This window comes from Rattus norvegicus, chromosome 16 (genome assembly GCF_021556685.1).
Source record: "Rattus norvegicus strain SHRSP/BbbUtx chromosome 16, alternate assembly SHRSP_T2T, whole genome shotgun sequence".
NCBI lineage: Eukaryota > Metazoa > Chordata > Mammalia > Rodentia > Muridae > Rattus > Rattus norvegicus.
The window spans coordinates 23,836,591-23,907,800 of NC_141549.1; the positions used below are offsets into that span (position 1 = coordinate 23,836,591).

At 40.7% G+C, this 71,210-nt stretch overlaps 1 protein-coding gene across 1 annotated transcript; it reads left to right on the top strand.

Annotated features, from left to right (window-relative positions):
- The first annotated feature begins 3,297 nt into the window (after nt 1-3,297).
- Nucleotides 3,298-58,743, top strand: LOC134482360 (mucin-16-like). The gene is made up of 13 exons (XM_087589380.1): nt 3,298-3,584; nt 8,075-8,189; nt 8,918-9,091; nt 10,050-10,156; nt 12,127-12,179; nt 35,181-35,217; nt 37,375-37,436; nt 40,228-40,261; nt 40,719-40,761; nt 42,483-42,611; nt 53,521-57,599; nt 57,702-58,024; nt 58,584-58,743. The coding sequence occupies exons 1-13, from the start codon at nt 3,328-3,330 to the stop codon at nt 58,604-58,606; spliced, it is 5,436 nt and encodes a 1,811-aa protein (XP_087445506.1). The 5' UTR covers nt 3,298-3,327; the 3' UTR covers nt 58,607-58,743.
- Nucleotides 58,744-71,210: the final 12,467 nt, after the last annotated feature.

Genomic DNA, 71,210 nt, shown 5'->3' on the forward strand with positions numbered 1-71,210 from the left:
GGACTCTGCTGCTAGTCCTAGTGACTCATCCTATGAGTGTTGACCTAAACTGTTTGCCTTTTAATTAAGAGTTTCCCATTAAGAATATCCTAGTAAGAGCACCAGTGGAAGGGGAAGCCCTGGGTCCTGCTAAGACTGAACCCCCAGTGAACTAATATTGTTGGGGGGAGGGCAGCAATGGGGGGGAGGATGGGGAGGGGAACACCCATAAAGAAGAGGAGGGGGAAGGATTAGTGGGATGTTTACCCAGAAACCAGGAAAGGGAATAACACTTGAAATGTATATAAGAAATACTCAAGTTAATAAAAAAAAAGAGTTTCCCATTAAAATGTTTTAAGTGAAAGCCACAAGTTTCTATACTCTTTATTACATCAGTAGCATTTTAGTGTATTTTTCAAGTGAAAACCAGTCTTCAACTGGTACCCTTTAAAACTTCAGGAGCTCCTTCCAGTACCTGATGGAATTAGGATGCCCCATTCTGTGTGGGGTGTTTTCAGCAAAGGCCCCTGTATTGGACTCATGACTGCTAGCATTTGTTCCATCCAGAAGACCTAGTTTTACAGGAATGCCCCCAAAATTCACTCTTCCATCCTCTCTGACTCTGCTCAACAGCAGCACTGGAGCCTTGGAGGCTAGGATGCTGGTTGATTTTAAGCAATTCTACAAAATGTGGATATAATCTGGGAAAAGTGAATTACAGTAGAGGTATCTTCTCCATCACATTGTCCTGAGGGCAAGTCTGAAGCTCATTTTATTGTGATTGATGTATAATTGCTCTGCTAAGTGTAAAAGACAAAAGAGAGAACCCCAAATGGTCCAGCATGATGAAGGGGTAAACAGAGTTTATCATATTGATACAATGTCTCTAGAGATGGACAGAGGCATTGACACTATCTTATGATAAAAGAAGCTATTATTTAATGACCAAGAAAGGGGATATTTCTATATTAGATGACTTCATTTATGTTAAATATGCAAAATGACCTGGTCGGTGAGGGCATAGAACTTTATCCCAGCACTCAGGAGGCAGAGGCATGTAGATTTTCACGAGTTTGGGGCCAGCCTGGTCTACAGAGGTAGATTCAGGACAGCCAGAGCTACACACACTCAAACACACACACACACACACAGAGAGAGAGAGAGAGAGAGAGAGAGAGAGAGAGAGAGAGAGAGAGAGAGAGAGAGAGAAGGGGGTGGGCAGAGACAAACTTTCTTGAAAATCAACCAATCACTCACACAAGGAATCAATTAAACAAACAAGAACCTCAAAAAACCAGACACCAAAAAACCAATCAATCTATCAAACAATGTCAGAAGCAACAGCAGCAGCAGCAGCAGCAGCAGCAACAACAACAACAACAACAATGACAACAACAACAACAACGACAACATCTACACCAAAAACCAACCGAATGAGACCAAATGTTAGATTGGATTGCAGCCAGTTTACTCATTAACTCAAAGCATCCGTGAAACCCAGGCACACCATGGGCTATGGTGTGCTCTACACATCCTGATCTTAAGTTCCTATACTTAAAGAAACACTTCTGTCATTAAAGAGGGATAGGCTGAGCTGGTGCCTAACAAGTTGATAGGGGGTAGGATCTGGAGGAATAAAGAGTACCTTCTAATGGCCACAGAGTTTTCTCAAACTTAAAATATTTTTAAAACCAATAGTATAAGGGATGCATAATTTTAATGACATAGTAAGAGTGCACTCCTAGATTATATACTTGAAAAAGATGAATTTGCTGCATAAGTGTATTACATACCTGTAAACATGTTATTATTGAAAGATTATGCTTCTTTCACATGTATGAATGTTTTGCCTACGTGTCTGTGTGCGCACTATATGTATGTCTGGGCCTGTGAAGATATGAGGGTTCTAGATCGCCTATAATTAGATTTGAAGATGCCTTTGAGCTTCTTTGTAGGTGTTACTGTAGGTTTCAGGGTTTGAAGCTGACTGATATTGAGGATTACCTTTGCCCTCCAGTAGCAGACAGGTTACCTTCCAGTATTATGTACTCTGGTTAGTAGTGTGAAGAGTCTAGTTAGACCCCGGCTCAACCTATCCCCCCCTGTGATGACAGAAATGTTATCTTCAGAAGTCAGTCCTGAACATCAGATTGTATAGAGCAACCAATATTCTTGGCACTGGCTTGTGATGGTCAAGGTTTTCTATAGGACCCTTTGGGTAATGACTCAACAGGTTGCCACCCATTCCTGTTGCTGGATTTGTAACTTGGTGGCACAACATGTCTAGGTGGAGCCTCGTATCATGTTAGTTTTTGGCTCCATATGTATTCCATACATATAGGAAGCTAATAGAGTAGCAGATTTCCATTTAATTTTTTCAAAGGGACTTTAGTGTTTGTTGTCCCTCCCCTTATTTCCTACTTTACCTAGGCTTGCATGCCAGGGCAGTGGGTGCTTGGTTAAGAAAAAGAAACTGACCCTCTTCCTTATCAAGTATGAATCTGTGTGCCCATTCCAACATGCAGCCTGCAGGTGACCTGGATACACTGGAGAGAGTGATCAACTCCAGTCAACATCATGTTGATGAATATGAAAGGAGGGTAATGGGGCTTGAAAAATGCGAGGGAGGTAGAAGTGTGTACCCTTTGCCTCTACCCATTTCTCCCGGTTCCCTCTCATTAACCCCTCCTATTCTAGCTTTTCTTTATCTCTTCCCAACACTATACACTCCTTCCTCTTCCTGGGCAGATATTCTTCTGCCCCCTAGTTCCCTAGTAGATAGTCAGGAATCCTGTGTGGTTATCCAGATTGTAGTTCTCATATCAGATACTTAAAACCTAACATCCTTAACAGCAGACACATGAAATGTTTGTTGTTTTGGGTCTGGGTTTGCTAAATCAGGATGATTTTTTTAGGTCCATCAGGCCAGTCTTAGGGTTACAGATTGCAATGGCTGCCCTAACTGCCCTCAGTACTCCCTTTGAAGGCCATGCAATTAGATCTACTTCAGCGTCAACATTGACAGAGCTTTGAACAAGCACTGAGGGGGCTGGGCTCCTAACAGTGGAGTCTGAGGGGGGCACACATGGAGCATAAGCATAGGGTACAGTCCGTAAGCCAGCTCCATTGTGAGCTCAGAGCATGTCACTATGGTGGTGCCAGTGCAGCTGTGTTACTAGGTGATGAAGTATAGTTCAGTTAACCCTGAACGAGCAGGTCTTGCCTACACTTCTTTGGCAAGAATTGGTGATTTTAGCAAACTCTTATCGTATAATTTGGGAGGTGGAGATTAGCTAAATGGGAGGGAATAGAGGGTAAGAAGGTCCTGGGCGGCCCTAGAGCTCCATAATGGAGGAAGATTTTGAATATGATGCTCTGGCATTGAAGTTCCCCAGAAGGGGACGCTGGTACACCCGTCTGTGGCGCTCCTGTCCTGGTTTTGGATGCCTGCGTCAAAAGAAAACGACGAAATTTCCCCTCTATCTGATCGGGTATGATCCCGTGGGTCGATTACAAAGAGCGGCCTGTGTTGGGGACGTGGAGAAAATTGAAAGTATGATCCATGAGTGCCATCATCATGTGGATGAATCTGATTGGAGGGGCAGGTAATGGGGCTTCAAATTGATGAGGGGAGTAAAAGGAGGAGGGTAGGAACTGTTAGGGACACTCAGGGCTAAGGAGGAAGACAAATCAACTTCCAGGGCTACAATCTGAGGGTAGAGAGTGGTCATACATAGGCTCATTTTCACTGGGGACCCCTGGGTTTTATACCTGCTAAATGCTCTTAGTCGTATGAGACCTCCACACTGTGGAACAGCAGCTCCTAGGCCTTAATGAAACTACATAATTTTATTCTTATGTTAACTCTTACATTTTGTAAACATACAAAAAGACACACACACTCACACACATAAATACCGTTGTTTTGCCTCTGTGTATTTTCTGTGTACCATTGTGATAGAACCTGGTGCAGGATCCCCTGGAACTGCAGCTATAGACAGTTGTGAGCTGCCCTGTGTGTCTTAGCAATCAAACTGAGTTCTCTACTAAACAAAACTAGAGCTGTTATTGCCAAGACCCCTATCTAGATTTTCTTTCTTCTTTGTTGTTGTTGTTGTTTTCTGTTTTTTCATTTTTATTAGATAGTTCATACATTTACATTTCAATGTTATGTCCTGTCCTGCCTCTTCCACCCGACTTCCCACTCCCCCTGATTCTATGACGACTTTCTTAATACATAATATGATGTAATATAATAATGTATAATATAATATAATGTATATGATACAATATAATAATATAGTATAAAATAATAATGGATCAAAGACATTTAGAACTGGAACTGTGACCATGCTCCCATGTAATCACCTTCTGTACTGTTGTTTTTACATCGATACACATGTGAAGGACAGAGATTGTCCTCATCTCACTTCCTGTGCCCCACACGTGTGGAGCTTAGGGTGTGGTGGTCAGAGACAATGTCGACTGCTAGTTATGTTGTACCACCATGGGGTTCTAAGGCCTGAGCTCAGGCAAGCAGGCCTCCCTGTGGGTTCCAGCCCATCGTCCCTCTGTTCTGGAGACTCCACTCAAGCAAGTCCATGGTGTGCTTTATTTACTGTCTTGGAGCACACTGATCCTCACACTTGTAGGCAAGTGAGCTTTGCGGATCCCCTTATCCCAAGATCAGCAGTCAGGTTTTCAGGACAAATGCTTTACCAATTGAGTTTTAACAACTACCCCAGCCCCTCATTCCTTTTTCTCTGTGTGTGTGTGGGTTCTTACCATGAACCCCCTTGCTCATCGTCCCTCCTCCTCTTATATGAGGGTTCACCCCCACCCGTTTGCCCACTCCTTCCGGATTCCCTGCCTTAGCATTCCGTTCCACTGGGGCTAGAGCCTTGGCAGGACCACGGGCTTCTCCTCTTATTGGTGCCCAACAAGGCCATCCTCTGCTACATATGCAGTTGAAGCCAGGGGTCTTTCCATGTGAACTCTTTAGATGAACGGACATCTGGGTTCTCTCCAGCTCCTGGCTATTGTAAATAAGGCTGTTGTGAATGTAATGGAATATGTTTCTTTGTTTTATGTTGGAGCCCTTTTTGTGTATATGCACAGGAGTGTGTAAAGCTGGGTCCTCCAAACAGATTTCCAGAGTTGTCCCAGCTTGCTCTCCCACCTACAAAGGAGGAGTGTTCCTCCTTCTCCAAATCCTCGCCTACCTCTGTTGCCTGAGTTTTGATCTTAGCCACTGTGACTGGTGTGGCGTTGAATCACAGGGTGGTACTGATTTGCATTTTCTCTGATGACTAAAGATGTTGACCAGTCCTTTAGGTTCTTTTTGGCCATTTGATATTCCTCAATTGAGAATTCTTTGTTTAGCTCTGCTCCCCTTTTTGTAATAAAGTAATTTGATTCTCTGGAGTCCAACTACTTGAATTCTATGTGTATATTGGATGTAAGCCTTCTATCAGATGTAGGATTCATAAAAATCTTTTCCAATCTGTTAGTAGCCATTGTTTTCTAATGACAGTACTCTTTGCCTTACAGAAGCTTTGCAATTTGATGAGGTCCCATTTGTTGATTCTTGATCTTGGAGAATAAACTATTGCTGTTCTGTTCAGGAAATTTTCCCAAGTATTCCAGGCTCATGTATTCTAGGCTCTTCCCCATGTTTTCTTCTTTTAAGTTGAGTATATCTGGTTTTATGTGGAGATCCTTGATTTGCTTGGATTTTAACTGTGTACAGGGTGATAAGAAAGGTTTGATTTGCAGTCTACATGCTGAGTGCCAGTTGATTCAGCACCAGTTGTTGAAAAAGCTATCTTTTACCCACTAGATGGTTTTAGTTCTTTTGTTAAAAATCAAATGACCATAGGTAGGTGTATGGGTTCATTTCTGGGTCTCCTATTCTATTCCATTGATCTACTTGCCTATCGCTGTACCAGTATCATAACATTTTTATCACTATTGCTCTGTAATACAGCTTAAGGTTAGGGAGGGTGATTCCCCCAGAATTTTTTTTTTCTTGTTGAGTATAGTTCTCAGGATCCTGTTTTTTTGTTAATGCAAGTGAATTTCCAAATCGCTCTTTCTACCTCCATGGGGAATGGAGTTAGAATTTTGATGGAGATTGCGTCGAATCAGTAGATTGCTTTTGGACAGATGGCCAATTTTATAATGTTAATCCTGCCAATCTGTGAGAATGGGAGATCTTTCCATCTTATGAGATCTTCTATTCTTTCTTCAGAGACTTGAAGTTCTTACCGAACAGGATTTTCACTTGCTTGGTTAGAGTCACACTGGGTTATTTTATTTTATTTGTGATTATTCTGAAGGTGTTGTTTCCCTAATTCCTTTCTTAGCCTATTCATCCTTTGAATAGAGAAAGGCTACTGATTTGTTTGAGTTAATTTTGTATCCAGCCACTTTGCTGAATTTGTTTAAGGGGGCATCCTTGACTACTCCCTGATTTTAGTGGTATTCCTTCAACTTTCTCTCAATTTAGTTTGATGTAGGCTATTGGTTTGCTGTATATTGCTTTTCCTATGTTTATAGTAAGCTTTGAATTCCTGATTTTTCCAAGACTTTTAAAGGTTAGCACCTCATTCTTATATCCTGTCTTTATGGTTGAAGGGGAATCGATGACACACCAGCATATTTTCCCTAGTTCACATGCTTCTTGATCATTTTGTTATTCTAAGATGTTAATTAGTCTTTAAGGTGGAGCTTCATATAAAGAATACAAGAATGAAGTTTAGTTTTAAAATATTCTTCTGTTCATTGAATATTTTCTTTAAAAACACTGAATTGTCCAATGGTAATTTTTCATTCTGTCAGTCCATTTATTCCCCACATGTAACTTAGATATCCCCTGTGTAGAATACACGTTCTAATATCTCTCAAGATCTTCCCATTTGTAAAACTTCATTTCTCTGCCCAGTCAAGCTTCCTTACATTCTATAAATTTAAATATAACATGAAATGAACATTACTCTTTGGAACCCTCCTTTCATTTTACTGAAACTCTATGAATCTCAAGCAAGGCAGCTATGCCACGATAGGTTATTACCTTGTAGCAATATTTACCTGATTTTGGTGTGAGTCCATGGGCACATTGATCAATATACGGCAAAGCATGAGGTCCTGGTTTCTATACCGAGTATAGAAGTGTTACATATGGGCATAAAAAATGAAATGTGAAAATAAAAATAAAAGAAAGTATTGAGGACTGAGGGCTTACATTTTTGTTCACTGTTAAAAATGTACATAGATGCAAGTGACCGGTAAAATTGCCACTTACCTGTTGATTGTGACATATTTTGTTTAATGTAGGCCACAATGGGTTGCATGATAATTACCTTTAATTTTGTAAAGTGCTAAAAGTATTGCTAATTATAGTTGTAAAATAATAAAAAGGATAAATGACCTTCCATTCTTAGAGAGGGTAAAATGTGAATGAAAATGAAGGTAACCACAATGGATAAGATAGGAGGATTAAGAAATGTAAACTTCTTTTATATGAATTTTTTTATGTGTACTGCTGATAAAATCCTGTTTTTCTCTCACAGAATAGTTCTGTTTGTTATCACTAGGAAGAGAAATCATTACCATGATCAGGAAATGCTGAGCTCTCAGGAGCTGGAAATGCTTGTAGTGTTGTAGCAGATTTCTTCCCCATTCGAACTGAAACATCAGAGTAGCCCCTATTAATATATGTTTAATGTTCATCCCTTGGATGGGGACATGGAGTCATGGAGCTCCTGAAAATACCGAGGAGTAACTAGTAAGTTCCAGATATTAGAGTATGATTTAAATTCAAGCTGAGATCAATTTGGGAACTTTTCTAGGATTCAGACAGGCTGCTTTGAGCAGCGAAGAAGGTCAGGATAGAACACCTGCCTTAAATAGGAAGAGTCATGTACCATATCCCTAGCACAGTAAATGAACATTCGAGTAGACCTCAATAAATAAGAACATTGTAGTTACTTTCTTCCATCAGATAGAAATCACCTTCATATTATGTAGTACTTACAGGTGATGATAGTCTTACTGGGAATTCAGAGATGTTGCTAAATGTGTTTTCAATTTGCAGGACATCGCTGCATTATGCGAGTGCCCACAACCATCCAGATGTAGTGACACTGTTATTAGAAAATAAGTCCAACATTAACATCCAGGATGATGAAGGCTGCACACCGTTGATTAAGGTAGCTACAGGCCAACTGTTTTGGTATGAAATGGATTAGAGGTGTCCTTGTTTGGTTTCTGTTGTTGTGAGAAAACACAGACCAAAACTTACTCAGGAGAGGAAAAAGTTATTTAGCTTACATTTATTCATCCCAGTTGATCCTCATGGGAAACCTGGTCAGGAACTCAAATCAGGAACTGGGGGGAAGAACTAAACTAGAGATCAGGGGAGAATGCAGCTTTCCATGGCTTTTACCCAGGTTTGCTCAGCTTTTTTTTATACAACTTTGAACTCAGGCATGCCCCTACCACAAGACCTTGGGCTTTCCTACTTCTGTCTAAATAAAAAAAAAATAGTTCCACACAGTGCCCCAGAGGCCAGTCCAATTCCTCAAGTGAGGATCTTTCCAGGTGTATTAAGCATGTATCACATTGGCAAAAAGAACAAAATCTAAGCAAACAAGCAATCTCTGCATTGTGACAGCCAACCAGCACAGACCTGAGTGCTTAGGACATCTAGGTGGGTTGGTAGAACCCCTTAATTCTACCACTTGGAAAAAGATGTGGTGGGGAGATCATTAAATGAGTCAAGCCTGGAGTATTTAAGAAGACCTTGTGTCAAAATGGAGGGAAAATATGAATAACTAAAACTCTGTCTGATTTCAGAGAAACTATTCAGTGCCATTGTAGAAATGTCTCCCTTGGCTTCCTTGAAGTGAAGATGTATTTCTTTGTACAATTTCCACAGGCTGCGCAGCGGGACAACACACATTGTGTTTGTGTATTGCTCAGGCACAATGCTAATCCAAATTTGATGGATTACAGTGGGAATACAGCCTTTCACCATGCCATTTCCAGGGGCAGCATAGCAATTGTAAAGATGCTCCTGGAGTACAACGTAGATATTGAAGCCAAAACAGAGGTAAAGGTCATTCAACTTCATTCCCAATGCACTTCTAGCTACTTCTAGCTGGGACACTCAGACCTATTTTCTACATGCAGAACCTCAAGCATTCTCACTGAATGTGTTCAGAGGAACGCTTTTTCTCTTTAAATATGTGTGTGTGTGTGTGTGTGTGTGTGTGTGTGTGTATTTATAATTAGTGCCAAAAAACCCACAGAATAGCATATTTTGTCTCAGCGTTGACTTTAAGTTTGAAATTCAAGATTATAGGCTTTAGGATTACACACAGACACACACAGACACACACAGACACACACACACACATACACACACACATCACATCACATCTACACCAACAAGAAAAAGAAATACATTTCAAGTTTAATGATTATAGAATATATAGAACTGGGTTGCTGCTAAGAAGGTATTGATGTGTGTTTGGCTCAGGGATGAGGGCAGACTGGGAAAGGAGAGAGGTGTCAGGCAAATTAGAAAATCTGATCATTGAGAAAATATACAAAACATTTTTATGATTTTCAAAAGTTTTGGTATTCATAGAAGATGCTATTGCCCTTGGGAGATAATTTTTAGTTTAGAAAAGAAATATATTTGGAGTGCAGATTGAGAAACTCTGCTCCAGATACCTCTTGAGCACACTCCTTCAACAGGGGCATACCAAACTTTATATTTTGGGGTTGTGTCCATGGAGGTCCTAGTCTTTGGAGCTAAGAAAATTGGAACCATTGAGTGTTTGGGGAAAATTCTGGAAGGGATTGGTGTTCATATGCAGTGTTGTGTAGACAAAAGATGTGTCAAAGGGAAGAAGAGAGCTGTGTGTGGAAAGCACAGCAGGTGTTGTAGGAAAAATGATGCCTTGTGACTCAGTACAGTGTGTGTTTATGTTCACAAAATCTGTGATGAACTTTCAGTTGAGAAACAAGTTGTTTTATAAAATGTAATATTGTTTTCTTTACAGTATGGCTTGACACCACTGCAACTTGCAACATATGAAAATCAGACTGAAATGATAAACTTCTTAGAATCAATGAGTACAGATGCACAGGCCGTGCAAGTGTCAAACAGGTACAGTTTCTTCTCTTCTACAGTCTTAGTGTTGTTCTTGATGGTGAGAATTGCTTAAGTCAGGAATATTAATATGATATTAAATGATTTGAAAAACTCAGAGAAATATTTAGAAAGCTTATTACACACGAAATATGAGCTAGAAAAGAGACTGTTCCAACACAACAAAAGAACAGCAGTACCAGGAGTGCTACATAGCTCAGTAGTTCAGTTCGTGAGTCATGAACCAAGACAAAGAATAAGCTAGATCAGCTGTTGGTCCACTTCAGTATTTTTTATTTTGACACAGTTTGCCACTGAATTAAAGGTCATGTGTGTCATTGGCAAATGTTCTACCATGAATAAACACCCCCAGTCCCTGAGTCTGAAATTTTATAATTTCTGACCTTAAAAATGACAGTATAAGCCATATCTTTAGAATTATATGTTACATAATCACAGGTAATAAATAGTGTTTCCTAATGATCTGTTTGAAATGTCCAATGCAGTAGAAAACTACCTTTTGCTAGGAGGTGTTCGGTAAACTTTCATCCCGTAATTAACTAGCAATGTTGGTGATATTGCAGTCCAAGACATTTTTGTGTCACATTTCAGATGGAGCTTTTAATGTGGATATATAAATAGTTCATTTCCTTCCACATATTCTGGTATTTTAGAATTATAAATCTTCTCCTAGATTTTGTGAATGTTTAGCTCTAAAAAAATTGATCTTACAAAGCTATATTCCCTTCCATATGAAATAAAATTATTATGCTGAAAATCCCTGTTTAGTACACATGTTTACCTAATGTTTATGTTGAGCCATTATTTCCAGACAACAGATCTGTGCTTTAAGGTGAGCCTTTCTAGAGAGAGCTCACTCTCCTTTCAAAACTTAATGCTCTTTGAAATATTTAATTTTATTTTTTCTTATTCATTTTACATCAAACTCACTGACCCTGTCTCAGTCTCCCTATTCCACAGTCCTTTCCGGTTCCCCTTCCCCTTCACCTCCGAGCAGTCATGGATCCCCTATGTATCCCCACACCCTGGCACTTCAAGTCTCTGCAAGGGTAGACACTTCCTCTCTCTCCAAGGTCAGACAATGCAACTCAGCTAGAAGGAGGTATCCCATGTATAAGCAACAGCTTTTTGATAGGCCCCATCCCAGTTGACTGGGACCCATATGAAAACCTAGCTGCTCTTCTGCTACATATGAGTGGGAAGGTGTGAGTCCAGCCCGTGTATGTTCTGTGGTTGGTGGTTCAGCCTCTGAGAGCCCCAGGCGTCCAGGTTATTTCACTTTGTTGTTTGTCCTCTGGGGTTCTTATCTCCTTGCAGACCTGGAATCTTTCCTCCTAGTGTTCCCTAAGAGTCTACTGCCATACATCCCTGAGCAAGGCAAATATTCTCTTTAGAGTTTTTAAGAGGGAGGGAGGAGAGAGAGAGAGAGAGAGAGAGAGAGAGAGAGACAGAGACAGAGACAGAGACAGAGACAGAGAGACAGAGAGAGAGACAGAAAGAGAGAGACAGAGAGAGAGAGAGACAGAGAGAGAGAGAGTCAGAGAGAGAAAGATTGATTGATTGATTGTTTGTATGCATGCTTGAGCCTTTTAGTTTGTGTTCTATTTAAAAGCTAACCATGCCTCATGTTTTCTCTTGAGAAAGTCGCAAGGATACCAGTCAACAGTCATAGTGAATTGCTGAAAAATAAATTCAAAATTGTTTGACTAGACCTGTAGTTCCATGAATTACATCCCAGACTGTGGGAGGTAGGAGACCCACAGACCTTTGTGAGTTAAGTACAACATGGTCTATGGCGTGGGTTTCAGACCAGCATGGCTACATAGTGAGATCCGGTTTCAAAAAACATTGTTTGTGAACATCTAAACTAAGATACTGGGGACTGAAATATAAAGGTCTTCAAATGCTCGCTAAATGTTTTTCCTATGAATAGTACAATAACCATAACTTATAAATCTACGCCACAGTGCAAGAAAACCAGCACATAAAAAGGAAGTGAAGCATGTAAGATTTTTGGAAGGTAAGATTTTTTATATCATATATAAATTTACTATATTGTAGCTGGTCTTATTCACCCTAGATAAAATAGTGCGGACATTTTAGCTCCTCTCCTACTGTGACCACACAAGGCAGCCCAGCTAGCAGAAAGGAATCCAAATGCAGGCAACAGAATGAGAACCTGCCCTCACTTCAGTAAACCAGGAGTCCACATGAAGAGCACGTGAAACTGCACGTCTGCTACCTCTGAATATGGGGTCTATGTGCAGCCCTGACGTGCTCTTTGATAGGTGGTTCAGTCCCTGTGAGCCCTCATGGGCCCCTGTTGGTTAATCTGTAGGTTTTCTTGTTGTGTTTCTGAACCTTCAATGGCACTGTCCTCCTTTGAATTCAATATCCTTCCCCCAACTCTTTCACAAGACGCCCCAACCCCCACCTGATATTTATTTGGCTGTGGGTGTGTACATCTGTTTCTATCCAGGGCTTGATGAAGACTCTCAGAAGAATTATCCAAAGCTTCTGTCTGCAAGCATAGCAAAATATCATTAATGGAGTCAAAGACTGGCTCTCTCCCACAGGGTGGGTCTCAAGTTGGTCCAGTTATTGGTTTGGTATCTCCTTAATGTCCGTTCCATTTTAACCTGCATATCTTGGTGGTAGGATAAATTTTGGGTTGATGTTTTTCTGAGTGCTTTGGTGTTCTCCTCCTTCTCCTGGAAGTCTCCCCTGTGTACAGAAGATGACCACTGAAAGCTGCATATCACCTGCTGCTAGTAGGCTCTGCAAGTCTCAGCTCCACAGATAGACTGCTAAGAGCCCCCATGGTTCCTGGTCTTTGTTTCACCACAGAGATGCCTCTCCACTGGTATCTTCTGTCCCAGCTCCCACACCACACCTGCTCTGCACCTTAGTTCCCCTCCCCATCCTACAAATTTCCCTCCCTCAATCGAATCCTGATATCTATTTCATTTTCCCTCCTGAGTGAGATTCACGCATCTTCCCTTGGGCCCTCATTACTTAGCTTCTTTAGGTCTGTGCCCTGTGGCCTGGTTATTCTGTAATTTATGGCTGCTAAGGTCCTCACCTTTAAGTGAGTACATACCATGCCTGTCCTTCTCGGTTTCAGTTACCTCATCCAATATGATGTTTGCCAATCCCATTCATTTGCCTGCAATTTTCTCAAATTCCATGTTTTTCATAGCCGAGTATTATTTCATTGTGCAAATATACCACATTTCCTTAATCAGTTTTTCAGTTGTCTCCTGTCCATGGCTATTACAAGGAGAGGTTTTATGAACATAGTTAAGCAAGTGTGCTTGGGTGGTATGGTGGAGCAAGTTTGGGGTATATGCCCATGATTGACATAGTTGTGTCTTAAGGTAAAAACTATTTCAAAATTTTTGAAAAAAAAAAAAAACCCGCCAAATTGCTTTTCAAAAGGGATTTTAGGGGTTGGAGATTTAGCTCAGCGGTAGAGCACTTGCCTAGCAAGCGCAAGGCCCTGGGTTCGGTCCCCAGCTCTGAAAAAAAGAAAAAGAAAAAAAAAAGAAAAGGGATTTTAATGTCTCTCCCACCAACAATGGAGGAATGTTCCCTTTGCTCAATATCCTTGTCAGCATGGCTGTCACTTGAGGTTTTGATTCTGGCTGCTCTGACTGGTGTAGGATGGACTCAGGGTCCTTCTGATCTGCATTCAGTGATGACTGAAGATGAGCATTTGATGTCTCTCGGCCTCCTGAGCATCCTCGGCTGGGAATGCTTCGTTTACCACTGTACACCATATTCAGATTGGTTTATTGCTGTCTAACTTTTTGGGCTTTTTATATATTTTAACCATTATTTCTCTGGAAGTGTAAGACTGATGACGATCTTTTCCCAAAATGTAGGCTTCTCTTTTGTCCTTTTGATGGTGTCCTTTGCTTTACAGAGGTTTTTAAGTTTTGTGAGTCCCCATTTATCAATCATTGATCTCAGAGGCTGGGACAGTGGTGTGCTGTTCAGGAAATTGTCTACTGTACCGATGTCCTCAGTATATTGAAGTTTCTGCTTCAATGTCAAGGTCTTTCATCCACATGAACTTGAGTTTTGTGCAGGTTGAGAAATACAGATCTATTTGCATTCTTCTTCATGCAGACATACAGTTACACCTGCACCATTTGTTGAAGAAACTTTCCTATTTTCCCCATTGTGTGGTTTTGCCTTTGTCAAAATCATGTGTTGGTAGGTATGTGTGTTTTTTCTTTGATTTGATTCCATCGGTCAACTTTTTGTTTCTATACTAATTCTATACAGCTTTTGTTATGATTGCTCTGTGATATGTCTTGATATCAGGGATGATGATACCTCCAAAAATTATTTAATTATTCAAGATATCTATCTATCTATCATCTATCTATCTATCTATCTATCTATCTATGTATCTATCATCTATCTATCTATCATCTATGTATCTATCAGCTATCATGGGTTTTTTGTTTTTTAAAGAATTGCTCTTTCAAGGTCTGTAAATAATGGTCTTGCAATTTTGAAGAGAAATGCATTGACTGTGAAGATGCTTTTTGTAAGATGGCCATTTTCACCTTGTTAATCCTATCCATCTGTAGTATAGGAGACCTTTCCATCTTCAGATGTCCTGTTAATTCCTTTTTCAGAGACATAAAGTTTTTGACAGGCAGGTCTTTAAGTAGCTTGATTAGAGTTGTACTGGGCTATTTAATGTTATCTGTGGTTACTGTAAAGGGTTTTGCTTGACTAAATTTTTCTTATCCCTTTTAACTGTTGCATGAGGAAGGGCTGCTGGTTTTTTGAGTTAATCTTGTATTCAGACACTTTTCTGTAAAGGTTTATCACCTTTGGTGTAGGTGTACTTTGGTAGATTTTGTGAGGTCTCTTTTGTATGTGGGCAGCTTTGCTTACTCTCTGGTTTTAAGTTTCTCTGCATATAAGTTGTTAGTGTTTATTGGCTGGTTCAGGTATGCAAATTTGATCACTGAGGTCTCTAAGACTTTTAACATGAAGGGGTGCTTGATTTTATCAACAGCTTTATCAGCATCTAATGTGATGACCAAGTGAATTTTTTTGACCTCTCCACCCCTGCCAGCTGCAGCTATCCATTCATTTTCATGGCTGTCAAGCCATCTCCCCTGTATCTCCCCAGACCCGATCCTGAAACACTCAGTTGTCTCAAAACTACCCACTCCCACCTAGTTCCTTCCTTCCTCTGCCTCCTCTGAGTATTTTCCGGTATGTTCTCAGTTAGATTCAAAATCCTCTCTTGGTCCTTTCTTCTTCATCTTCTTTTGGTCCTGAGTATAGTATTGATATCCTGTACTTTATTGCTAATATCCACTTAGAAGTGAGTATACGCCATCCATGTCTTTTGGGTCTGGGTTATGTCACTCAGGAAGATATTCTCAAGTTCTATTCATTTACCTGCAAAGGTCATTATGTCTTTGTCTTTAGTAGGTGAATAGTATCCCACATTGTCTCTTTTCATTAAAAAAAAAACTTCACCCTTGTCAGTTGCAGATTTCCATTCACTTTCAGGACCATCCATCCATCTCTCCTCTTCCTTACCCACACCTGATTCCGAACCCATCCCATAGCCCTCTGTATCTCTTCTCTATTCAGTTCACTCCCTCTGTCTTCCTCTTAGGACTGCTTTATGCACTCCTTTAAGTGAGATTCAGGCATCCTCACTTGTGCATTCCTTCTTGTGTAGCTTTTCTGAGTCTGTGGATAATAGCATGGTGTCTGTATTTTTGGCCAATAACCATCTATAAGTGAGTACATAACACACATGTCCTGTTTGGACTCTGGAGGATATTCTCAAGTTCCATTGATTTACCTCCAAAATTCATTCTGCCTTTGTTTGTAATAGTGGGATAATATGCCATTTTGAAAGTATACATCAGGCCTGATCAGGTGGGCACTCCTGAGGCTGCAGAGCAGAGGAGACCACCAACACTGCCCACCCCTGCCCACATCCCTGGCCCAAGAGGCAACTGTATAAGGCCTCTGGGTTCCCATAGGGGAGGGCCCAGGAGCGGCAGGACCCCTGCGCCTGAGACACCGCCGGAACCTGAAGGAAACAGACCGGATAAACAGTTCTCTGCACCCAAATCCCGTGGGAGGGAGAGCTAAACCTTCAGAGAGGCGGACACGCCTGGGAAACCAGAAGAGACTGCACTCTGCGCACATCCAGACGCCAGAGGAAAACACCAAACGCCATCTGGAACCCTGGTGCACGGAGGCTCCCTGAAAGAGCGGCGCAGATGTTCCCGGTTGCTGCCGCCTCAGAGAGGACTTAGGCAGTACCCCACGAGCAAACTTGAGCCTTGGAACCGCAGGTAGGACCAACTTTTCCCCTGCAAGAAACCTGCCTGGTGAACTCAAGACACAGGCCCACAGGAACAGCTGAAGACCTGTAGAGAGGAAAAACTACACGCCCGAAAGCAGAACACTCTGTCCCCATAACTGGCTGAAAGAAAACAGGAAAACAGGTCTACAGCACTCCTGACACACAGGCTTATAGGACAGTCTAGCCACGGTCAGAAATAGCAGAACAAAGTAACACTAGAGATAATCTGATGGCGAGAGGCAAGCGCAGGAACCCAAGCAACAGAAACCAAGACTACATGGCATCATCGGAGCCCAATTCTCCCACCAAAGCAAACACGGAATATCCAAACACACCAGAAAAGCAAGATCTAGTTTCAAAATCATATTTGATCATGATGCTGGAGGACTTCAAGAAAGACATAAAGAACTCCCTTAGAGAACAAGTAGAAGCCTACAGAGAGGAATCGCAAAAATCCCTGAATGCATTCCAGGAAAACACAATCAAACAGTTGAAAGAATTAAAAATGGAAATAGAAGCAATCAAGAAAGAACACATGGAAACAACCCTGGACATAGAAAATCAAAAGAAAAGACAAGGAGCTGTAGATACAAGCTTCACCAACAGAATACAAGAGATGGAAGAGAGAATCTCGGGAGCAGAAGATTCCATAGAAATCATTGACTCAACTGTCAAAGATAATGTAAAGCGGAAATAGCTACTGGTCCAAAACATACAGGAAATCCAGGACTCAATGAGAAGATCAAACCTAAGGATAATAGGTATAGAAGAGAGTGAAGACTCCCAGCTCAAAGGACCAGTCAATATCTTCAAAAAATCATAGAAGAAAACTTCCCTAACCTAAAAAAAGAGATACCCATAGACATACAAGAAGCCTACAGAACTCCAAATAGATTGGACCAGAAAAGAAACACCTCCCGTCACATAATTGTCAAAACACCAAACGCACAAAATAAAGAAAGAATATTAAAAGCAGTAAGGGAAAAAGGTCAAGTAACATATAAAGGCAGACCTATCAGAATCACACCAGACTTTTCGCCAGAAACTATGAAGGCCAGAAGATCCTGGACAGATGTCATACAGACCCTAAGAGAACACCAATGCCAGCCCAGGTTACTGTATCCTCCAAAACTCTCAATTAACATAGATGGAGAAACCAAGATATTCCATGACAAAACCAAAATTACACAATATCTTTCTACAAATCCAGCAATACAAAGGATAATAAAGGGTAAAGCCCAACATAAGGAGGCAAGCTATACCCTAGAGAAGCAAGAAACTAATCGTCTTGGCAACAAAACAAAGAGAATGAAAGCACACAAACATAACCTCACATCCAAATATGAATATAACAGGAAGCAATAATCACTATTCCTGAATATCTCTCAACATCAATGGCCTCAACTCCCCAATAAAAAGACATAGATTAACAAACTGGATACGCAATGAGGACCCTGCATTCTGCTGCCTACAGGAAACACACCTCAGAGACAAAGACAGACACTACCTCAGAGTGAAAGGCTGGAAAACAACTTTCCAAGCAAATGGTCAGGAGAAGCAAGCTGGAGTAGCCATTCTAATATCAAATAAAATCAATTTTCAATTAAAAGTCATCAAAAAAGATAAGGAAGGACACTTCATATTCATCAAAGGAAAAATCCACCAAGATGAACTCTCAATCCTCATCTTCGATTGGTTTATATACAAGTGTGCAATTTCTAGGCTTGAAAGTAAAATGATGCTATCTGGTGCTGCATAGAGGAGCCTTATTTTTTATTATGGCAGCTTGCTATTTTTGTAACATGGTGATTTGGTTGAACACAATAAATTACAGTAGTAACTGATCTCCCCCTCTTCCTGGATGAGTGAGGAGATGATTAAATGTTGATGTCAGCATCCATGAGCATATTCAGATGAGCTTCTGCTTCTGTTGAAAAGGATGCTGTGTTTGATTGTGGTCCGAAGCTTTGAAGCACTACTTGGCATCTCCTTCCTTGGAGGTCTCACTGTTTAAACATAACAGATTTGATAGCTTGTTGGTAAGGTGAGGTCCAGCTTGTCTCCACTAGGTCATCTTCATGTGAATCCGGTGGTTATACGGTTTTGTTCTAGGGATATTTCATTTTTTTAATAATGGTTTTAGCTGACATTCATGGAGAGAATGAATCCTTAGAAGTGTGCCACTAGTGAAAGGAAATCCTGTCTAGAGTATGTTTCTTTACAAAGCTGTGTCACACCATCCTTTGGGCCCTCTGCTGAAAAAGTAGAATCAAGTCTCAAATAATGCCTTTTAAATTGTATCCTCTAGTATTATAGATGTAGGACAGTACTGTATCATACCTCTGTGGATGTAAAATAGCTTGTACCTGCTTTATGATACGTAGTAGTGACCGTGCTTTATCAGACCTGTTTTTAATGATGTTGCTCAGAATGTTTTCTTTCCAGATGATGATTGAGAAGCTAATTTAAAAAAAATGGTGCCAGGTACCACAAAAGTAACAGAACTGTGCTGTTTTCTCGGTTTTTTTTTTTTTTACTTTTTTTTTTTTAATGGAGTGTGCTGGATGTCTCTACAGTTTTGTTCAGATGACTGCAGAACCTGGAAAAGCTGTTGCTGCTGTTGATGCATAACACACTGCTATTATTGGTCTTTTCATATAAATATAAATATATATATATACAGATATATAATTTGAATTTTTTGAAACTTTACCTGTGCTGTCAACTTTCGAAAAAAGTATCCCCGTTTACTGTGTTGAGTTGGCACTGTACAGAAATTAACAGCCATATTGGTCTAGAAATGTTGAACTTAAGTTTTTTCCATTTGTACAGGGGTAACACACTATTAAATATGTAAGGTCTTATATACGTGGGTTTGATTAAAAAAACTAATAAAGTATTTTCTAAATTAAACAAAAAAAAAAGGCATCTGCCACCATGAAAAAAAAAATGACCATCGATGCCATTTTATAACATCACCAGAGGTTAAACTATTAAATTTCCCAAAGAATGATGACTTTTTCTATTTAACCTAGACTATAAGTAGCTTGCAATTCCAAAAAAAAAAAAAAAAAAAACTTTGAAAGTGTTTGTCTGCACTTCCTACTTAATCAGGAAATATTTCTACTTAGTTGTCTTTTGGGGTTGAATACAAGATAATCATAGTCTCAATAAAAGCTTAAGTTGGTATTTTTAAGAAGATTTATTAGACCTATAAAGATGGTGTTAGGTTGTTAATGCAAGTTAGGATAAAATGTGATTTAGATCCAGAACTCTGAACTCACCAGGATAGGATAGATAATAGGACATTTTTTTTAAATTACCACATACTATGGACTTGACATTGTAAATATATATCACACCTTATAACTATTATAATTTTTATAATTTTATTCAATTTATATTTGAAAAAGAGACATTTATTGTACTTCAAAGGGGGATTATTGAGAGATTATCTAATATCGATATGACTATGGCACTTTTTAATAATAAATCTGATGGCTTATTATTTAGGTGGTAAATAAGAAGTGGAAAATCTGGGAGAAATCATAATTCTGAGATAGAATGCGGCAGGAGATTCACCTTGGAAGACGTGAGGAGAGAGACACATAGTACCTGAACATGGTTAAGTGGGCATGTTACAGAATGTAGGTTAAAATAGTCAGTTATTCTAAATTGTGATCTAGTTAGAGAAGAGCCTCACTATATACTCAAGGTATTTGTAAATATATCTTGAGTCTGAGTCTTAGTTCTCGGAGCATGGCGCTGTGTGGAAGAACTGGATCAAACTGCTGCTACATTATATTGTTCATGAGTTTTAAGCCAAGCTAAGTTTACAGGGGATATTGTCTAAGCACATACTCAAATAATAAATTATAGATGCCATAAGTTGTTAAAAGTTATGATTTTTGTAGTAGAATCATCCCTCATATTTGAGTTGAGGTCTTGCAGTTGATTTGGTAAACTAACCTGAAATTGATTAAATGAATGTATTTTAATTTAATTGATAAATTATTGATATTTATGTCCATGGAAATGGTTGAAGGGATAACTTTGTATGGTAAACTGTAGAAAAACACAGAATACATGTCATTACAGTGGATTTAAACTTTTTTTCCCAGATTTCAAGTTTTATTAAAAAGCTTACATTAATAAAAAAAAGCATATTATTGAAATAATAGACACATTGGTCAATGTATAGAATTGAAAAAAAAAAGAGAGTATACATCACTTTCTTTTTTTATTAACTTATGTATTTCTTATTTACATTTCAAGTGTTATTCCATTTCCCAGTTTCCAGGCCAAAATCCCCCTAACCCCTCCCACTCCCCTTCTTTATGGGTGTTCCCCTCCCCATCCTCCCCCATTGCCGCCCTCCCCCCAACAATCACTTTCACTGGGGATTCAGTCTTGGAAGGACCCAGGACTTGCCCTTCCACTGGTGCTCTTACTAGCCTATTCATTGCTACCTATGAGGTCAGAGTCCAGGGTCAGTCCATGTATAGTCTTTAGGTAGTGGCTTAGTACCTGGAAGCTCTGGTTGCTTGGCATTGTTGTTCATATGGGGTCTCGAGCCCCTTCAACCTCTTCCAGTCCTTTCTCTGATTCCTTCAATGGGGGTCCTATTCTCAATTCAGTGCTGGCATTCACCTATGCATTTGCTGGATTCTGGCTGTGTCTCTCAGGAGAGATCTACATCCGGCTCCAGTCTGCCTACACTTCTTTGCTCCTCCATCTTGTCTAATTGGGTGGCTGTATATGTATAGGCCACATGTGGGGCAGGCTCTGAATGGGTGTTCCTTCAGTCTCTGTTTTAATCCTTGCCTCTCTATTCCCTGCCAAGGGTATTCTTGTTCCCCTTTTAAAGAAGGAGTGAAATATTCACATTTTGATCATCCATCTTGAGTTTCATGTGTTCTATGCATCTAGGGTAATTCAAGCATTTGGGCTAATATCCACTTATCAATGAGTGCATACCATATGTGTTTTTCTGTGATTGGGCTAGCTCACTCAAGATGATATTTTCCAGTTCCAACCATTGCCTATGAATTTCACAAAGGTATTGTTTTTGATAGCTGAGTAATATTCCATTGTGTAGATGTACCACATTTTCTGTATCCATTCCTCTGTTGAAGGGCATCTGGGTTCTTTCCAGCTTCTGGCTATTATAAATAAGGCTGCTATGAACATAGTGGAGCACATGTCTTTTTTATATGTTGGGGCATCTTTTGGGTATATGCCCAAGAGAGGTATAGCTGGATCCTCGGGCAGTTCAATGTCCAATTTTCTGAGGATTCTCCAGACTGATTTCCAGAATGGTTGTACCAGTTTGCAATCCCACCAACAATGGAGGAGTGTTCCTCTCTCTCCACATCCTCGCCAGCATTTGCTGTCACCTGAGTTTTTGATCTTAGCCGCTCTTACTGGTATGAGGTGAAATCTGAGGGTTGTTTTGATTTGCATTTCCCTTATGATTAAAGATGTTGAACATTTCTTTAGGTGTTTCTCAGCCGTTCGACATTCCTCAGCTGTGAATTCTTTGTTTAGCTCTGAACCCCATTTTTTAATAGGGTTATTGGTCTCCCTGCAGTCTAACATTTGCGTTCTTTGTATATTTTGAATATAAGAACTCTATCTGTTGTAGGATTGGTAAAGATCTTTTCCCACTCTGTTGGTTGCCGTTTTGTCCTAACCACAGTGTCCTTTGCCTTACAGAAGGTTTGCAGTTTTATGAGATCCCATTTGTCGATTCTTGATCTTAGAGCATAAGCCATTGGTGTTTTGTTCAGGAAATTTTTTCCAGTGCCCACGTGTTCCAGATGCTGCCCTAGTTTTTCTTCTATTAGTTTGAGTGTATCTGGTTTGATGTGTAGGTCCTTGATCCACTTGGACTTAAGCTTTGTACAGGGTGATAAGCATGGATTGATCTGCATTCCTCTACATGTTGACCTCCAGTTGAACCAGCACCATTTGCTGAAAATGCTATCTTTTTTCCATTTGATGGTTTTGGCTCCTTTGTCAAAAATCAAGTGCCCATAGGTGTGTGGGTTCATTTCTGGGTCTTCAGTTCTGTTCCATTGGTCTATCTGTCTGTCTCTGTACCAATACCATGCAGTTTTTATCACTATTGCTCTGTAATACTGCTTGAGTTCAGGGATAGTGATTCCCCCTGAAGTCCTTTTATTGTTGAGGATAGTTTTAGCTATCCTGGGTTTTTGGTTATTCCAGATGAATTTTCAAATTGTTCTGTCTAACTCTTTGAAGAATTGGATTGGTATTTTGATGGGGATTGCATTGAATCTCTAGATCGCTTTTGGTAAGATGATCATTTTTACTATATTAATCCTGCCAATCCATGAGCATGGGAGATCTTTCCATCTTCTGAGGTCTTCTTCAATTTCTTTCTTCAGAGTCTTGAAGTTCTTCTTGTACAGATCTTTTACTTGCTTGGTTAAAGTCACGCCGAGGTACTTTATATTATTTGGGTCTATTATGAAGGGTGTCGTTTCCCTAATTTCTTTCTCGGCTTGTTTCTCTTTTGTGTAGAGGAAGGCTACTGATTTATTTGAGTTAATTTTATACCCAGGCACTTTACTGAAGTTGTTTATCAGCTTTAGTAGTTCTCTGGTGGAACTTTTGGGATCACTTAAATGTACTATCATATCATCTGCAAATAGTGATATTTTGACTTCTTCTATTCCAATCTGTATCCCCTTGACCTCCTTTTGTTGTCTGATTGCTCTGGCTAGAACTTCAAGAACTGTATTGAATAAGTAGGGAGAGAGTGGGCAGCCTTGTCTAGTCCCTGATTTTAGTGGGATTGCTTCAAGTTTCTCTCCACTTAGTTTAATGTTAGCAATTGGTTTGCTGTATATGGCTTTTACTATGTTTAGGTATATGGGCCTTGAATTCCTATTCTTTCCCGGACTTTTATCATGAAGGGGTGTTGAATTTTGTCAAATGCTTTCTCAGCGTCTGATGAAATGATCTTGTGGTTTTCTTCTTTCAGTTTGTTTATATAATGGATCACGTTGATGGTTTTCCGTATATTAAACCATCCCTGCATGCCTGGGATGAAGCCTACTTGATCATGGTGGATGATTGTTTTGATGTGCTCTTGGATTCGGTTTGCCAGAATTTTATTGAGTATTTTTGCGTGTATATTCATAAGGGAAATTGGTCTAAGTTCTCTTTCTGTGTTGGGTCTGTGTGTGGTTTGAGTAATTGTGGCTTCATAGAAGGAATTTTCTAGTGATCCATCTGTCTTAATTTTGTGGAATAGTTTGGATAGTATTGGTATGAGGTCTTCTATGAAGGTCTGATAGAATTCTGCACTGAACCCGTCTGGACCTGGGCTCTTTTTGGTTGGGAGACCTTTAATGACTGCTACTATTTCCTTAGGAGTTATGGGGTTGTTTAACTGGTTTATCTGTTCCTGATTTAACTTCGGTACCTGGTATCTGTCTATGAAATTGTCCATTTCCTGTAGATTTTCAAGTTTTGTTGAACATAGGCTTTTATAGTAAGATCTGATGATTTTTTTAATTTTGTCTGAATCTGTAGTTATGTCTCCCTTTTCATTTCCGATTTTGGTAATTTGGAAACACTCTCTGTGTCCTCTAGTTAGTCTGGCTAAGGGTTTATCTATCTTATTGATTGTCTCAAAGAACCATCTTTTGGTTTTTTGATTCTTTCTAGTGTCCATTTGTTTCTACTTGGCTGATTTCAGCTCTGAGTTTGATTATTTCCTGCCGTCTACTCCTCCTGGGTGTATTTACTTCTTTTTGTTCTAGAGCTTTTAGGTGTGCTGTCAAGCTGGTGACATATGCTGTTTCCTGTTTCTTTCTGCAGGCACTCAGAGCTATGGGTTTTCCTCTTAGCACAGCTTTCATTGTGTCCCATAAGTTTGGGTATGTTGTACCTTCGATTTCATTAAATCTAAGAAGTCTTTAATTTCTTTCTTTATTTCTTCTTTGACCAGGTTATCATTGAGTAGAGCATTGTTCAACTTCCACGTATAAGTAGGCATTCTTCCATTATTGTTATTGAAGACCAGATTTAGGCCGTGGTGGTCTGATAGCACCCATGGGATTATTTCTATCTTTCTGTACCTATTGAGGCCTGTTTTTTGACCAATTATATGGTCAATTTTGGAGAAAGTACCATGAGGACCTGAGAAGAAGGTATATCCTTTTGCTTTAGGATAGAATGTTCTATAAATATCTGTTAAGTCTATTTGGTTCATGATTTCTGTTAGTCTGTCTACGTCTCTGTTTAATTAGTGTTTCCATGATCTGTCCATTGATGAGAGTGGGGTGTTGAAATCTCCTACTATTATTGTGTGAGGTGCAATGTGTGTTTTGAGCTTTAGTAAGGTTTCTTTTATGTATGTAGATGCCATTGTATTTGGGGCATAGATATTTAGGATTGAGAGTTCATCTTGGTGGATTTTTCCTTTCATGAATATGAAGTGTCCTTCCTTATCTTTTTTGATGACGTTTAGTTGGAAATTGATTTTATTTGATATTAGAATGGCTACTCCAGCTTGCTTCTTCAGACCATTTGCTTGGAAAGTTGATTTCCAGCCTTTTACTCTGAGGTAGAGTCTGTCTTTGTCTCTGAGGTGTGTTTCCTGTAGGGAATGCAGGGTCCTCATTGCATATCCAGTGTGTTAATCTATGTCTTTTTATTGGGGAGTTGAGGCCATTGATGTTGAGAGATATTCAGGAATAGTGATTATTGCTTCCTGTTATGTTCATATTTGGATGTGAGGTTATGTTTGTGTGCTTTTCTTCTCTTTGTTTTGTTGCCAAGACGATTTGTTTCTTGCTTCTTCTAGGGTGTAGCTTGCCTCCTTATGTTGGGCTTTACCATTTATTATCCTTTGTATTGCTGGATTTGTAGAAAGATATTGTGTAAATTTGGTTTTGTCCTGGAATATCTTGGTTTCTCCATCTATGTCAATTGAGAGTTTTGCAGGATAAAGTAACCTGGGCTGGCATTTCTGTTCTCTTAAGGTCTGTAGGCCATCTGTCCAGGATCTTTTGGCTTTCACAGTTTCTGGTGTGATTCTGATAGGTCTGCCTTTATGTTACTTGATCTTTTTCCCTTACTGCTTTTAATATTCTTTATTTTGTGCGTTTGGTGTTTTGACTATTATGTGACGGGAGCTGTTTCTTTTCTGGTCCAATCTATTTGGAGTTCTGTAGGCTTCGTGTATGCTTATGGGTATCTCTTCCTTTAGGTTAGGGACGTTTTCTTCTATGATTTTGTTGAAGATATTTACTGGTCCTTTGATCTAGGAGTCTTCACTCTCTTCTATAGCTATATCCTTAGGTTTGATCTTCTCATTGAGTCCTGAATTTCCTGTATGTTTTGGACCAGTAGCTTTTTCTGCTTTACATTATCTTTCACAGTTGAGTCGATAGTTTTCTATAGAATCTTCTGCTCCCGAGATTCTCTCTTCTATCTCTTGTATTCTGTTGGTGAAGCTCGTATCTACAGCTCCTTGTCTCTTCTTTTGGTTTTCTATATTCAGGGTTGTTTCCATGTGTTCTTTCTTGATTGCTTCTATTTCCATTTTTAATTCCTTCAAGTGTTTGTGTTTTCCTGGAATCCTTTCAGGGATTTTTGTGATTCCTCTCTGTAGGCTTCTACTTGTTTATTTATGTTTTCCTGCATTTCTCTAAGAGAGTTCTTCATGTCTTTCTTGAAGTCCTCCAGTATCGATCAAATATGATATTGAAAATAGATCTTGCTTTTCTGGTGTGTTTGGATATTCTGTGTTTGCTTTGGTTGGAGAATTGGGATCCGATGATGTCATGTAGTCTTGGTTTCTGTTGCTAGGGTTACTGTGCTTGCCTCTTGCCATCAGATTATCTCTAGTGTTTCTTTCTTCTGCTATTTCTGACAGTGGCTAGACTGTCCTATAAGCCTGTGTGTCAGGAGTGCTGTAGACCTGTTTTCCTGTTTTCTTTCAGCCAGTTATGGGAACAGAGTGTTCTGCTTTGGGGCGTGTAGTTTTTCCTCTCTACAGGTCTTCAGCTGTTCCTGTGGGCCTGTGCCCTGAATTCACCAGGCAGGTCACTTGGAGCAGAAAAGTTGGTCTTATCTGTGGTCCCGAGGCTCAAGATTGCTCGTGGGGTGTTGCTCATGATCTCTCCTCAGGGGCAGCAACCAGGAGGACCTGCGCCGCCCTTTCTGGGAGCCCCCCGTGCACCAGAGTCCCAGATGGCGTTTGGTGTTTTCCTCTGGAGTCAGAGATGTGGGCAGAGTGTAGACTTTTCTGGTCTTCCAGGCATGTCTGCCTCTCTGACGGTTTAGCTCTCCCTCTCCCAGGATTTGGGTGCAGAGAACCGTTTATCTGGCTGGTCTCTTCAGGTTCCTGCGGTGTCTCAGATGCAGCGGACCTGCTGCTCCTGTGCCCTTATCTACGGGAACCCAGAGACCGTTCCTCTTGGGCCAGGTATATGGGCAGGGGTGGACAGTGTTGGTGGTCTCTTCTGCTCTGCAGTCTCAGGAGTGCCCACCTGTCCGGGCGGTGAGCTCTCTCTCCCACGGGGTTTGGGAGCAGTGAACTGGAGGCAGGGAGCACGAGATTCGGACTCCCGCTAAAAACCGGAAGTGTCCGGTCCTTCCACGGGGTTTGGGAGCCATACATCACTTTCTTTATTCATTGTTCAGTAGAGGGACATCCAGGTTGTTTCCAGATTCTGGTTAGTATGAACAAAGCTACTATGAACATAGTTTGACAAGTGTTTCTTTGGTACAGTGTGACATCTTTATGACTACACACCCAGGAGCGTTATAGCTGGCCCTTGAGGTAGAACAGTTTTTTTCTCTCAGTTTTGTGAGAAACCACCCAATTGATTTCCAAAGTTGTTGTTCAAAGTTTCACGTCCATCAGTGATGGATTAGTGTTCCCTTTGCTCCACAACCTGCCAGCATTCACTCTCACTTGAGTTTTTCATCTTTGCTTTTGTGATGGGTTTCAAATGACATGTCAGAGTGGTTTTGAGTAAGCAGCTCTTGGTTTTGTTCATTCTTTGTATTGTTTCCCATGTTTCTATGTTTAATTTTCATACCATCTTCTCTTGAGCGTGTATGCTTCTGTTTTTATTTTTAATATTGCATATGTGCTGATTAGCTGCTATTATGAAATCTCTCCATTTCTTTTGAAGGGACATAGTGTTATGAACTTTCCTTTTGCACTGCTTTTATTGTGTTCCCTAAGTTTGTATGATTTGTGCCTTCACTTTCATTGAATTGTAGAAAGACTTTGATTTCTTCTTTCAACAGTGGTCACTTAGCATAGAGTTGTTCAGTTTCCATGAGATTGTAGGCTTTCCATTGTTTTTGTTGTTGACATAGTCCAACTTTAGTCCATGGTGACCTTATCAGACACAAAAGCATTTTGGTGTTCTTTTGTTGTTGTTGTTGTTGTTTTTGTATTTTCTTGTATCTGTTGTAGATCTGTATCTGTACATGTTCAATTTTGGAGAAGGTTCCATGAGGTGCTGAGAAGATACATATTTTTTTATTTGAGTGACAGCTTCTATAGATATCTGTTGTTGTAAAAATATTAAAATAACACCCGCGGATCCCGGCCCTCAGCAGCTCTCTGCTCCCAAACCCCGTGGGAGAGAGACCTCACCGCCTGATCAGGTGGGCACTCCTGAGGCTGCAGAGCGGAGGAGACCACCAACACTGCCCACCCCTGCCCACATCCCTGGCCCAAGAGGCAAAAGTATAAGGCCTCTGGGTTCCCGTAGGGGAGGGCCCAGGAGCAGCAGGATCCCTGCGCCTGAGACACCGCCAGAACCTGAAGGAAACAGACCGGATAAACAGTTCTCTGCACCCAAATCCCGTGGGAGGGAGAGCTAAACCTTCAGAGAGGCGGACACGCCTGGGAAACCAGAAGAGACTGCACTCTGTGCACATCCAGACGCCAGAGGAAAACACCAAACGCCATCTGGAACCCTGGTGCACGGAGGCTCCCGGAAAGAGCGGCGCAGATCTTCCCGGTTGCTGCCTCCGCGGAGAGGACTTAGGCAGTACCCCACGAGCAAACTTGAGCCTTGGAAACGCAGGTAGGACCAACTTTTCCCCTGCAAGAAACCTGCCTGGTGAACTCAGGACACACAGAGGCAAAATTCCTCTAGGACCGGGCACTTCCTGTGTTTACTGGAAGTCCCACACCCGCGGATCCCGGCCCGCAGCAGCTCTCTGCTCCCAAACCCCGTGGGAGAGAGACCTCACCGCCTGATCAGTTGGGCACTCCTGAGGCTGCAGAGCGGAGGAGACCACCAACACTGCCCACCCCTGCCCACATCCCTGGCCCAAGAGGCAACTGTATAAGGCCTCTGGGTTCCCGTAGGGGAGGGCCCAGGAGCGGCAGGATCCCTGCGCCTGAGACACCGCCAGAACCTGAAGGAAACAGACCGGATAAACAGTTCTCTGCACCCAAATCCCGTGGGAGGGAGAGCTAAACCTTCAGAGAGGCGGACACGCCTGGGAAACCAGAAGAGACTGCACTCTGTGCACATCCAGACGCCAGAGGAAAACACCAAACGCCATCTGGAAACCTGGTGCACGGAGGCTCCCTGAAAGAGCGGCGCAGATCTTCCCGGTTGCTGCCGCCTCAGAGAGGACTTAGGCAGTACCCCACGAGCAAACTTGAGCCTTGGAACCACAGGTAGGACCAACTTTTCCCCTGCAAGAAACCAGCCTGGTGAACTCAAGACACAGGCCCACAGGAACAGCTGAAGACCTGTAGAGAGGAAAAACTACACGCCTGAAAGCAGAACACTCTGTCCCCATAACTGGCTGAAAGAAAACAGGAAAACAGGTCTACAGCACTCCTGACACACAGGCTTATAGGACAGTCTAGCCACTGTCAGAAATAGCAGAACAAAGTAACACTAGAGATAATCTGATGGCGAGAGGCAAGCGCAGGAACCCAAGCAACAGAAACCAAGACTACATGGCATCATCGGAGCCCAATTCTCCCACCAAAGCAAACACTGAATATCCAAACACACCAGAAAAGCAAGATCTAGTTTCAAAATCATATTTGATCATGATGCTGGAGGACTTCAAGAAAGACATAAAGAACTCCCTTAGAGAACAAGTAGAAGCCTACAGAGAGGAATCGCAAAAATCCCTGAAAGAATTCCAGGAAAACACAACCAAACAGTTGAAGGAATTAAAAATGGAAATAGAAGCAATCAAGAAAGAACACATGGAAATAACCCTGGACATAGAAAATCAAAAGGAAAGACAAGGAGCTGTAGATACAAGCTTCACCAACAGAATACAAGAGATGGAAGAGAGAATCTCGGGAGCAGAAGATTCCATAGAAATCATTGACTCAACTGTCAAAGATAATGTAAAGCGGAAAAAGCTACTGGTCCAAAACATACAGGAAATCCAGGACTCAATGAGAAGATCAAACCTAAGGATAATAGGTATAGAAGAGAGTGAAGACTCCCAGCTCAAAGGACCAGTAAATATCTTCAACAAAATCATAGAAGAAAACTTCCCTTACCTAAAACAAGAGATACCCATAGGCATACAAGAAGCCTACAGAACTCCAAATAGATTGGACCAGAAAAGAATCACCTCCCGTCACATAATTGTCAAAACACCAAACGCACAAAATAAAGAAAGAATATTAAAAGCAGTAAGGGAAAAAGGTCAAGTTACATATAAAGGCAGACCTATCAGAATCACACCAGACTTTTCGCCAGAAACTATGAAGGCCAGAAGATCCTGGACAGATGTCATACAGACCCTAAGAGAACACAAATGCCAGCCAAGGTTACTGTATCCTGCAAAACTCTCAATTAACATAGATGGAGAAACCAAGATATTCCATGACAAAACCAAATTTACACAATATCTTTCTACAAATCCAGCACTACAAAGGATAATAAAGGGTAAAGCCCAACATAAGGAGGCAAGCTATACCCTAGAAGAAGCAAGAAACTAATCGTCTTGGCAACAAAACAAGGAGAATGAAAGCACACAAACATAACCTCACATCCAAATATGAATATAACAGGAAGCAATAATCACTATTCCTTAATATCTCTCAATATCAATGGCCTCAACTCCCTAATAAAAAGACATAGATTAACAAACTGGATACGCAATGAGGACCCTGCATTCTGCTGCCTACAGGAAACACACCTCAGAGACAAAGACAGACACTACCTCAGAGTGAAAGGCTGGAAAACAACTTTCCAAGCAAATGGTCAGGAGAAGCAAGCTGGAGTAGCCATTCTAATATCAAATAAAATCAATTTTCAATTAAAAGTCATCAAAAAAGATAAGGAAGGACACTTCATATTCATCAAAGGAAAAATCCACCAAGATGAACTCTCAATCCTCATCTTCGGTTGGTTTATATACAAGTGTGCAATTTCTAGGCTTGAAAGTAAAATGATGCTATCTGGTGCTGGATAGAGGAGCCTTATTTTTTATTATGGCAGCTTGCTATTTTTGTAATATGGTGATTTGGTTGAACACATTAAAGTGCAGTAGTAACTGATCTCCCCCTCTTCCTGGATGAGTGAGGAGATGATTAAATGTTGATGTCAGCATCCATGAGCATATTCAGATGAGCTTCTGCTTTTGTTGAAAAGGATGCTGTGTTTGATTGTGGTCCGAAGCTTTGAAGCACTACTTGGCATCTCCTTCCTTGGAGGTCTCACTGTTTAAACATAACAGATTTGATAGCTTGTTGGTAAGGTGAGGTCCAGCTTGTCTCCACTAGGTCATCTTCATGTGAATCCAGTGGTTATACGGTTTTGTTCTAGGGATATTTCATTTTTTTAATAATGGTTTTAGCTGACATTCATGGAGAGAATGAATCCTTAGAAGTGTGCCACTAGTGAAAGGAAATCCTGTCTAGAGTATGTTTCTTTACAAAGCTGTGTCACACCATCATTTGGGCCCTCTGCTGGAAAAGTAGAATCAAGTCTCAAATAATGCCTTTTAAATTGTATCCTCTAGTATTATAGATGTAGGACAGTACTGTATCATACCTCTGTGGATGTAAAATAGCTTGTACCTGCTTTATGATACGTAGTAGTGACCGTGCTTTATCAGAGCTGTTTTTAATGATGTTGCTCAGAATCTTTTCTTTCCAGATGATGATTGAGAAGCTAATTTTAAAAAAAATGGTGCCAGGTACCACAAGAGTAACAGAACTGTGCTGTTTTCTCGGGTTTTGTTTTTTTACTTTTTTTTTTAATGGAGTGTGCTGGATGTCTCTACAGTTTTGTTCAGATGACTGCAGAACCTGGAAAAGCTGTTGCTGCTGTTGATGCATAACACACTGCTATTATTGGTCTTTTTATATAAATATAAATATATATATATACAGATATATAATTTGAATTTTTTGAAACTTTACCTGTGCTGTCAACTTTCGAAAAAAGTATCCCCGTTTACTGTGTTGAGTTGGCACTGTACAGAAATTAACAGCCATATTGGTCTAGAAATGTTGAACTTAAGTTTTTTCCATTTGTACAGGGGTAACACACTGTATTAAATATGTAAGGTCTTATATACGTGGGTTTGATTACAAAAACTAATAAAGTATTCTCTAAATAAAAAAAAATGAAAAAGAAAAAAATATTAAAATAAAAAAGTAAAAGTTGTCTTTTACCCCGCTAGGTCCGCACCTTGGTGCCCCAAGATATCTGCTAGATATCTTGGCGGAAACACAGCCCAGCCGCACATTTTCCTACACTCAAACCCTCACATAAAAGAACACACAACACAATAATCTTTGATCCAATTGGTAAGGTATAGTTGCCAGTTAAACATACAAGGCCTGGTACCATCCATCCCTTAGGAAGATTGATAACAACCTGTAAATACACAGAGCAGAATCTTAACATCACCTGCCATGGCTCCTCCCCCCTCTCTCTCCTCTTCTCTGTGTTAATCCCCTTCTCTTCCTTCAAGCTTCTCTCCTGCCCATCCTTGCTTCTCCTCCAATGTCAGGTCTCCTACTATCCTGTACCTGCCCCTCACCTGTATTTTACAAATTCAATGGGGAGGTGGTTCTGGTGAAGTCATCTGAGTTCTGAGTCTGTGACTAGGCAGCTGTCCTTTGGGCAGTGGAATTAGCATCAAAATACAGAAACTTCAGGGCAAACCACCACAGATATCTGTTAGGTCCATTTGATTCATGCCATCTACTAGTTGCATTACATTTCAGTTTAGTTTCTCTTTTGGTGACATGCCTGTTGGTCATTAACGTGATAATATGTAGGTGATGTCCCCTACTATTAATGTGTGGAATTGGAGGTGTGGTTTAAGCTTTAACAAAATTAGTAAATGTTTCTTTTGTAAAGGAGGATGCACTTGTATCGCAAGCATTGATGTTTAGAATTGAAGCATCATCTTGTTGGATTTTCCTTTGATTTATATGCAGTGTCCTTTCCCATCTCTTTTAATTATTTCTCATTGAAAGTCTATTTTACCAGATATTAGATTGGCTGCTGCAGCTTGACTCTTGGGTCCATTTGCTTTACAGACCTTTTGTCCAGTCCTTTATTCTGTGGCAGTGTTTATCTTTGTGGCTGAGTTGCATTTCTATATGCAACAGAAGTATAGATTCGGTTTATGCATCTACTCTCTTAGACTATGTCTTTTTATTTGGTAAGTGAATCTGTTCCTGTTCAGAGATATTAATAATTAATGATTGCTTTTACTTGGTATTTTGATTTTGGTTTGCATGTGTTTCTCTTGGTTGGTTTTACTATGCGATTATTAGTTTCTCGTGTTTCATTGAGTTCAGTTACTCTCCTTGTCTTGGAGTTTTGCTTGTAGCATCCTGATTAGTGATGGGTTAGTAGAAAGATATAGTTTGCGTTTGGTTTTGTCACAGAATAGCTTTTTACTCCATCTTGAGTAAAATTGATTGAAAATTTTGCTAAGTATTGTAGTCTGGGCTGACAGCTATAGTCTCTTAGGGTCTGTAAGACATCTCTCTGGCTCTTCTGGCTTTTAATTCTCTGTTGAGAAGTTTGGTATAATTCTGATTGTTCTGTCTTTATATGTAATATGTTACTTGCCTCTTTCTCCTTGTGGCTTTTTAATTTTCTCTCTTTGCTTTGGGGATTTAATGTTTTGGTTATTATGTAGCTGGAGGATTTATTTTCTGACACAGTAAACTCTTATTTGTAGTGTAAGCTTCTTGTGTGTATGTAGGCATCTTTTTCTTGAGGTTTGCGATGTTTTCTTCTATGATGTTGTTGAAGATATTTTCTGGGCCTTTAATCTGGGAATCTTCTTCTCCTGTTCCTATTTTTCTTAAGTTTGGCCCTGATTCCACATCCAGCCTATCAGGCTGTGCCTTTTTAATGGGGAAGATGAGTTCACTGATATTGAGAGATATTAACAACAAATGAGTGTTAATTCCTGCCATTCTCATTTTGTGAATGAGTGATTATTATTTATTTTTGTTAACACCAATCAATTTGGTGTTCTGTAAGGTTCCTCTAAGTTTATAGGCATTCTTCCTTTATGTTGTATAAATTTCCTTCTATGATTTTGTTGAACATATGTTCTCATCTTTGGAGCTGGTACTCTCTTCACTTTTGAACAATTCCTATTATCCTTAGTACAAAATTTCACAGTGTCTCAGACTACCTGAATATTTTGAGTCAGTAACTTTTTAGGTGATATTTTCTTTGGTTGATGTATTAATTTCTTTGAGTATATCATGTATGCCTGAGATCATCTCTTCCAATTCTTTTATTGTGTTGGCTGTGCTTCTGTTCTTGTTCTCTTTTGGAGTATTTCTGTCTCCAAGGTTCCATCATTTTGGGTTTCCTTTATTGCTTCTTTAATCATTTGCAGGTGTTGACATATTTTATTCATTTTGCTCACCTGTTTGATTGTATTTTCCTGTATATTTTAAGGGATTTGATAATTTCTCCTTTAAATTCCTCTATCATATTCATAAGATTGGATTCAATGTCATTTTATTGTGTTTTGATTTTGTTAGCATATCCAGGTCTTGATGTAGTAGGATAGCTGGGCTCTAGGTGTGTTATATTGTTTTGTTCTTGTTGAGTGTATTCTCATGCTGGCCTTTAGCCAACTCTTTATCCATGGGTGTTTACTGGTGCAAGAGTCATGAAGTGGGCTCTGGGTTTTTCTCTTTTTAGGGGTTAGGTTAAGATATGGTCTCACTAAATTGTAGCTCTCTTTGTCTAAGGAATCACAGTGATCCATATGCTTTTGCTTCCTCAGTGTTGGGATTCATGTTGTGCGCCACCAGACCCAATCTGTTATTCTTTCAAGAATCATTAGCCCAGAGTAAAAGGAATCACAGTTGATTGTTTTTATACTGGTAGGGATGGGGTTTTCTGTCATTCTGAGAGAGTTCAGTTAGGATCATCACAATTGTTCACGGGTATTTATTTCTAGACATTGATGTTTGATAAATTACTGCCATCTTTGATTTGCAATATACAGGGAATGGATTGGTTCTAAGTGACGTAATTGGCTACAAATGAATATTTACTCTAGAGTACTCAATAGATTGTTCTCATAGACATTGATACTAAAAATGAGTTTCATAATTTTATTTGTAATATTCTTCTATACTTGTAATAATACACATTTTGTTTTTATTTTCAGAAGTCTTGTTTTTTAAAGATGAAAGGCCTTTGTCCTGGTAAGGCTTAACAGTACATTAGTAGTAGAGGAGTGCAAAGATAAAAAGCAAATTCTTTTTGGGTATACTTTGAGACTTGTGTCTTACAGGTCCCACAGTATTCTGAATATAATTTTAGCCTAAAATTTGTTCAGTGTACTTTATATGAATGTGAAAAGTATGCTCACAAGTATGCCATTTCCAAGAAAAAACTATGCAGTTTTTAAAAAGAGCCTGCTAGGATTAACTCTGCAAGTTAATGTCCACTTAAGATTCTTCAGCTTTTCAAAGCCTTACTAAATTGTATTTGTGGACTAAGACCCACACTCATAGTTATCATTTCAGGCATTCATCTCTCTGACACGGTACATAATGTGGGAAGATTCTCAGTTGTCAGTCATTACTACAAGATGGCAACCATTTCTTTCCTCCTTTGACACCAGCTATGAAGGCAAAGGAACTTTTTGTCAGGTGTAGCATATATCATATATCTTAGAAGAAACCCATGAGTTGCAGTCCATCCAATGAAAGGCTGAGATTCCATGAAGGTGGATATTAACATTTCTCACTTTACATTTATAGGTTGTTATGGCTATTCTTAAGGGATGGATATGTACTGGTTTGTGTGTGTCTAGATGAACTAACTATATCTTACCTAAGTGGGTGGTTTATGTCCTTATCAATTGGTTGTAAGTTGATTGTGCAAATGTATTGTTCATTAAGTAATTAACATATGACTCTGGGTTACAGTTGCTGGGTTACAGTTTGTTGAGTCATGACTTCACTGGATTGTTGGGAGTGTGAGAAGAGTCTGTGACAGGAAGCGGTGCTAGGCTATGGAATGCTTGGGGCTAGCTTGGCATGTGGCCACACTAGCATGGCCCACAGAACAACCCGCTATGGAGACAGTGTGTGAAAATGGATGACAGAGAAACATCTAGAGCATGTGATTGCACCTGGCATGGGAACTCATGGGAACCAGTCATTCACCTTTTAATTATTCCACAAGACCCATGTCTTCCTGAAAGCTCCACCCATCAAATATCCATTCATATGATCAGTTTTCCACAGTAATGGATCCTTTGAATCTCAATAGATTAGCTGAATGTATAGAACTAAGGGACCATGTGACTATTATTTATCTCTCTATAAAGGAGGTTTTTGCCTTCCATATCAGTTGGACATGAACATACAGGTGAAGGCCCATCCATTCCTGTCCAGGATGCTAGGTTAGACACTGGTTTGGTAGAAAATTAAAAGGTGTATTTCAAGCTCATTCTGTGCTCATTAGGATTACTTACCTCCACAAGAGAGGACAATTATGTTGTTCTCTTTATTTGGGCTCTGCATCAGGAAATCATTTTATAAATACTATCACATGACTTATTCCCTCCATGTTTAAGATTCCCTAAATCATACAAGCTAATGTCAAAATCAAGATTCAAACTTTTCCATACTAAAACTGTTCAAAGACTCCTTGCAAAATACGCATGTTAACTTATACTTGGAAGTGCAAACAGTTTCACAGTCTCAATGCAATTAGTCTTATTGTTCTTTGTTTCTGTTATTACCTTATTATGTTCATAAAAATGGATAAATGGCACAGAAACAGGCAGATTGTGACTTCGGGATTCATTCATGCGTGTGTTAAGAAGGAGCAGCTTGAACATTACAAATGCAGTGGTGGGTTTTGAAGAGCTCTAGCAGCAACAGAAATCTATTTGATGTTCGACAAGCAAACCACTTGGGTGGTACCATCATAGATAGTGAAATATTCACAAAGTATCATGGGAATAGGTGCCTTACTGCATCAGGGGCAAAGACTGTTATGATTAATGTAGTCAGGGGATTAATTCCATTGCATCTATAGATTAAAAATATCACTCGGTATAGCTATGAGAGCAAAAGCTAGAGAGGTGGTTGTGTGTATATATGTATCTGTATAATGGTTTCATTGGGCTGATTTTTGGGCCTAAATTCCTTCCCTTTCTTCTACATGGGGAAAAGTTGGAAGTAAAGTATTCCCAGACATACTCAACTGGTTAAAGAACAAATGAATAGCTTTTTAAAACAATTTATAATGTAATATAAGTTAGAAAATCAAGCAAGAACTAATCCAATGCATTGGATTAATGTTTAGTATGAATATTAACATAACATTCTTAAAATACACCACAGTGGAGTAAGACCACCAGGACAGCTAAAATCCATTTTGAAAAACTCTAACCGGCATAATTCAGGTAAGATTAAGTGTAAGTCCTCTACTGATTCTACCCTAACTATAGAAAGAACTTTGTTTGTGCTAGGAAAGTAAGGAAATCAAATATGAATATATTTATATCCATTCTTCACTTCCTGGCAACCATTTTTAGAATTCAGATTTACTTAAGATATTGTTTCTAAGAAATTTCTTTTTTTCCTTTAAAGTTGTTTTATGTATTTGCATTCTTTTTATTGAATTACATTTTATTTCTTTACACAACTTTTCCATAGGCATTCTAGACATCAATCCAGTGGTTGGCTGTCTCTGCGTCTGTCTTAGTCAGCTTCTGGTAGAGCCTCTTAGCGGACAGCCATGCTAGGCTCCTGTTTGCCAGCACAACATGGCATCAGTAATAGTGTCAGGGTTTGGTGCCTATGCATGGGATAGATCCCAAGTTGGGCCGGTCACTGGACAGCCTTTCCTTTCCTCTCTGCTCCATTTTTTACCCTGTATTTCTTTTTTTTTTCTTTTTTTTCCTTTTTTCTTTTATGGGATTTTTAAAAATTTATACAACCACCAAACTAGATAAGATGGATGAAGCAAAGAAGTGCAGGCCGACAGGAACCGGATGTAGATCTCTCCTGAGAGGCAAAGCCAGACTACAGCAAATACATAGGCAAATGCCATCATTAAACCACTGAACTGAGGACGGGACCCCCGTTGAAGGAATCAGAGAAAGGACTGAAGGAGCTTGAAGGGGCTTGAGACCCCATATGAACAACAATGCCAACCAACCAGAGCTTCTAAGAAATTTCAAATTCAAATTATATCATCTGCAATGCTACTATATTCAAATCGAACTATTGATGCATGTAGTGAACTTTGATAAAAAAAAAAAAAACTATTCCATGATTTGTGTCCTCTCTAGACACATAGCAGCAAGTTGACTTTGATATAAAATACATTTTTATTTCAGGTTTTAGCATATATACTATATATATGATTATTGCTACATGTCATAGGTGTCAGTGTGTGAAAATATGATCATATTAAAAAGCAAACCAAAAACAGTATTCAATTAATTTCATTATGTTTTGGAGACTAAATATCATTAGCATATTCTGGAATTTTTCCCTCCATAATATTTCAATCATACTTATTTTATAATTCACAGATTATCTTATAGTTATTTTTAGTTGTCTTCCATTTAATGTGAATATCTTGATATTATAAATATCTGGCTCACTCAGGAACCTTTGGAGAAGTGAATGGTGTGTGAGATTTGTAGGTAGTGCTGGGGAATGAAAACTGATATTCTTAGCATTCAATGAAAGCAGCCTCCATATGGGCTACTCTGACAGCACCTTTTCCCTGTAGTTCTATTAATTAGCAAAAGATATAGTGATACTTGATTTATATGCTGCAAGACATAATTTCCAGTAAAAAAAAACATTGGCACAGTAGATGGAAGGTTGAAAAACCACATCATTCTCCAGTACACAGCACTGAATGATCCATTGAGTGAGTCTGAATAAAATTAGATTCCAACAGTGGGAGAAGCACCACAGAATTTATCCTTTCAGCAACCTACACCACAGCATCTCTCATACCTACTGTGCCTTTGGAGAGAGCCAGCCAGAGAATAGTGTAGAGGAACCTAAATGACCCTCTTCACATAACCCTGAGGGAAACAGAATTATCATAATGTGGGTGTCTTTTTTAAAAATGTATTTCAGCACTGGAGTTTTGTTTGTGTTGTCGAGGACTGAAAGAGGCCCCACACATGCTGAGCATATGGTCCACCATAGAGACATTTTCTCAGCCCATTTGTTGATAGGACAAAAACTTGCTCTGGTCATGGGCAATGCCAAGGGGTGTGCAGTGGAGTTTTACATACTGTAAAGGAAATGAACTAGGGTTGTTCATTCTCTGAAGCATGTTTCAAGGACAGGCTTTATCCAGAGAGTGAAACTTGAGACACTCTACGGTTTATATATGGAAATATATTTTTAAAATGTTTTATGTGAGATTGCTGCTCTATCTGCAAGTTTCTTTCATGCTTCTCTCTGGAGTAATAATTCATGTTGCATAACTACTAAGGAAGTCTTTCCAGTTGCTCTTGCCATGGCCGGCAATGGAAGTTGATGTTGAACTTCTTTTTGCTGGAAATGAGCTAGGGGTCAATGCTAGATCTGAGGGCCCTTAACATCTTCTTCAGAAGATCTCGACTACAGTAACACACTGATCTCTCAAGAGCTTTGTCACACTTGCAGCTGGAAATACTTTGTAAAGGTCTTTGGGTCTCCTATATTTGACTATGCTGCAACGACTGTCACCAGAGACTGTGCTTCCCGGTGGTAGCAATGAATGTTCCCCTACAGTGAAGGAAGTTCAAGTCGACCTTTGTAGCAGCCCCTTTCACTACTGTACGAGATGAGCATGCTCACCTAGAGCGCTGCAAACATCCCTAGTCCAGAGGCAAAAAGCAGCAGTGGCAACATGACGCTGTCCTTTTAACCCTTCACTATGGGACAACAGTTCAGGCTAAGATGGTAATTTCTGTGTCTGATAGTGATCAGGATCATAGGTAATTTGCACAACAATTTTTATAAGTAGTAACTTTTGATGAAATTTTCTCTTTGTCTTTAAAATATACTAGGAAATGGGAAGAAAGGTTTTTGCATATATTTATTATTTACCAATAATTATTCACTTTAAAGGCTTTTCATAAATGGTGCCAAAGGATATAGGGTCACAAATATTAGCCTTTGTACTTATTGTCATGTTTCCTATAGTTGTTTTGTGACAAATTTTGCTTCCCTCTTTAGAAGCTGGTAAGAGACTTACAGGAACATCACCATGGTAAGAATGTGTGCATTTTACAATAAATTAATCTGTAAAAAGTATAATGTTCAGAACCTGACATTCTCTTTGCCTCTGTGTACTCTGATTTCAGCTTCTTTATTTCTTCTATAATCACAAGCTGAACAATTATCTCCCACACAGCATGAGTTATGGACAAACATCCTTAGGAAGGGAGATGATTCAGTGGATAAAGTGCTTGCCATGAGTCTGTGAGAATGGAAGTTTGGATTCTCAGAATCCACATGAGGTCTTGAGGATCTCATGTGCATCTGAATCCTGGGGCACTTATGGTGAGGCAGGAGGTGGTGAGAGAGAATCCCCTGAAGTTTACTGGCTAGTTTGCCTGGGTTTCTTATTCATGAAGAAGGGATTGAGCCACAAAACCAAGGTTGGAAGAATGTTGCATGCTGTTATTCTAAAGGCTCCCTGACAAGCCCTCCTTTCTTGTTCCTAGGTGTGTGAATGTGGATAATGTCAGCTCTACCTCCTCTGTGAAGGTAAAATTCTTCTTTGTGAGTTTAATTTTCTTATGAATTTTGTTACAATTCAGCAATAGTGTAACTATCCCAGTTTTATATGGAAAGATTGCTCAAGGGAGTCCACATTGTAGATGTGGAGATTTCTACAAACTGCAAGTGAGCAGTAAGTCCTTGTGGGTAGTGGTGGCCAATAAGAGAATGGACTCAAAAGACATAGTGAGTGGAAGACTGAGCACAGTCCTCGTACAATAGAAGATGTCTGACGTTTGACAAGTATTGTTTGCAGAAATGAGTACATGTTCGACTGATTTTAAAATGTGACTGTTACTAGACCATAATATTTCTTTTTTAAAAAATTTTTATTAGATATATTTCTTTACTTACTTTTCCAATGTTTTTCCCCTTCCTGGTTTCCAGTCTATGAGCCCCCATCCCTTCCCCCTCACCCTCTCCCATATCGGTTTTCCTGGGCTGGAGAGATGGCTCAGTGGTTAAAAGCACTGACTGAAAGAACCAAAAAAAAAAAAAACAAAAAACAAAAAAACAAAAAAACAAAAAAAAAGAGCACTGACTGCTCTTCCAGAGGTCTTGATGAATCCAATTCCCAGCAACCACATGTTGACTGACGACCATCTATAATGAGATCTGATGATCTCTCCTGGTGTGTCTGAAGATAGCTACTGTATACTTATATATAATAAGTACTTCTTAGTAAGTCCAGACATTTCTATAATCCATGAATCTCCTAAGTGACTTTACCCTCAGGAAAATGCATGCAATTTTTATCTACCTTTGGACACTGCTATTTTAGGATTCTGTATGAGAGCATCTCCTTGGTCTCTCTATTTCATGTGTATTTACACTAAGGAGAAATTGTGGCTATGTAGCAGTTTGTAATATGTTCATCAAATTTGTCTTATGAGAATAGAGCATTTTCTATTTGATTCTATGAGGGTATGTTGAAAGCTCTTCATCTAGAAAAACAACAAGTGTTTTTCCCAATTATCCAGCATTTTTAGATGCAGGGAGTCAATTACTGTATATTTCCATTTAAGTTCTTCTTTATGGATTTTAAAATAATATAAACTTATATTCTTTGTGCCACATTCAAACAGTTAAAATATTGTAGTGCTTTACTTAGATATTTCCATATTCAGTCTGAGGCTGCTTTATCACTGTGAGCTGCTCAAGGTTAAGAAACCTGTTTCTATATAACCTATAGCCCTATAGTGAGGGGCTGTGTGAATGATTTTTGAATGTGACTCAGTGGACCAATTTGTTTCTATAAAGCAGTTTCACCGGTTCTATGGTATGGACAGTGCTAGCAATTAAATTGCCATTTATTTGTAAATGAAAACTGTGCATTTTGTGATTCCCCACAATGGAAGAGTAAGACTGTTAGAAGGGGCCTCATTAATATTAATAATCATCTTAAACTAGAAGCAGAATAATTGACTGATAATGAATTAAGCTTAGTCTCAACAAGAACAAGGTCAAGTTTGTCAGTTAATGATTTTCTCTTAATCTAGGCTAGCATAAATATTTTAACTTCTTGATGGTATCCTATTAAGTTGTAAATAGGCATATAAGAAGATATTTTATATTTAATAATTTTGATTTTCATGTGTCAATATCCTGTAATTCCTAAAGAACATTGTTGATTTGAAAGCATGCATCCTAAAAGAATAGAGTTAATTTCGAGACCAAATAAAAAGTAAACTCTCTTCTCTGCATTGCAGGGAGAATCGGGAAGAAAATTCCATATAATACCTAAGAAGATCCAGAACATTTTTAGAAAATCTGGAGTTTATGTGTGTTCTCGAGGAGAGCCAGTACCTGATGTATGGAAAGCAAAAAAATCCATAATGGTAATTCCCCTCATTTGAGAAGTAACCTATTTCCTTTTCTGAAGGGGAGTGATGGGTGTTTGTGCCTATGCCTTTCTAGTGCAAGTAGTGAACGAGTAGAGAAAGATCAGCCTTGAGCATTCCCTTCACACTCTCCATATCCTCACTCCTTGCCAGTCACTGCATTAGGCAGTGCTTCTCAACCTTCCTAATGCTGTGACCTTTAATACAGTTCCTCATGCTGTGGTGATTCCCAACCATACAACTGTTTTGTTGCTACTGCATCAGTGTCAGATTGATAATATCATCAACTGTAATGTCGTATTGGTATTTTCAGAAGGTCTTTGCCAACCTGTGTGAGACTGTTCTATGCCCTCCTCCAATAGGGTATGACAGACAGGTTGAGAAGCACTGTCATAAAATGTAATAATAGTAAATTAGACTATGGAAACAGAAGAAAAAACAGAAAATGAGCATGTTTTTAACTCACTGAGGAGAACTCATAAAAATACAGAAACCAAATAGTACATGCTCCTGGAAATAGGTACAGTAAACTTGAAAGCGACCACCATAGTTGTGCTTCATTTACTTTGGATTGACTGACTTTATGTGTGTGAATGTTTTGCGTGTATTCTGTCTGTATACCATGTGCGTGTGCTTCCCACAAAAATCAGAAGAGGTCATTTCATCCTTTGTTCTTGTTGTTCCAGAACTTTGTCAGCCAATATTATGTGTTTTACAAAGCAAAGCCAGGTGTCCTGGAGGAGCAATGAATGTTTTAAACTCCTCAGCCCCTTTTCCAGCACACAGATTTAATATGTTTGATAGGCAAAAAGATTAAAATTATCATCAGGGGAAATAAGAAGTCAGTCTTCTGATATTTCTTAACTTCCTGGACAGGACCTCAGCATTCTGGTTTTACCCATTGAAGTCCAAAGTACTTATAGGCAGGGTGCCCACAACAGGTGGCTGGGTATGTTGGTGTACACAGTTAATTCACGAACTCATAAAGCAGGCAGGGTGGTCTCTGTCAGTTCAAGGACGTCCTGTTCTTAATTTATTTGGGGAGTAGGAGAATGTAAGTTGAATTGTGGGTATCAAAAGATAACTTGTATGAATCAATCTTTCCCTTCCTCTGTTTCCAGTCTCAGGTATCAAATTCAAGTTATCAGTCAGGCTGCCAAGTAGGTTTATCACATTGGTAGTATGATTTACACTTTGGTTAGCATTAACAGACAAACAGTAGATAAACTCTGCATGTGTGTGTGTGTGTGGGGGGGGTTATTTAACATTAACACAAATGCTAAGCAGTGCATGGGAGGATCAGACAAAGAGATGGGAGTTCATGTGATTGAACACTTGGCCACTGATGGGAGATTGTTTAACTTTTGGGGTCTGGCCTTGCTAGCAGAAGGTTTTCAGTGGTAGATTTTAATGGCTATGACTACTTGTGGTACCAGTACTGTGTTATCTGCTTCCCGGTCTACCAGCATGTGAGAACCAACAATGTACTGCCAAAAGTCAGGCCTCCCTGTTCCTTCCTTGAAATAAGTGACTGGTTTTCCCCATCAGATATTTTGTCACAGAAAGTACAGAAACAAATTCAAAAGTAACAGCCATCTTTCCTGTTTAAATCCCCTTTCAGAAGTTACAAAGCAAGCAGAAGGGTGTGTCTGCTGATCTTACACACACTACTTACTCCTTACTCCACTGCATACTGTCAACACGTAGCTAACTACCTTCCTCTAGACCTCTAATTTCATCATTAGGAAAGAGGAAGTTCAGATATAATTATTACACATAATGGAATCATTAGAAACTGTAATTTACAGAAACCAAACTCAAATGCTCTTCGTTTATGCCTAGATCAATTTGGTTTCCAATTAACTACTACAGGTGATGAACCTGAGTAATTTTTATTCTAGGAAGACCTTAGCAAAGACATAGAACTCAGGTACTTTAATAAACAGAAATTCACTCGGCAATCACCTTCTATTGCAGTGAAAAGTCATTAGAATTTTCTAAAGTAAAATTTCTAATGCAAACACATTTTGTCCTAACTAGAATTTTATGATGCTATGGAATGTACAAATAATGGTGATAAATATAGTAACTAAATTTTATATGCCCATGATTAGAATACAATCCACAATATCATTACAGCAGTGGGATCTTACAGAGACAACTAAGACAAAGGTAGTTTCCATTCTTCCAAGGAATAAATGTCACTGAAGTAAAACTAAACATCATTTCTGATGTTAAATTTGAATAAAACCAAACGAACACAAGACTTCCCACAAGACTACATGGCAAATGCGGTGTAATGAGTATAAAATAAAAAAATGAAAGACCTTAGCTAGTTAATACCAGTTCTCTACCCCATGCTAGCGGAATACCAGGTATAAGTCATTATAAACAAGTACAGCCAGCAGGATTTACAATGACACAGGCACATTTCAAAGGTGATGCCTAGTTTGGCTGAAAGAAAAAGATCACATGAATGAGAAATTCACACTTACTACATTTCATTTTTATTCTAAACGGCTATACACCAATCTCTCTCCTTTTATTTTAAAAGCAGTAAATATATATATATATACATATATACATATACTTGCATATATATGCATGTATACACATCTTCTCACGTACACATATGTAGTTAGAAATACATACATGCGTATAAGTGCACACACATGTGTATATGCATATTTGCCAGCCAGATGGTTCAATGGGGTAGTGATAAGTAGTCTGGTAACACATTGCATATGAAAACATGACTATGTGTGTAACATACCCCATGGTTTGCTATATTCAAGTCTGTCTTTCTCAGGAAATCCAAGGAACTTAAATTCTCTCATGATCCATTTTAATAGTGTGAACACTAAGAGGAAATGCATGCTTCTTCAACATTATTCTTTGATCAACAGTCCTCCTTCACCTGTTCTGTTGAATCTTCTCTGTGATATATTGCTTGTTGATGCAGAGAATGTTTGACGTGTCAGTTTTGCAAGTAAGAAACGTAAATCATCCTCAAACCTGGCACTGAAAGTCAAAAGTAGACTGCCATGTTATGGGTTTCCCTGAGGTGTAAGGAAGAACAAACATGTGAAGATCTTATTTCTTATGCAGTATGAGTCAATGAGGCTTCCCATTTACAATGCAGCATCAAACCCATTCACAAGCCCAACTTCCTGAATTTATCTATTTAAATCAACGAGTGTTCCGGGCATCCTATCTAAGCTAGCTTTATGGAATTTGATAACACATTTTGTGACCAAATCCCCTGGGTAACACCACTTCACAGCTTTGAATGAATCCTTCAGAGTCTGTTAAATACACTCTTATTGTAACTAGCTGATGCTTATGTTAGTCACTTTCTATAGTTGTAAAAAATATCATGGGAAAGAAAATGTTTAGAAGAAAGAGATAGTGTGAAGTGGGTCTCTTGGTTAAATTGGATACAGAAATCACCATCATGATTCAGGCAGACAAGCATGACGATGAAGCAGCAGCTGAGAGATCACATCTTGACCTACACAGGAAAGAGAGAACTTAGTGGAAATGACACCAGTCTATTGAAATCTTTTTTTTTTATTAACTTGAGTATTTCTTATTTACATTTCGAGTGTTATTCCCTTTCCTGGTTTCTAGGCCAACATCCCCCTAATCCCTCCCCCTCCCCTTCTTTATGGGTGTTCCCCTCCCCATCCTCCCCCCATTGCTGCCCTCCCCCCAACAATCACGTTCACTGGGGGTTCAGTCTTAGCAGCACCAAGGGCTTCCCCTTCCACTGGTGATCTTACTAGAATATTTATTGCTACCTATGAGGTCAGAGTCCAGAGTCCAGGGTCAGTCCATGTATAGTCTTTAGGTAGTGGCTTAGTCCCTGGAAGCTCTGGTTGCTTGGCATTGTTGTTCATATGGGGTCTCGAGCTCCTTCGAGCTCTTCGAGTTCTTTCTCTGATTCCTTCAACGGGGGTCCCGTTCTCAGTTCAGTGGTTTGCTGCTGGCATTTGGCTATGTATTTGCTGTATTCTGGCTGTGTCTCTCAGGAGAGATCTACATCCGTATCCTGACGGCATGCACTTCATCGCTTTATCCATATTGTCTAATTGGGTGGCTGTATATGTATGGGCCACATGTGGGGCAGGCTCTGAATGGGTGTTCCTTCTGTGTCTGTTTTAATCTTTGCCTCTCTATTCCCTGCCAAGGGTATTCTTGTTCCCCATTTAAAGAAGGAGTGAAGCATTCACATTTTGATCATCCGTCTTGAGTTTCATTTGTTCTATGCATCTAGGGTAATTCAAGCATTTGGGCTAATAGCCACTTATCAATGAGTGCATACCATGTGTGTTTTTCTGTGATTGGGTTGCCTCACTCAGGATGATATTTTCCAGTTCCAACCATTTGCCTATTAATTTCATAAAGTCATTGTTTTTGATAGCTGAGTAATATTCCATTGTGTAGATGTACCACATTTTCTGTATCCATTCCTCTGTTGAAGGGCATCTGGGTTCTTTCCAGCTTCTGGCTATTATAAATAAGGCTGCTATGAACATAGTGGAGCACATGTCTTTTTTATATGTCGGGGCAACTTTTGGGTATGTGCCCAAGAGAGGTATAGCTGGATCCTCAGGCAGTTCAATGTCCAATTTTCTGAGGAACCTCCAGACTGATTTCCAGAATGGTTGCACCAGTCTGCTTTCCCACCAACAATGGAGGAGTGTTCCTCTTTCTCCACATCCTCGCCAGCATTTGTGGTCACCTGAGTTTTTGATCTTACCCATTCTCACTGGTGTGAGGTGAAATCTCAGGGTTGTTTTGATTTGCATTTCCATTATGACTAACGATGTTGAACATTACTTTAGGTGTTTCTCAGCCATTTCGCCTTCCTCAGCTGTGAATTCTTTGTTTAGCTCAGAACCTAATTTTTTAATAGGGTTATTTGTCTTGCTGCGGTCTAACTTCTTCAGTTCTTTGTATATTTTGGATGTAAGGCCTCTATCTGTTGTAGGATTGGTAAAGATCTTTTCCCAATCGGTTGTTGGCCGTTTTGTCCTACCCTCAGTGTCCTTTGCCTTACAGAAGCTTTGCAATTTTATGAGATCCCATTTGTCGATTCTTGATCTTAGAGCATAAGCCATTGGTGTTTTGTTCAGGAAATTTTTTCCAGTGCCCATGTGTTCCAGATGCTTCCCTAGTTTTTCTTCTATTAGTTTGAGTGTATCTGGTTTGATGTGGAGGTCCTTTATACACTTGGACTTAAGCTTTGTACAGGGTGATAAGCATGGATCGATCTGCATTCTTCTACATGTTGACCTCCAGTTGAACCAGCACCATTTGCTGAAAATGCTATCTTTTTTCCATTGGATGGTTTTGGCTCCTTTGTCAAAAATCAAGTGACCATAGGTGTGTGGGTTCATTTCTGGGTCTTCAATTCTGTTTCATTGGACTATCTGTCTGTCTCTGTTCCAATACCATGCAGTTTTTATCATTATTGCTCTGTAATACTGCTTGAGTTCAGGGATAGTGATTCCCCCTGAAGTCCTTTTATTGTTGAGGATAGTTTTAGCTATCTTGGGCTTTTTGTTGATGAATTTGCAGATTGTTCTTTCTAACTCTTTGAAGAACTGGATTGGTATTTTGATGGGGATTGCATTGAATCTGTAGATCGCTTTTGGTAAGATGGCCATTTTTACTATATTAATCCTGCCAATCCATGAGCATGGAAGATCTTTCCATCTTCTGAGGTCTTCTTCAATTTCTTTCTTCAGAGTCTTGAAGTTCTTATTGTACAGATCTTTTACTTGCTTGGATAAAGTCACACCGAGGTACTTTATATTATTTGGATCTATTATGAAGGGTGTTATTTCCCTAATTTCTTTCACAGCTTTTTCTCTTTTGTGTAGAGGAAGGCTACTGATTTATTTGAGTTAATTTTATACCCAGCCACTTTGCTGAAGTTGTTGATCAGCTTTAGTAGTTCTCTGGTGGAACTTTTGGGATCACTTAAATGTACTATCATATCATCTGCAAATAGTGATATTTTGACTTCTTCTTTTCCAATCTGTATCCTCTTGACCTCCATTTGTTGTCTGATTGCTCTGGCTAGAACTTCAAGAACTATATTGAATAAGTAGGGAGAGAGTGGGCAGCCTTGTCTAGTCCCTGATTTTAGTGGGATTGCTTCAAGTTTCTCTCCATATAGTTTAATGTTAGCAACTGGTTTGCTGTATATGGCTTTTACTATGTTTAGGTATGGGCCTTGAATTCCTATTCTTTCCAGGACTTTTATCATGAAGGGGTGTTGAATTTTGTCAAATGCTTTCTCAGCATCTAATGAAATGATCATGTGGTTTTGTTCTTTCAGTTTGTTTATATAATGGATCACGTTGATGGTTTTCCGTATATAAACCATCCCTGCATGCCTGGGATGAAGCCTACTTGATCATGGTGGATGATTGTTTTGATGTGCTCTTGGATTTGGTTTGCCAGATATTTATTGAGTATTCTTGCGTCGATATTCATAAGGGAAATTGTTCTGAGGTTCTCTTTCTTTGTTGGGTCTTTGTGTGGTTAAGGTGTAAGAGTAATTGTGGCTTCATAGAAGGAATTCGGTAGTGCTCCATTTGTTTCATTTTTGTGGAATAGTTTGGAGAATATTGGTATGAGGTCTTCTATGAAGGTCTGATAGAATTCTGCACTGAATCCGTCTGGACCTGGGCCCTTTTTGGTTGGGAGACCTTTAATGACTGCTTCTATTTCCTTAGGAGTTATGGGGTTGTTTATCTGGTTTATCTGTTCCTGATTTAACTTTGGTACCTGGTATCTCTCTAGGAAATTGTCCATTTCCTGCAGATTTTCAAGTTTTGTTGAATACAGGCTTTTATACTAAGATCTGATGATTTTTTGAATTTCGTCTGAATCTGTAGTTATGTCTCCCTTTTCATTTCTGATTTTGTTAATTTGGACACACTCTCTGTGTCCTCTGGTTAGTCTGGCTAAGGGTTTATCTATCTTGTTGATTTTCTCAAAGAACCAACTTTTGGTTCTGTTGATTCTTTCTATGTTCCTTTTTGTTTCCACTTGGTTGATTTCAGCTCTGAGTTTGATTATTTCCTGCCTTCTACTCCTCCTGGGTGTGTTTGCTTCTTTTTGTTCTAGAGCGTTTAGGTGTGTTGTCAAGCTGCTGACATATGCTGTTTCCTGTTTCTTTCTGCAGGCACTCAGCATTATGAGTTTTCCTCATATCACAGCTTTCATTGTTTCCCATAAGTTTGGGTATGTTGTACCTTCGTTTTCATTAAATTCTAAGCAGTCTTTAATTTCTTTCTTTATTTCTTCCTTGACCTGGTTATCATTGAATAGAGCATTGTTTAATTTCCACGTATATGTGGACATTTTTCCATTATTGTTATTGAAGACCAACTTTAGGCCATGGTGGTCTGATAAGATGCATGGGATTATTTCTATCTTTCTGTACCTGTTGAGGCCCGTTTTTGACCAATTATATGGTCAGTTTTGGAGAAAGTACCATGAGGAGCTGAGAAGAAGGTATATCCTTTTGCTTTAGGATAGAATGTTCTATAAATATCCGTTAAGTCCATTTGGCTCATGACTTCTCTTAATCTGTCTAGGTCTCTGTTTAATTTCTTTTTCCATGATCTGTCCATTGATGAGAGTGGGGTGTTGAAATCTCCTACTATTATTGTGTGAGGTGCAATGTGTGTTTTGAGCTTTTGTAAGGTTTCTTTTATGTGTGAAGGTGCCCTTGTATTCGGGGCATAGATATTTAGGATTGAGAGTTCATCTTGGTGGATTTTTCCTTTGATGAATATAAAGTGTCCTTCCTTATGTTTTTTGATGACTTTTGGTTGATAATTGATTTTATTTGACATTAGAATGGCTACTCCAGCTTCCTTCTTCTGACCATTTGCTTGGAAAGTTGTTTTCCAGCCTTTCACTCTGAGGTAGTGTCTCTCTTTGTCTCTGAGGTGTGTTTCCTGTAGGCAGCAGAATGCAGGGTCCTCGTTGCGTATCCAGTTTGTTAATCTATGTCTTTTCATTGGGGAGTTGAGGCCATTGATGTTGAGAGATATTAAGGAATAGTGATTATTGCTTCCTTTTATATTCATATTTGGATATGAGGTTATGTTTGTGTGCTTTTCTTCTCTTTGTTTATTGCCAAGACGATTAGTTTCTTGCTTCTTCTAGGGTATCTCTTGCCTCCTTATGTTGGGCTTTACCATTTATTATCCTTTGTAGTGCTGGATTTGTAGAAAGATATTGTGTAAATTTGGTTTTGTCCTGGAATATCTTGGTTTCTTCATCTATGTTAATTGAGAGTTTTGCAGGATACAGTAACCTGGGCTGGCATTTGTGTTCTCTTAGGTTTTGTATGACATCTGTCCAGGATCTTCTGGATTTTATAGTTTCTGGCGAAAAGTCTGTGTGATTCTGATAGGTCTGCCTTTATGTTACTTGATCTTTTTCCCTTACTGCTTTTAATATTCTTTCTTTATTTTGTGCGTTTGGTGTTTTGACTATTATGTGACGGGAGGTGTTTCTTTTCTGGTCCAATCTATTTCGAGTTCTGTAGGCTTTTTGTATGCTTATGGGTATCTCTTTCTTTAGGTTAGGGAAGATTTCTTCTATGATTTTGTTGAAGATATTTACTGGTCCTTTGACCTTGGAGTCTTCACTCTCTTCTATACCTATTATCCTTAGGTTTGATCTTCTCATTGAGTCCTGGATTTCCTGTATGTTTTGGACCAGTATCTTTTTCCGCTTTACATTATCTTTGACTGTTGAGTCGATGATTTCTATGGAATCTTCTGCTCCTGAGATTCTCTCTTCCATATCTTGTATTCTGTTGGTGAAGCTCGTATCTACAGCTCCTTGTCTCTTCTTTAGGTTTTCTATATCCAGGGTTGTTTCCATGTGTTCTTTCTTGATTGCTTCTATTTCCATTTTCAATTCCTTCAACTGTTTGATTGTGTTTTCCTGGAATTCTTTCAGGGATTTTTGTGACTCCTCTCTATGGGCTTCTACTTGTTTATTTATGTTTTCCTGGAATTCTTTTAGGGATTATTGCGATTCCTCTCTGTCGGCCTCTACTTGTTCTCTAAGGGAGTTATTCACGTCTTTCTGGAAGTTCTCCAGCATCATGATCAAATATGATTTTGAAACTAGATCTTGCTTTTCTGGTGTGTTTGGATATTCCGTGTTTGCTTTGGTGGGAGAATTGGGTTCCGATGATGCCATGTAGTCTTGGTTTCTGTTGCTTGGGTTCCTGTGCTTGCCTCTCGCCATCAGATTATCTCTAGTGTTACTTTGTTCTGCTATTTCTGACAGTGGCTAGACTGTCCTATATGCCTGTTTTTCAGGAGTGCTGTAGACCTGTTTTCCTGTTTTCTTTCAGCCAGTTATGGGAACAGAGTGTTCTGCTTTGGGGCGTGTAGTTTTTCCTTTCTACAGGTCTTCAGCTGTTCCTGTGGGCCTGTGCCCTGAATTGACCAGGCAGGTCACTTGGAGCAGAAAAGTTGGTCTTACCTGTGATCCGGAGGCTCAAGGTTGCTCATGGGGTATTGCTTATGAGCTCTCCGCGGCGGCAGCCACCAGGAAGTTCTGAGCCACCCTTTCCGGGAGCTTCTGTGCACCAGGGTTCCAGATGGCATTTGGTTTTCCTCTGGAGTCAGTAATGTGTGCAGAGTGCAGTCTCTTCTGGTTTCCCAGGCATGTCTGCCTCTCTGAAGGTTTAGCTCTCCCTCCCACGGGATTTGGGTGCAGAGAACTGTTTATATGGTCGGTCCCTTCAGGTTCCGGCGGTGTCTCAGATGCCAAAAGAAAGCACTGTTGTTCTACTCTGTTTCCAGCTCTGTCTCTCTATTGAAATCTTAAACCTCATCCTGGCAACAGTTTTACTACAAAACAGCCCCACCACCTACTCCTTTTGAAAATAATTCAGCGCTCTCCACAGCAAGCATAATGTGAGCCTATGGGGCTGTTGACATTCAAGCCACCACAGAGGTGCTGGATGAGGTCTTAATATACATCCTGTAAGTGTAGCAATAGTCATGATGTTACAGAATAGTTGACGATACTGTGCCCTCCTCCCAGATTGCGTTGTTTACTTATAAACAAATTTCTACTAATTGCTGTGGTTCAGCCTTTGCACAGACCTTTAATCTCTCAAACTGGAATGTAGACATTTCCTTAGTACCCACCCTTAATGCTAAGTAATCAATGTAACCTTAGTTTATAGAATGAAGCACCTCGTTTAAAAGTGATGCTTAATTGCATGAAAGAGAAGGTGATTATCCAGAGAAAGATTTGGTATAAAGAATATTCCCAACTCTCTCACGAAGGAATAAGAAAAGTGGCTACTTGAGGGGTAGTGCAGCAGAAAGTACAAAAAGACAGAGAGAGAGAGAGAGAGAGAGAGAGAGAGAGAGAGAGGAGGGAGGGAGGGGCAGAGGGAGGGAGGTGGCCTTTTTACTTGGAGAGTTTCAGAGAGAAATAGTGCAGAATGAACCATAGAATATGAAGGAAAGAGAATATTACAAAATCATTATTTAGAGGAAGAGTAGAGCAAAACATCAGAGGCCAAGAGTCACATTTTGTCCTTTCTATTTATATATTTCCATCTTACAAGGAAAAATGACTTTAGGTAGCAAAGAGCAGAAGAAATCTAAGTATAAACCTAAAGAGATCCACAGTAAAGACTTTGAAAAACTCTGGGCCAATTACTCAAGCAGACAGGAAGCAGACTTCACTGAATGTCACTGAATGTAGTGCTAAATTTCGACAGAATACACAAATAGTTTGGGGACTATGAATCCAGGTTCTGACATTATCAGAAGGGTGATAGAATGAATAAAATCAGTAAATTTTCAATCAAAAGTATCACTGCTAATTTTCGTTTTAGGATGAAAAATATAAAACAGATAATTTCTATGCTGTGTCTTCTGAGCATAGAAATTCTATTCCTAAGGCTACTGTTGATCGTGAAGCTTCCACCTCTACTGCTGACAGCCTGGATGCTGCCGAGCCTGACCCGACAAATTCTACAAATGCTACTGACTGTCTGGCTGCTCTTGAGCGTGAGCTGACTAATTCCAACAACACTGCTGACTGTCTGGCTGACCTTGAGCCTGATCCGACGATTTCTACCAATGCCGCTGACTTTCAGGCTGCTGTTGCACCAGAGCCAACTAGGTCCACCCACCCTGCTGACTGTCTGCCTGATGTGGAACCAGAGCCAACTATGTCCACCCACCCTGCTGACACTCTGGCTGCTCTTGAGCCTGAGCTGACTAATTTCAACAACACTGCTGACTGTCTGGCTGACCTTGAGCCTGAGCCAAACATGTCCACCCACCCTGCTGACAGTCTGCCTGATGTGGAACCAGAGCCAACTATGTCCAATCACCCTGCTGACACTCTGGCTGCTCTTGAGCCTGAACTGACTAATTCCAACAACACTGCTGACTGTCTGGCTGACCTTGAGCCTGAGCCAAACATGTCCACCCACCCTGCTGACAGTCTTCCTGATGTGGAACCAGAGCCAACTATGTCCACCCACCCTGCTGACACTCTGGCTGCTCTTGAGCCTGAGCTGACCAATTTCAACAACACTGCTGACTGTCTGGCTGATCTTGAGCCTGATCCGACTATTTCTACCAATGCCGCTGACTTTCAGGCTGCTGTTGCACCAGAGCCAACTAGGTCCACCCACCCTGCTGACTGTCTGCCTGATGTGGAACCAGAGCCAACTATGTCCACCCACCATGCTGACACTCTGGCTGCTCTTGAGCCTGAGCTGACTAATTTCAACAACACTGCTGACTGTCTGGCTGACCTTGAGCCTGATCCGACTATTTCTACCAATGCCGCTGACTTTCAGGCTGCTGTTGCACCAGAGCCAACTAGGTCCACCCACCCTGCTGACTGTCTGCCTGATGTGGAACCAGAGCCAACTATGTCCACCCACCCTGCTGACACTCTGGCTGCTCTTGAGCCTGAACTGACTAATTCCAACAACACTGCTGACTGTCTGGCTGACCTTGAGCCTGATCCGACTATTTCTACCAATGCCGCTGACTGTCGGGCTGCTGTTGCACCAGAGCCCGCTATGTCCACCAACCCTGCTGACAGTATGGCAGCTGTTGAGCCTGAGCCGACTATGTCCACCCACCCTGCTGACATTCTGACTGCTGACGAGCCTGAACATAATACTTCTACCAAAGCTGCTGACTGTCTGGCTGACCTTGAGCCTGAGCCAAACATGTCCACCCACCCTGCTGACAGTCTGCCTGATATGGAACCAGAGCCAACTATGTCCAATCACCGTGCTGACACACTGGCTGCTCTTGAGCCTGAGTCGACTAAATCCTCCAATGCTGCTGACTGTCTGGCCTATGTTGAGCCAGAGCCAGCTATGTCCACCCACCGTGCCGACAGTCTGGCTGCTCTTGAGCATGAGCTGTCTCATGCCAACAAAGATGCTGACTGTCTGGCTTCTCTCAAGGCTGAGCTGATTAATTCCACCAATGCTACTGATTGTCTGGCTTCTGTTGGGACCGAGACAACCATGTCCACCCAGCCTACTGACAATTTGGCAGCTGTTGAGCCTGAACATAATAATTCCACCAATACTGCTGACGGTCTGGACTCTGTTGAACAAGAGCCAGCTAAGCCCACTTACCGTGCCGACAGTCTGGCTGCTCTTGAGCATGAGCTGACTAATTCCAACAACACTGCTGACTGTCTGGCTTCTCAGAAGGCTGAGTCAATTGATTCTACCAATGCTACTGATTGTTTGGCTTCTGTTGGGACTGAGACAACTATGTCCACCCACCCTGCTGACAATATGGCTACTGATGAGCTTGAGCCTACACATTCCACCAATGCTGCTTACTTTCTGGCCGCTCTTGAGCCCCAGTCGACTAATTCCTCCAATGCTGCTGATATTCTGGCTTCTGTTGGGTCTGAGACAACCATGTCTACCCACCTTGCTGATATTCCTATTGCTCATGAGCCTGACTATAATGATTCTACCAATGCTGCTGACAGTCTGGACTCCGTTGAGCCAGAGCCAGCTATGTCCACCCACCGTGCCGACAGTCTGGCTGCTCTTGAGCATGAGCTGTCTCATGCCAACAAAGCTGCTGACTGTCTGGCTTCTCTCAAGGCTGAGCCAACCATGTCCACCCAGCCTGCTGACAGTTCGGCAGCTGTTGAGCCTGAGCCTACAATTTCCACCAGAGCTGCTGATTGTCTGGCTACTGTTCTGCCGGAGCTAATTAGGTCAATCCACCCTGCTGACTGTCTGGACTCTGTTCAGCCTGAGTCATCTATGTCCACACACCCAGCTGATAATATGGCTACTGATGAGCTTGAGCCTAAAAATTCGACCAACGCTGTTTACTGTCTGGCTGCTCTTGAGACTGAGTCGACTAAATCCTCCAATGCTGCTGACTGTCTGGCCTATGTTGAGCCAGAGCCAGAGCCAGGCATGTCCACCCACCGTGCCGACAGTCTGGCTTCTCTTGAGCATGAGCTGACTAATTCCAACAACACTGCTGACTGTCTGGCTTCTCAGAAGGCAGAGTCAATTGATTCTACCAATGCTACTGATTGTTTGGCTTCTGTTGGGACTGAGACAACTATGTCCACCCACCCTGCTGACAATATGGCTACTGATGAGCTTGAGCCTACACATTCCACCAATGCTGCTTACTGTCTGGCTGCTCTTGAGCCTGAGTCGACTAAATCCTCCAGTGCTGCTGACTGCCTGGCCTATGTTGAGCCAGAGCCAGCTATGTCCACCCACCGTGCCGACAGTCTGGCTGCTCTTGAGCATGAGCTGTCTCATGCCAACAAAGATGCTGGCTGTCTGGCTTCTCTCAAGGCTGAGCTGATTAATTCCACCAATGCTACTGATTGTCTGGCTTCTGTTGGGACTGAGACAACCATGTCCACCCAGCCTGCTGACAGTTTGGCAGCTGTTGAGCCTGAACATAATAATTCCACCAATGCTGCTGACGGTCTGGACTCTATTGAACAAGAGCCAGCTATGCCCACCCACCGTTCTGACAGTCTGGCTGCTCTTGAGCATGAGCTGTCTCATGCCAATAAAGCTGCTGACTGTCTGGCTTCTCTCAAGGCTGAGCCAACCATGTCCACCCAGCCTGCTGACACTTTGGCATCTGTTGAGCCTGAGCCTACTTTTTCCACCAAAGCTGCTGATTGTCTGGCTACTGTTCAGCCTGAGCTAACTAGGTCAAACCACCCTGCTGACTGTCTGGATTCTGTTCAGCCTGAGTCATCTATGTCCCCACACCCTGCTGACAGTTTGGTAGCTATTGAGCCTGAACTGACTAATTCCACCAAAGCTGCTGACTTTCTGGGTGCTGTTGATCCCGAGTCAACCAAATCCACCCACCCTGCTGACAGTATGGCAGTTGATGAGCCTGAGCTGCCTAATTCCAACATTGCTGCTGACTGTCTGGACGACCTTGAGCCTGATACGACTATTTCTACCAATGCCGCTGACTGTCAGGCTGCTGTTGGGTCTGAGACAACCATGTCCACCCAGCCTGCTGACAGTTTGGCAGCTGTTGAGCCTGAGCCGACTAATTCCACCAAAGCTGCTGACTGTCTGGACTCTGCTGAGCCAGAGCCAACTATGGCCACCCACCATGCTGACATTCTGACTGCTGTTGAGCCTGAACATACTAATTGCTCCAGTACTGCTGACTGTCTGCCTGCTGTTCAGCCTGAGTCCAGTATGTCCACCCACCCTGCTGACAGTATGGCTGCTATTGATGCTGAGCCTACAGATCCTGCCATTGTTGCTGACTGTCTGGCTGCTCTTGAACCTCGGCTGTCTGTTACATGTGCTGCTGACAGTAGTGTGTTAGTTGAGAGTCATGACTCAGGACCAGCTAGTCACATTGGATTGGATTATGTTGTTGATTTACCTCTTTACAAGGAGAGTACAAGGTACAAACCCCATGCTGACCCAGATCCCACTCCTGGTTCCTGCACTTGTTATTCCCTTGACTCCATTCAAATGACTAACTTGACTCTTTTGATATCCCTTAGTGAAGAAGAAATATTTGATTCTGCTACTTCAGATGAGAAATCTTCTTTTACCCCTGACGTAGAAGAAGGTCTGCCTGCTACTCAGGGTGCTGAGGATATTTTTCATGCTTCCGCACGAGCTGAACCAATAAACCACAGCTTGAACCTTCTCAGGGAGAGTGGATATCTTCGGGCAACAGAGATACCACGCATACCTTTTTTGCTCTTCATATGGCTTATATCCTCACTTTTATCCATCATAACATGGATGAAAATCCAAATTCAACAAGCATGGCATGAAGAAAATGGCCAAGGAGCTCCCACTAACAAGAGAGTCGGACCAGGTAAGTTAAACTAAAATAGTAGCTTAAAATAGATTAAGATTGTTTTAGTAGAAACCTAGGTCTCTTTTGTTAATAAATTTCATACTTCTATAGGGCTATTTACGCATAACCTAGAACCTGAAAAATTTATTTTTTCTCAATTTATAGAAAATAATTTTCATAATGTAACAAATCCAGTTTAGAGAAATACAACTGACCAGGTAATATTTTTTCCTACTTGGATGTTTCCTATTCTAGAATGAGGAGATTATTGTCACTTCCAGTGAAAACATGTGTTTCCTGAATGACTAAGCCGGGAAAACTTCCTGTTAAATGTTATTGTCTATTTATCGCTGTCATTCTGAACTCTGACTTCTGAAGTTAGCATAGCCTTTGACCGCAACATTCCAAAAGAAGCAACTTCTGAGATTAAAAATAACAAGAGAAGCATCCACCTTCTCACTGTTTCTCTCTACATTGATCCAGATGATAATGACACTGATGTTGTTGATGCTGGGCATGACAATATCACCAGTGATGTGCCTGATGATACTGTTGATAATTCTTCTTTTTCTTCTAGTGGCTGCGGCTCCTGATCCCTAGACCCTTGATGCTCCTCCAGGATCGAATGGAATATCAAAACATAGTCTGTGTGGGAGAATTGATCATATATATAAATTTTAAAATAAAATGTTCAATCTGATTGTAGACTGAAGTAAAAATTGATTGTTTCATTGGAGTCTCAGTTGTGCCATGTGATGCTTCCTGGAAACTTTTTTCAATTATTTTCAATTTTAATATTTACTTATTTACTTTACATCCTGCTCACTGCCCATTCCCGGTGAGCCTCTCCCATAATTGTTCCCTTGTGCCCCACTCTCCTTCTCCTCTCAGTGGGTAGGGGCCATTTGGTTATCTTCCCACCCTGGAACATGAAGTCTCTGTGAGACTAATCCCTTCCTCTCCCACTGAGTCCAGAGGACACAATCTAGCTAGAAGAACCTATTCTGCATACAGGCAACATCCTTTAGGATAACCCATGCTGTAATTGTTTGGGACTCACACAAAGATCAAGCTGCACATCTCATACCTATGTGTGTGGAGGCTTAGGACCAGCCTCTGTATGTTCTTTGGTTGGTGGTTCAGTCTCTAAGAGCCCTAAGAGTCCAGGTCAGTTGATTTTGTTAGTCTTCCTGTGGCGTTCTTATCGTCTGAGGGACTGCAATCCTTCCACTTATTTTTCCATGACAGTCTTCAATATCCATCCAATTTTAGCTGGGAGTGTTCATCTAAGTCAGCTTCTGGGTGAACCCTCTCATGGGACAGCCTATGCTAGACTCTGTCTGCAAGCATAACAGGATATCATTAATAGTGTCAGGGACTGTTGCTTGACAATGTGATGGGTTTCAAGTTGGGTAGGCTGGTGGTTGGCTTTTCCCTCAGTCTCTCCTCCAGCCCTGTTACTTCATTGACTGTAGACAGGAAAAAAATTGGATTTAAAGTTTTGTGGTTGGGTTGATGTTCGAATTGCTCCAGTGGGCTTCCTGCGTAGCTAGAAGAGCCAGTCACCCCAGGCTCTGTATCCCCAAGGCTGTGATTTACAACCTCCACTGATTCATGTGTGCCTCCCCTATCCCATTCTCTGTCTCTCTCTCTGAGGTTGTACCCTCACTCAACACCCTTACAAGTTACAGATCTCCATTCATTATCATGGTTCCCTCCTCCTTCCCACACTGAACCCTGCCTGACCCTATCCCTTTCTATCTCCTTTCTTAATCAGCTCCTTTCATCCATCCATATGCCTTCCATGACCATTCTATATTCTCAAATATCCTTTCTTGTGCCCTTCTTTTTCTACCTTCTTGGGTCTGTAGAGTCTATCATGGGCATCCTGTATTTTATGGGCTGCCTCCTGAGAGGGAAGGGTCATGCTTACCTTCCTTTTCACTGAGCCCCACTGGATTGCATTCCTATTTAGGGCTCCTAGGCATAAGAGGCCTGTATAACTAAAGAAAGCCAATCCTAGGCCTTCTATAAGAAAACAAAATCATTGAATTAAGTCATAAATACTTTTCCAATGTTTCTTTTAGAGCTCATCTATTGAGCACTTTAATATGTTTAAGTTAAAGAAATTGCATTTTGTTTTCTTTTTATATCGTTAAATTGATTAGATTTATATGTAGGAGATTTTGCTGCTGTGCATTTTCTATGCAGTATGTGTGATAGAATTCAGTACTGGTTCCCCTGGAATTGGAGTTACAGATAGTTGTGAGTGACCAGCAATGTGCTAGCAATTAAAACTGAGAGCTCTACAATCAAAACTAGAACTCTTAACAGCCCATCCATCTCTAAAGGTATATATATATATATATATCTCAACATGGTAAATTTTATCATAAAATCTTATGAAATTTCAATACACTGTCTAGTTTACGTAAAAAAAAATTCACTAAGAACATTTTACTCCAATGTGACCTGTGTTTGCAGATGGGTCAAAGACATTTTGAATTGGATCTATGACCCTGAACCCCAGTACTCACATTGTGTACATGTGTACATCTTGTTTGTGCATTGATCCACATATGAAAGATAGAGACTGATATTGTCTTTCTCTCACTTTACCCCCCACACGTGGATTACTGTGTTTGGGCCAAAGGACAATGCCACTTGACAGTTCTGTTCTGCTAGACTGTGGGTTCTAGGGACTGAATTCAGGCCATCAACCCTCATTTTCGTTCCACCCCTGGTCCCTCCATTTTGGAGACTGTTCACTCACTCAAATCCCTAGTGTGTTTGATTTTCTGTCTTGGAGCAAAATTATCTTCATACTTGCAGGAAAGTAAGCTTTGGGGACGCCATTATACCCACATCTGCAATGAGGTTTTTAGGACAAGTGTTTTGCCAATTGAGTTTTACCAAGCACCCCAGTCTCTATCCCTTATTTCCTATTTTTAGGCTGTACTAGCTTAGGAAGGAGAACCAGTAGCACAGTAGTAGACATTCCATTGTCCACATGCTTCTTGATCATCTTGTAGTTCTAAAGGCTTAATTAATTAGTCTTTAAGCTGCAGTTTCATATAAATAATAAATTATGCATTCTAATTCCAAAATATTCCTCTGTTTATTGAACATATTCTTTAAATACTCCGACTTGATGAACTGTAGTTTTTCATTCTGTCAGTCCATTTACTCCCCACATGTAACTTCCAACATGTACTGTGTAGAATCCCCATTCTACTATTTCTCAAGATTGTCCCATTCTTACACCTTTTTGTTTCTTTAGCCAGTCAAGATCCTTACAGTTCATAAATTTAAATATTATGAAATGAACCCTGGTCTTTGGGACCCTCATTTCATTTTGCTTAAACCATTTTGAATCTAAAATCCAGGAGCTGGGGTGCCATTTTTTCTCACCTCATAGTGATATTTACCAATTTTGGTGTAAGTCCAGGCACACACTGACCATTTTACCATAAAGCGTGAAGTCCTGCTTTGCTACCTTTTAGTCCCTGTGTTACCATTGATACTTTATCTATTACCTAAGAAGCATGTTGTGATCCTGATGGAAGCAAATACAGAAACATTACTCCTGAGCATAAAAAATGAAATTTGGAAATGAAAAAAAATCAAAGTACTAGTGACTGGGGGTTTCCTTGTTCATTTGTTGGTAAGAATTTACATAGATACACGTGGTCTGAAAACTGCATCCGTAGGTCATGTCTACATTGTGTCAATCATCCAGCCTAAGACCCACAGCCTGTCACTCATCCACAAGACACACAGCTTATCAAAAAATCTGTCCGCAAACCCTCCATAGTCTGTCAATTATCCATAGGGAAATCCCACAGCCTGGCAATCATCAATAAGTATTGCCTAAGTCCTGTCAATCATCCACTGGAAACCTCCTTGCCCTGTCAGTCATCTACAAGCAACTCTCAACTCTCTGTCATCCAGAAGAAATTTTCACAGCCTGTCAATCACGCATAAAAAATGGCCATAGTCTGTTAATCATCCACAGGTCATGTCCACAACCTTACATACAAACCTTACATGGAGATCTGTAACTTGTAAGGGTGTTGAGTGAGGGTACAACCTCAGAGAGAGAGACAGAGAATGGGATAGGGGAGGCACACAAGAATCACTGGAGGTTGTGAATCATAGCCTTGGGGATACAAAACCTGGGGTGACTGGCTCTTCTAGCTACGCAGCAAGCCCACTGGAGCAATTCGAACATCGACCCAACCACAAAACTTTACATCCAATTTTTTTCCTGTCTACAGTCAATGAAGGAACAGGGCTGGAGTGTAGAGGGCCGCAATAACATTCGCCACCACAAGATGGCGCTGGCCGCCGCCGCGCCAGCCGACTTCCTCTCAGGAAGTTAACTGTGTGTGTATGTGCAAGAGTGCCTTCGTGCCAGGTCTTTGCCCACTCCGGGGCGTGCCTAATGAGATCTTGGGTAAGCGACCAATCAGGTGTGGATGTGCCACGCTAGGGTGTATATAAGACGCACCCTGCCGGCGTCCCGGGCCTCTCCTTAAGATTCAAAAAATGTTTAGCTGCAGTAAGAATTCGTGTGTTCCCATGTATTCTTGCTGGCGAGGTCACGCGGGACACTGGAGGAGAGACTGAGGGAAAAGCCAACCACCAGCCTACCCAACTTGAAACCCATCACATTGTCAAGCAACAGTCCCTGACACTATTAATGATATCCTGTTATGCTTGCAGACAGAGTCTAGCATAGGCTGTCCCATGAGAGGGTTCACCCAGAAGCTGACTTAGATGAACACTCCCAGCTAAAATTGGATGGATATTGAAGACTGTCATGGAAAAATAAGTGGAAGGATTGCAGTCCCTCAGATGATAAGAACGCCACAGGAAGACTAACAAAATCAACTGACCTGGACTCTTAGGGCTCTTAGAGACTGAACCACCAACCAAAGAACATACAGAGGCTGGTCCTAAGCCTCAACACACATAGGTAGGAGATGTGCAGCTTGATCTTTGTGTGAGTCCCAAACAATTACAGCATGGGTTATCCTAAAGGATGTTGCCTGTATGCAGAATAGGTTCTTTTTTTTTTTTTTATTAACTTGAGTATTTCTTATATACATTTCGAGTGTTATTCCCTTTCCTGGTATCCGGGCAAGCATCCCCCTCCCCCCTCCCCTTCCTTATGGGTGTTCCCCTCCCAACCTTCCCCCCATTGCCACCCTCCCCCCACCAGTCTAGTTCACTGGGGGTTCAGTCTTAGCAGGACCCAGGGCTTCCCCTTCCACTAGTGCTCTTACTAGGATATTCATTGCTACCTCTCCCTTCCCTACAATCTTAGTGTTGTTCTTGATGGTGACAATTACTTAAGTATGAATATTCAAATGATATTAAATGATTTGAAAAACTCAGAGACAAATATTTAGAAAGCTTATGACACAGGAAATACGGAGACTGTTCCAACACAACAAAAGAACAGCAGTACCAGGATTACTATATAGTTCAGTAGTTCAGTTCGTGAGTCATGAACCAAGACAAAGAATAAGCTAGATCAGCTGTTGGTCCACTTCAGTATTTTTTATTTTGACACAGTTTGCCACTGAATTAAAGGTCATGTGTGTCATTGGCAAATGTTCTACCCTGAATAAACACCCCCAGTCCCTGAGTCTGAAATTTTATAATTTCTGACTCTAAAAATGACAGCATAAGCCACATGTTTAGAATTATACATACATAATCACAGGTAATAAATAGTGTTTCCTAATGATCTGTTTGAGTTTTGAAATGTCCAATGCAGCAGAAAACTACCTTTTGCTAGGAGGTTTTCTGTAAACTTTCATCCTGTAATGAACCAGCAATGTTCTTGATACTGCAGTCCAAGACATTTTTTTGTCATATTTCAGATGGAGCTTTCAATGTGGATATATAAATAGTTCATTTCCTTCCACATATTCTGGTATTGTAGAATTATAAATCTTGTCCTAGACTTTGTTAATGTTTAGCTCTACAAAATGATCTTACAAAGCTATATTCCTTTCCATATGAAATAAAATTGTTTATGCTGAAATTCCCTGTTTAGTACACATGTTTACCTATTGTTTATGTTGAGCCATTATTTCCAGACAACAGATCTGTGCTTTAAGGTGAGCCTTTCTAGAGAGAGCTCACTCTCATTTCAAAACTTTAATGCTCTTTGAAATATTTAATTTTATTTTTTTTCTTATTCACTTTACATCAAACTCACTGACCCTGTCTCAGTCTCCTTATTCTACAGTCCTTTCCGGTTCCCCTACCCCTTCACCTCTGAGCAGTCATGGATCCCCTATATATCCCCACACCCAGGCACTTCAAGTCTCTGCAAGGGTAGACACTTCCTCTCTCTCCAAGGTCAGACAAGGCAGCTCAGCTAGAAGGAGGTATCCCATGTATAAGGAACAGCTTTTTGATAGGCCCCATCCCAGTTGACTGGGACCTATATGAAAATCCAGCTACTCTTCTGCTACATATGAGTGGGAAGGTGTGAGTCCAGCCCGTGTATGTTCTGTGGTTGGTGGTTCAGTCTCTGAGAGCCCCAGGTGTCCAGGTTATTTCACTCTGTTGTTTGTCCTCTGGAGTTCTTATCTCCTTGCAGACCTGGAATCTTTCCTCCTAGTGTTCCCTAAGAGTCTACTGCCATACATCCCTGAGCAAGGCAAATCTTGTCATTAGAGTTTTTAAGTGGGAGGAAGGGAGGGAGGGAGGGAGGGAGGGAGGGAGGGAGGGAGGGAGGGAGGGAGGAAGGGAGGGAAAGAGGGAAAGATTGTGTGTATGCTTTCTCGAGCCTTTTAGTTTGTGCTCTATTTAAAACTTAACCATGCCTCATGTTTTCTCTTGTGAAATTCGGGAGGATACCAGTCAATAATCATAATCATTTGCTGAAAAATGAATTAAAGATTATTTGCCTAGACCTGTAGTTCCATGAATTACATCCCAGACTGTGGGAGGTAGGAGACACAGACCTTTGTGAGTTAAGTCCAACATGGTCTATGGGGTGGGTTTCAGACCAGCATGGCTACATAGTGAGATCCGGTTTCAAAAAAGAATGTTTGTAAACATCTAAACTAAGACACAGGGGACTCAAATATAAAGGGCTTCAAATGCTCGCTAAATGTTTTTCTTATGAATAGTACGATAACCATAACTTTAAAATCTATGCCACAGTGCAAGAAGACCAGCACATAAAAAAAAAGTGAAGCATGTCAGATTTAACAAAGGTAAGATTTTTATATCATATATAAATTTACTATATTGTAGCTGGTCTTATTCACCCTAGATAAAATAGTGCAGACATTTTAGCTCCTTTCCTACTGTGACCACACAAGGCAGCCCAGCTAGCAGAAAGGAATCCAAATGTGAACAGAATGTGAACCTGCCCTCAGTTCAGTAAACCAGGAGTCCACATGAAGAGCACATGAAGCTGCACGTCTGCTACCTGTGAATATGGGGTCTATGTGCAGCCTTGCGTGCTCTTTGATTGGTGGTTCAGTCCCTGTGAGCCCTCATGGTCCCCTGTTGGTTAATCTGTAGGTTTTCTTGTTGTGTTTCTGAACCTTCAATGGCACTGTCCTCCTTTGAATTCAATATCCTTCACCCAACTCTTTCACAAGACGCCCCAACCTCCACCTGATATTTATTTGGCTGTGGGTGTGCACATCTGTTTCTATCCAGGGCTTGATGAAGACTCTCAGAACAATTAGCCAAGGTTTCTGTCTGCAAGCATAGCAAAATATCATTAATGGAGTCAAAGATTGGCTCTCTTCCACAGGGTGGGTCTCAAGTTGGTCCAGTTATTGGTTTGGTATCTCCTTAATGTCCGTTCCATTTTAACCTGCCTATCTTGCTGGTAGGATAAATTTTGGGTTGATGTTTTTCTAAGTGCTTTGGTGTTCTCCTCCTTCTCCTGGAAGTCTCCCCTGTGTACAGAAGATGACCACTGAAAGCTGCATATCACCTGCTGCTAGTAGGCTCCGAGAGTCTCAGCTCCATAGATAGACTGCTAAGAGCCCCCATGGTTCCTGGTCTTTGTTTCACGACAGAGATGCCTCTCCACTGGTATCTTCTGTCCCAGCTCCCATACAACACCTGCTCTGCACCTTAGTTCCCCTCCCCATCTCCCACAAATTTCCCTCCCTCAATTGAATCCTGATATCTATTTCATTTTCTCTCCTGAGTGAGATTCACGCATCTTCCCTTGGGCCCTCATTACTTAGCTTCTTTAGGTCTGTGCACTGTGGCCTGGTTATTCTGTAATTTATGGCTGCTAAGGTCCTCACCTTTAAGTGAGTACATACCATGCCTGTCCTTCTCGGTTTCAGTTACCTCATCCATTATGATGTTTGCCAATCCCATCCATTCTTAATTTTTAGAAAAAAAAACTGTCAAGTTCCTTTTCAAAGGGGGTTGTAAATGTGTCCTCCCACCAACAATGGAGGAGTGTTTCCTTTGCTCAATATCCTTGCCAGCATGTGCTGTCACTTGTGTTTTCTATTTTAGCCATTCTGACTGGTGTAGGATGAAATCTAAGAGTTCTTTTTATTTGCATTCAGTGATGACTGAAGACTGAACATTTACTATTTCTCTGCCTCCTGAGATTCCTCTGTTGAGAATTCTCCATCTACCACTTTACCTCACTTTCCAATTGGTTTATTGGTGTCTAACTCCTTGGGTTTTTATATATAATTTGACCATTATTTCTCTTTCAAGTGCAGGACTGGTGAAGATCTTTTCCCAATGCGTAGGCTTCTGTTTTGTCCTTTAATGGTTTCCTTTGCTTTACAGAAGGTTTTCAGTTTCATGAGTCCCCATTTATCAGTTGTTGGTCTTAGAGGCTGGGACATTGGTGTTCTGTTTAGGAAATTGTCTACTGTACTAATGTTCCAAGGATATTAATGTTTCTGCTTCAATGCTGAGGTCTTTCATCCATGTGAACTTGAGTTTTGTGCAGGGTGATAAATACTCATCTATTTGCATTCTTCTTCATGCAGACATCCAGTTACACCTGCATCATTTGTTGAAGATACTTTCATTTTTCCCCCATTGTATGGTTTTGCCTTCTTTGTCATAATCATGTGTTGGTAGGTATGTGTGTCTTTTCTTTGATTTGATTCCACCTATCAACTTTTTGTTTCTGTACTAATTCTATACAACTTTTGTTAAGATTGCTTTGTGATATGTCTTGAGATCAGGGATGGTGATACCTCCAAGAATTATTTCATTTTTCAAGATCTATATCTATATCGATATCTAACTCTATCTATCTATCTATCTATCTATCTATCTATCTATCTATCTATCTATGTCTTAGCGATCTTGAGTTTTTTTTTTTTGAAAGAATTGCTCTTTCAAGGTCTGTAAATAACTGTCTTGCAATTTTGATGGGAAGTGCAGTGAATGTGATGATGCTTTTTATAAGATGGCCATTTTCACCTTGTTAATCCTATCCATCAGTAGCATAGGAGACCTTTCCATCTTCAGATGTCCTGTTAATTCCTTTTTCAGAGACATAATGTTTTTGACAGACAGGACTTTAAGTAGCTTGATTAGAGTTGTACTCGGCTATTTAATGTTCCCTGTGGTTACTGTGAAGGGTTTTGCTTGGCTGAATTTTTTCTTATCTCTTTTAACTATTGTATGAGGGAGGGCTGCTGGTTTTCGGAGTTAATCTTGTATCCAGACACTTTTCTGTAAGGGTTTATCACCTTTGGTGTAGGTGTACTTTGGTAGATTTTGCGAGGTCTCCTTTGTATGTGGGCAGCTTTGCTTACTCTCTGGTTTTAAGTTTCTCTGCATTTAAGTTGTTATTGTCTATTGGCTGGTTTAGGTATGCAAATTTGATCACTGAGGTCTCTAAGACTTTTAACATGAAGGGGTGTTTGTTTTTATATGGCTTTATCAGCATCTAATGTGATGATCAAGTAAAATTTTTTCATAACCCCACCCCTACCAGCTGCAGCTATTTATTCATTTTCATGGCTGTCAAGCCATCTCCTCTGTATCTCCCCAGACCCGATCCTGAAACACTCAATTGTCCCAAATTTACCCACTCCCACCTAGTTCCTTCCTTCCTCTGCCTCCTCTGACTATTTTACAGTATGTTCTAAGTTAGATTCAAAATCCTCACTTGGTTCTTTCTTGCTCATCTTCTTTTGGTCCTGAGTATAGTAGTGATATCCTGTACTTTATTGCTAATATCCACTTAGAAGTGAGTATACACCATCCATGTCTTTTGGGTCTGGGTTATGTCACTCAGGAAGATACTCTCAAGTTCTATTCATTCACCAGCAAAATTCATTATCTTTGTCCTTAGTAGGTGAATGGTATCCCACATTGTCTTTTTTCATTTTAAAAATTTATTTTTTTAAGATTTATTTTATTTATATGAGTACACTGTAGCTGTCTTCAGACACACAGAAGAGGGCATCAGATCCCATTTCAGATGGTTATGAGCCACAATGTGGTTGCTGGGAATCGAACTCAGGACCTCTGGAAGAGCAGACAGTGCTCTTAACTGCTGAGCCAACTCTCCAGCCCATAGCAGCCTTATTTATAAGAGCCAGAAGCTGGAAAGAACCCAGATGCCCTTCAACAGAGGAATGGATACAGAAAATGTGGTACATCTACACAATGGAATATTACTTACCTATCAAAAACAATGCCTTTATGAAATTCAAGGGGCAAATGGTTGGACCTGGAAAATATCATCCTGAGTGAGGTAACCCAATCACAGAAAAACACACATGGTATGCACTCATTGATAAGTGGCTATTAACCCAAATGCTTGAATAACCCTAGATGCCTAGAACACATGAAACTCAAGACGGATGATCAAAATGTGAATGCTTCACTCCTTCTTTAAAAGGGGAACAAGAATACCCTTGGCAGGGAATAGAGAGGCAAAGATTAAAAGAGAGACAGAAGGAACACCCATTCAGAGCCTGCCCCACATGTGGCCCATACATATACAGCCACCCAATTAAACAAGAGGGATGAAGCAAAGAAGTGCAGGCCGACAGGCGCTGGATGTAGATCTCTCCTGAGAGACACAGCCAGAATACAGCAAATACAGAGGCGAATGCCAGCAGCAAAGCACTGAACTGAGAATAGGACCCTCATTGAAGGAATCAGAGAAAGAACTGGAAGAGCTTGAAGGTGCTCGAGACCCCATATGAACAACAATGCCAAGCAACCAGAGCTTCCAGGGACTAAGCCACTACCTAAAGACTATACATGGACTGACCCTGGACTCTGACCTCATGGGTAGCATTGAATATCCTAGTAAGATCACCAGTGTAAGGGGAAGCCCTGGGTTCTGCTAAGACTGAACCCCCAGTAAACGTGATTGTTGGGGGGAGGGCGGCAATGGGGGGAGGATGGTGAGGGGAACACCCATAAAGAAGGGGAGGAGGAGGGGTTAGGGGGATGTTGGCCCGGATACCGGGAAAGGGAATAACATTCGAAATGTAAGTAAGAAATACTCAAGTTAATAAAAAAAAAAAAGTATGTGTACATGTGACCTATGAAGCCAGAAGTAGTCATTCTCATAGAGTTGGAGTAAGAGTTTTAGAGACGGGACTGAGAACTGAACTGTAGTCCTCTGGAAGAGCACCATGTGTGCTTAAATGCTGACCCATATCTCAGGTCTATAAATTATTATTCTTACTTAATATAATTTTTCTTTACTTATTCACTTTAAATTCAGCTCATCGATTGTCTCCTGGTCACTCCTTTTACACAATCCTTCCTCCATCTCCCACTCCTTCTCCCCTGAGTGGGTAGGAGACTTGCACTTGACGTGTCTGCAAGGCTAGGTGCTTCCTTTCCCATTGAGTCCCGACGAATCAGCCTAGTTAGAACAACATATCCCAAGGATATGCAATAGCTTTTGGGATAGCCCTCGCTCCAGTTCTTTGGACCCACATGATGACCAAGCTGCATGTCTGCTATGTAGGTCGGGGAGGCCTAGGCCCAGCCCATGTATGTACTTTGGTTGGTGGTCCCTAGCCTAAGAGCCTCAAGGGTTCTGGTTAGTTTACTCTGTTGGTTTTCCTGTGGAATTGCTATCCCATTTTGGGTACTCAGTACTTTCCTGTATTCTTCCACATAGATTCCCATGTTCCCTCCACTGTTTGGCTGTGGGTATCTGTATCTATGTGTCCAAGTGAGATGCTGGATGGAGCCTCTCAGATGACAGCTTGCTCATGCCTGCAAACATTAAAGAATATCACTAATAATGTCAGGGATTGGTACCTGCTCATGAGATTGGTCTCAATTTGGGCTGCTCTTGGTTGGCCATACTCTCAGTCTCTGCTCTAACCTTGGACTTGCAATATTTTTGGTAGACAAAATAAATTATGGGTGCCATATCCCCAACGTGGTCAGTCACAGCTAAGGTCATCCCAGTTTTTTCTTGGGTGCCTCAATGATTCTAGGTCTCTGTCTCATCAGAGATGCCCCCTGCTCTTCACCCTTGTCAGTTGCAGATTTCCATTCATTTTCAGAACCTTCCACCCATCACTCCTCTTCCTTCCCCACACCTGATTCTGAACCCCTCCCCACCCCTCTGTATCTCTTCTCTATCCAGTTCACTCCCTCCGACTTCCTCTTAGGACTGCTTTGTACACTCATTTAAGTGAGATTCAGGCATCCTCACTTGTGCATTCCTTCTTGTGTAGCTTTTCTGAGTCTGTGGATAGTTCTATGGTACCTGCACTTTTTGACCAATAACCATCTATAAGTGAGTACATACCACACATGTCCTGTTGGGACTCAGGATGATGTTCTCACGTTCCATTGCTTTGACTGTATAATTCATGCTGCCCTTGTTCTTAATGGCTGCATAGTATGCCATCATGTAGGTACACATCTTTTCCTTTATCCATTGTTCAGTAGAGGGACATCTAGGTTGTTTCCAGTTTCTGGTTGGTATGAGCAAAGCTACTAGAACATAGTTTAAGATGTGGTTCTTTGGTATCGTGTGACATCTTTCTGACTACACCCAGGAGAGTTATAGCTGGCCCTGGAGGTAGAACTATTCTCAGTTTTCTGAGAAACCACCCAATTGATATCCAGTTATTGTTGACACCCACCAGTGATGAAGTAGACTTCCCTTTGCTCCACATCCTGCCAGCATTTACTCTCACTTGAGTTTGTCACCTTGTTTTGTGATGGGTGTCAAATC

Bases quoted from the DNA above. Each gene is read 5' to 3' on its own strand.
- LOC134482360 (XM_087589380.1), top strand. From the start codon at position 3,328: ATGGAGGAAGATTTTGAATATGATGCTCTGGCATTGAAGTTCCCCAGA. The intron at 35,218-37,374 runs GTAAGGCTTAAC...AATACACCACAG, and splicing joins GATGAAAGGCCTTTGTCCTG to TGGAGTAAGACCACCAGGAC. The intron at 58,025-58,583 runs GTAAGTTAAACT...TTTTTCTTCTAG, and splicing joins TAACAAGAGAGTCGGACCAG to TGGCTGCGGCTCCTGATCCC.